Source organism: Esox lucius, chromosome 16 (genome assembly GCF_011004845.1).
Source record: "Esox lucius isolate fEsoLuc1 chromosome 16, fEsoLuc1.pri, whole genome shotgun sequence".
NCBI classification, from domain to species: domain Eukaryota; kingdom Metazoa; phylum Chordata; class Actinopteri; order Esociformes; family Esocidae; genus Esox; species Esox lucius.
In genome coordinates this window covers 13,966,903-14,027,850 of record NC_047584.1, presented here as the reverse complement: position 1 = coordinate 14,027,850, position 60,948 = coordinate 13,966,903, and the positions used below count along the sequence as shown (strand labels likewise).

Sequence of the window (60,948 nt, the reverse complement as noted above, 5' to 3'; positions counted from 1 at the left end):
TCTCGTTCAGTAAGGGAAGAAGAGGAGACAAGTCGTGTAATTGTTTAGAGGCAGCATTCTACACAGTGCCCCTTCAGCTACCTCAATGGGATGACTTGAAGTAGCATATAACCAAACCTGGCCAGCAGGTGGGAGATGCTCAGTTTTCTTTTCTAAGTCCTCTGTGTTATATACCCCACATCCCCTGAATAATTGAGTACATTCAATAATATTCTGTGAAGGATTTTTTAGTTGTTTATACAAAAAAAGCAATTTGACCTGGAATTCAAATATTCATTATGCCTATTTTCTCCTTAAAGCATGAATTATATGTGCAAACTCAGATCCAGAATGTATTCAGTGTTTAGCATGTTTTCCTGCAATCCTTTTCACAGCTGTGTGGGGTCCACATTCCTCGCACTAGCATGACTCTCAACACTTTAACATTTAACACCTGTTACAGAGACAATTGGTTTACAGTGTCGTATGTTAAATCATTATTGAAGGTTTTATTCTGCTGACATCATGATTGATGCTTGGCGGGTGTTTGACAAATAACTAGAATATTCTTATCCATGACCAAAATTATAAAAAGGCCCTCCTGCTCCTCTTGAATCCCCTTACAGTGCATATAGTTTATATAGTTCCCATTAGGCTGAGCAGCCAGAATCAGACCTCAGCTGTCTATGTTGTTGCAAGAAAAGGACTCATGTTTTGGCCAGTGACCAAAGTTACGTGCCTGATTCCAAGAGAGTTGTCTTTCAGGATGTTTCATGCATTCTGTTTAACTATAAGTAGCTACTTTTCATTTCCTTGGTGCTATTAAATATACACTGCTCAAAATTGTGATTTGTGAACAAATGTGATTTGTTCAGAACAAAATGATGTAACAACCGTCAATGGAAAACAAAATCACCAACAGATTAAAGGCTAGATTCAAACTCACCAAAATCTAAGTAAACTATTGAAATCACAGGCTGCTCCAACTTGTGTAAATTTCAACACGGCAACTCATAATGTGACTCGGTAGTGTGTACAGTTGTGGACAAATGTTTTGAGAATGAAAAATATTAATTTTCACAAAGTCTGCTGCCTCAGTTTTTATGATGGCAATTTGCATATACTCCAGAATGTTATGAAGACAGATCAGATGAATTGCAATTAATGAAATCCCTCTTTGCCATGAAAATGAACTTAATCCCCAAAAACCATTTCCACTGCATGTCAGCCCTGCCACCAAAGGACAAGCTGACATCATGTCAATGATTCTCTCGTTAACACAGGTGAGAGTGTTGACGAGGACAAAGCCTGAGATCCTTCTGTTGTGCTGATTGAGTTAGAATAACAGACTGGAAGCTTTAAAATGTGGGTTGTTCTCGTAATCATTGCTCTTCCTTCACATGCTTTGCACAAAAAGGGCTTCACAGGCAAGGATATTGCTGCTAGTAAGATTGCACCTAAATCAACCATTTATTGGATCATCAAGTACTTCAAAGAGAGAGGTTCAATAGCTGTGAAGAAGGCTTCAGGGCGCCCAAGAAAGTCCAGCAAGCGCCAGGACCGTCTCCTAAAGTAGATTCAGCTGCGGGATCGGGGCACCACCAGTGCAGAGCTTGCTCAGGAATGGCAGCAGGCAGGTGTGAGTGCATCTGCGCACACACAGTGAGGTGAAGACTTTTGGAGGAAGGCCTGGTGTCAACAAGGGCAGCAATGAAGTCACTTATCTCCAGGAAAACATTATGGACAGACTGATATTCTGCAAAAGGTACAGGGATTGGACAGCTGACGACTGGGGTAAAGTCATTTTCTCTGATTAATCCCCTTTCATTTACCTTCAGTCCTGTGTCATGCAAACAGTAAAGCATCCTGAGACTATTCATGTGTGGGGTTCCTTCTCAGCCAAGGGAGTGGGCTCATTCACAATTTTGCCTAAGAGCACAGCCATGAATAAAGAATGGTACCAACACATCTTCCGAGAGCAATTTCTCCCAACCATTCAAAAACTATTTGGTGATGAATAATGCCTTTTCCAGTATGATGGAGCACCTTTCCATAAGGCAAAAGTGAAAGGATAAGGAGAAAGCAAATGTCGGTGGCCACCACCTGCAAACCATTCCATTTTTGGGGGTTGTCTTGCTGTTGCTTCTCCGGTGAACGTGCTGTCACTTTCATTTGCACCTAAACAGACTGATTCACAATCACTTGTGCTTCCTAAAAGGACAGATTGAGATCCTTGATGTTGAATTGACCTGGTGTTATACAGTGATAATTACATGTTCCCCTAATTCTTTTGAGCAGTGTAGTTAAGACATTGTTAGTGTTTAGGATCATAGTAACTGTAGATAGGAGCAGCTGCTAAAATCAGATTTTAATGTAATGCACTTCCATAGGGAGTTTCCGGAACCATCTACTGTAGCATTTTCAGACACTCCTTGACGCTGGTGCGTGCTCTTACCTCTACAGTAGCTTTTAGTGGGATTTATCTCCTTTGGATGGACGTTTTCACATATTATTCTGTTGAAACATGAAATAACATTTTTGACATAAGGGATCGTTTTTGTTTAGATCTCTGGCAAAAACTCCTGATTAAATCCATTTTGATTTCATATTGTAAGTCCAACTTGAAATCAAAAGTCTTGAGAGCTATAGTACTGTAAATATCTCAGTGTAAGTGCCATTGCTATGCCATTCATTTCTGTTAAGATGTTTCTATTATACAGTTGTTAACATTGCAGATATTTGCCCTTATCTTTTACATCACTGGTAGAAAACTGTAAAATGGCAAAATAAAACATATTCTGCGTTTTTTAAAAGCATGACGTATGTCACAAAATGCAAATATTTCAAATTACAGAAAATGCATTATATTTTGTTTCTCCTAATTGTTTCTATCTGCTGTCAAGAGGGGAGGTAGCTGGAATTATTATTTTTTTGCCTCAAGGTAAGGGCCCCCATCTTATCTCACTTAAGAACATTCAAATACTAGATATTGCTCTGAGGAGACCAATCACAGAGTACATAAAGACTTATGGACGCATATACAGAGGCATATCCTGTAAATAAAGACTTCTGGTCGTAGTACATACTAAGACAGCTCCCCATTCCCCATCTGATTTCACTCTACAGGATGTGAAACAGCTAAAGAGATTCTCTGCAGCATAAGTTTGAACAATTGTCTGTACTAGAGTGAGCGTGCAAATCGAATAAGGAACAACATATTGTTCATTCAGGGCCAATTAGAGCCAATTGAGAGGCATGTCAATCAGCAGTCACTGGGGCATGACCCCTGGATACCGAACATGCATAAGGGGCTTGAAATGATCCCTCAGACACGCAAACAGATCCCAGACTCAACCCTTCCAGGCTGTTATCTGCTCTCTCTCTACTCGTGACGGTCACATAATCCCTTGTATGATGCCTCAGGAGCCCCCTGCCATGATGTCTGGCCTGGGTAGCCTGATTAGTAAAGCCCCTTGTTGAAGAGCCCTATCACACAAGCAATCGTATCCACCCTGGCTAGGTCACACAGACGCTACATGTTGTTGTTAGTGTTAGCCTGAGTTCAGTAGACATTGTGACTGTTCCCTGAACTTTGTTAAAAACGTTAAGGTAAAGCAATGAGTATGGTGCTCGTCTTTAGGGCTGGCAATCTATTTGATTTGATTACATGAAACCAGCTAGTTCTGTAATGTTTAATCTTGTCAGCGAATGTAAGGTGTTGATTCAGCCCATTGATACCATTACAGTATTGGAAAAATTTGCTGTTTGAAATTTGCTTGTACTGTACAGTATTTTACTGAGGCTATTTAGCCTGTTTGAATTAACATCCACTAACTTACTAAGTGTTCCATTAGACAGACAATAATGTCAAACCGTTATCTAAAGTATCTGGGAGCAATTAAGTTTCAAATAAAAATGACAACTAAATCCTTTTGCAGATTTCATAAGGCAATCAACATTACCTCAGATCAGGTTTGGAATTTCGTCATTTTAGGGGCAAGGCCATTTGGTCTTCGGTTTCACAAAAATGTTTAGGGCACAAAGGCCACATGCCAGTGCATCTTTCATTTGTGAATGACATTGATACAATAACTATCAATATAGGTGATGATAACGGACTTTCTCGTCAAGTGAAAAGACGAGAGAATATTGGAAACCCCTACAAAAGCATGCACAGATGCGTACTTCGAAAATCCACCAGAAACGGTCGCAATTTACAGTGTGGCTCAAAAGTTTGGGCACCCCAGGTAAAAATGTGTATTAATGTGCATAAAGAAGCCAAGAAAAGATGGAAAAATCTACAAAAGGCATCAAATGACAGATTAGACATTCTTATAATATGTAACAAAAAGTTAGATTTTATTTCCATCATTTACCCTTTCAAAATAACAGAAAACAAAAAAATGGCATCTGCAAAAGTTTGGGCACCCTGCAGAGTTAATACCTTGTACTGCCCCCTTTGGCAAGTATCACAGCTTGTAAATGCTTTTTGTAGCCAGCCAAGAGTCTTTCAATTCTTGTTTGAGGTATCTTTGCCCATTGTTCCTGATGACTGCCATTTCTTAATTACCATACGAACAGAGGATATTGGCATCTGAAAACGCTTTGCTATCTTCTTATAGCCTTCTCCTGCTTTGTGAGCGTCTACTATTTTCAGTTTTACAGTTTTATTTTTGGCTTACCATAATGTAGATACTGAAGTTAATAGCCAGCGAAATTTTTGCCGATCCGGAAAAAATCATAATGCATACTTTGCTTTGACTGTGAGGAAAATCGGGAAATGCAGGACCTATAGTTTGCAGGTTCGCTTCTCTAACCACTACGCTATTTAACAAGGGTCACTCAGTCACTCAGTAAGAGAAATTCGCTCTTCTTGGCCGGTTACGCTTACGCGGTCTGGCAAAAAGCTGCCTTATGACCAGAACTGGGCCCATGCAGCAAGTTTATTTCATTTTATACAAAATATATGAAGTATCAGTTACAAAAACTGCTGAAGGTTCATTTTGATTAACAGTGAGTGCCGTAAGAAATGTTTCCTCTGTCCTTTATATTAGATAAAGATAAGTTATTTATGAAAGAAGGGTAGGCAATGCCCAGTACTCTTTGTGAAAATGTAATTGCCCCCATAAATTAAATTACTAATTATGCCCCATATAGTAGCAATATCTGCAACCACACTGTAGTTATTGTTTAATGTCTCACTTTGGATACATTCTGTTCCACCCCTTGATGCTGAACTTCCTTACTTCAGTAACTGTTGCGGTTGGGATTAAATTAATCTCTACCTAAATAGAAAATAGTGTCCTTTTAATGTTTATGTTCCACCCAAGAATGCACTCTAACTCCAAGTACAAATATTTTGAATGAGGCTTTTATTCTATTAGAATAAAACAAATAAATGCATGAGCTGCTCTTCGAATGTTCTTCACTCTACAAAAATCATACAAGCAACTCAAATAGTCTATAAGACTTAAAGAAATGTACTGACAAGCATTACTTATTCTGTAATCAACACTGATTATGGGATTTTCCTGCATATAAACCTCAAAGGCGTCCGCCTTCCCAAAATCTCGGCATGGTAAAACATAATTTTGCACTTATACGCTAAATAGTTTACCAGCCACTTTTTTCATACTAGCAGTGTTACTAGAGGGTTGGGTTTCCCCATTAAAGGGCAATTTTAAATGGGCTTGGGCAGGTCGATTTACAGACAGGGTTGTCCAAGCATGTCAAAATATTTAAATAGATGTTAATAACGCCTAAACTACATCCGATCCGCATAACATTTGTTAAATGTTTCAGATTACCTCTAGTAGAATAGCAGATTATTTTCAATAGAGTTGGTGAGACAGACAAAGATGACTGGTGAAAAGGTGATTAGATTAGGGTATGTAGGCTTCTTGTCACCAAAAACATTTTATATGATATATACCAGTGGTTCCTAACCAGGGGTACTGGGACCCCTGGGGTTACTTGGCCTCTCCACAGGGGGTACTTGAAAACACTCATGACACCATAGGCTTACTAGTGAAATTAACATGAGGGGGTACTTCAGGGGTACTCCAAGCAGAGCAATATTTTGTCGGTGGTACAGTAACAGAAAAAGGTTGGGAGCCACAGTGTAAAAATATAAGTCACTAACAATATAAACAAATGAACGTGAAGACGCTGGATGAGCGCAAGCTGTATAGCCAAGTAGCCTACAGCTGACGGATCTCGAGAGAGAGAGGGAGATCAGGGATAGCTACCAATTACTGATAGTTGTCTGCTCGTGATTTTGGAAATGTCAAATAATCTGTTAGTCCACAAGTATGAGAGTGGCTCACAAAAGCTTACTTTTGTACAATGAAAAAGAGAACGACCACAAGAAATGAATACAATTTCTCAAGCAGCCTGCTAGTATTAGCAGCAGTAGTAGGAGTACGGGAGAGTGGGCCACAGACAGCTAACCACCCCACTTCGTGAGAACGATCAGGAGCAAGTTCCTAACAGCGAAACCACTGTCGGTGAAGACAGTTCTGCTACTGCAACAGTTAGTAATCATGGTGCCACCACCATGGCACAAGAGGACAATATCATCTGATGCTGCATGTTGGGGTCCGATCACTGATGAGTGGCGCTCACACTGGGTGAGCCAAGGCCTGAAGCACAGCTGCTATGTCGGTATAAAGATGGGCCATTTTCGGTTTCTGAAAGGGTATAGGCTACAAACGACAAATGACTTTGCCTCCAATAAAGCCAGGAGAAAGGCACTCTAACAACAGCACTGGTAAGGCCAGTAGCATCATCCATACTGATCTGGTTTTGGCATTAGCGCGCCAACTTGTAGTCAGGGGATCTTTCTCCAATATCATTCTATTTGGGTTTATTGTGGCATTACTAAGGCTGATTATCAATTTGGCTGCACAGAATTTCTGTGATGGTCTACCCACACTACGTCAATTTGTTATGTGACTGTGTGTTGGCAGGCTATGTATACATTATAGTGGCACATAGGAGGGTGTGTTGTTGTGTGTCTCATAGCAGTCTTCGGAAAGTCTGCAATTATTTCTGTCAGTAACGCACACTCATGCGTTACTATAGCGTGACCATTATGTTTGAATATCTACCTTGTGTCAATTGCGAGCCGACTTACCCAACTATAACCTAAATGTGTGCATGGTGTGATGAAACAAAATCCACATCTTTACTACAAGAAACCAAGTAATTGATATTTCACTGCTAAATAATCAATTTCATATAGTAAGCCATATTCATATAGTAGGCCTCCATATTCAACCTCTCCCTGTCTCTGTCTGCAGTCCCCTCCAGACCACCATTGTCCCTGTATCGAAGAAACCTTCCATCATCTGCCTGAATGACTACCGCTACGTAGCACTGACCTCCATCATCGTGAAGTGCTTCGAGCGGCTGGTCAGAACACACATCTGCTCCGCACTTCCTGACACCTTGGACCCCCTTTCAATTTGCATACCGTTCCAATAGATCTACGGATGATGCCATCGCCCTGACGACACACTGCCCTCTCCCACCAGGAAAAAGGCAACACATACGTGAGGATCCTGTTCATGGACTACAGCTCAGCATTCAACACTCGTGACCACTAAGCTTGTTCCTGGACTTCCTTACAGGCAGACCCCAGGGGATGAGAATGGGCAACCTCACTTCCTCTCGACTGACCCTGAGCACTGGAGCCCCCTAGGGCTGTGTACTCAGTCACTTCCTGTACTCCCTGATCACGCATGACTCTGTGGCCACATACAGCTCCACTTCAGCCAGACTCTGAAGTCTGGCTGAAGTGGAGAGACTCTCTGACTTGAAGTTTCTTGTGTGTTCATCAGAAGTTACCTCATTTGGTCCAGGAAAGCGTACTCGGCGGTGAAAACTGCAAAAAAACGATTATATTTCCTTAGGGGACAAAGTTTGGCATGTTTGTAAAAACTCTCATCCACTTCTACAGGTCCACCATTGAGAGCATCCTCTCAGGCTGCATCACTGCCTAGTTTGGCAGCTGCTCCACTGCGGACCACAAGTCCCTCCAGAGGGTGGTGAAGCCTGCGGAGCGCGTCCTCGGCTGCCATGTTCCCTCTGTGCAAGGCATCTACCATACACAATGCCTATGGAACACACAGAATATCATCAAAGACTACAGCCACCCAGCCTATGGTCTGTTCACACTGCTGCCATCTGGTAGACGCTACTGGAGCGTCGGGGAACGCACTTCCAGACACACAAACCGTTCTTTCCCTTAGGCCATAAGGCTCCTCAACCAGCAGCATTGTAATCTACAATAATACTGATCACACATGAACATTCCAGATGCTCTGATGTCTTTCCAGGTACATTCAATGTACATTAGAATATTATTTTGTATATGCCATTCATAGGCATATTACACTCATAGTGTATATATAATGTTCAATACTTTTACCTGTAATGTTCACTGTTCACATTCCCCATCCTACTCATTTTAAAGTTGCTGCTATTTTACATTGGTATGCAAATTATTTATATAAAAACATGAAAAACATTTTGAGTACCGTGACGTCGCCCGGTATGGCGCAGCCGGGGCCCCACCCTGGAGCCAGGCCCGGGGTTGGGGCTCGTATGCGAGCGCCTGGTGGCCGGGCCTTCCCCCATGGGGCCGGTGCGAAGAGGATCGGGCGGCAGTCGAAGGCAGGGGCCTAGACAACCCGATCTCTGGACACGGAAACTGGCTCTAGGGACGTGGAATGTCACCTCGCTGGCGGGGAAGGAGCCTGAGTTGGTGCGTGAGGTTGAGAGGTTCCGATTAGAGGTAATCGGGATCACCTCTACACACGGCTTGGGCTCTGGAACCACACTCCTTGAGAGAGGATGGACTCTTCACCACTCTGGAGTTGCCCATGGTGAGAGGCGGCGGGCTGGTGTGGGTTTGCTCATAGCTCCCCAGCTCTGCCGCCATGTGTTGGAGTTTACCCCGGTGAACGAGAGGGTCGTTTCCCTGCGCCTACGGGTCGGGGATAGGTCTCTCACTGTTGTTTGTGCCTACGGGCCGAACGGCAGTGCAGAGTACCCGACCTTCTTGGAGTCTCTGGGAGGGGTGCTGGAAAGTGCTCCGACTGGGGACTCTATTGTTCTACTGGGGGACTTCAACGCCCACGTGGGCAACGACAGTGACACCTGGAGGGGCGTGATTGGGAGGAACGGCCCCCCGGATCTGAACCCGAGTGGTGTTCAATTATTGGACTTCTGTGCTAGTCACAGTTTGTCCATAACGAACACCATGTTCAAGCATAAGGGTGTCCATCAGTGCACGTGGCACCAGGACACCCTAGGCCGCAGGTCGATGATCGACTTTGTTGTCGTCTCATCTGACCTGCGGCCGTATGTCTTGGACACTCGGGTGAAGAGAGGGGCGGAGCTGTCAACTGATCACCACCTGGTGGTGAGTTGGATCCGATGGCGGGGGAGGAAGCTGGACAGACTCGGCAGGCCCAAGCGTACTGTAAGGGTCTGCTGGGAACGTCTGGCCGAGTCTCCTGTCAGAGAGATCTTTAACTCCCACCTCCGGCAGAGTTTCGACTGGATCCCGAGGGAGGTTGGAGATATTGAGTCCGAGTGGACCATGTTCTCCACCGCCATTGTTGAAGCGGCCGCTCGGAGCTGTGGCCGTAAGGTCTCCGGTGCCTGTCGAGGCGGCAATCCCCGAACCCGGTGGTGGACACCGGAAGTAAGGGATGCCGTCAAGCTGAAGAAGGAGTCCTATCAGGCCTGGTTGGCTTGTGGGACTCCTGAGGCAGCTGACGGGTACCGACAGGCCAAGCGGGCTGCAGCCCGGGTGGTTGTGGAGGCAAAAACTCGGGCCTGGGAGGAGTTCGGTGAGGCCATGGAGAAGGACTATCGGCTGGCCTCGAAGAGATTCTGGCAAACCATCCGGCGCCTCAGGAGAGGGAAACAGTGCCCTACCAACGCTGTTTACAGTAGAGGTGGGCAGCTGTTGACCTCAACTGAGGATGTCGTCGGGCGGTGGAAGGAGTACTTTGAGGATCTCCTCAATCCCGCTGACACGTCTTCCATTGAGGAAGCAGAGGATGAGGGCTCAGAGGTGGACTCGTCCATCACCCGGGCTGAAGTCACAGAGGTGGTCAAGAAACTCCTCGGTGGCAAGGCACCGGGGGTGGATGAGATCCGCCCTGAGTACCTCAAGTCTCTGGATGTTGTGGGGCTGTCTTGGTTGACACGCCTGTGCAACATCGCGTGGCGGTCGGGGACAGTGCCTCTGGGATGGCAGACCGGGGTGGTGGTCCCTCTTTTTAAGAAGGGGGACCGGAGGGTGTGTTCCAACTATAGGGGGATCACACTTCTCAGCCTCCCCGGGAAAGTCTATGCCAGGGTTCTGGAGAGGAGAATACGGCCGATAGTAGAACCTCGGATTCAGGAGGAACAGTGTGGTTTTCGTCCGGGCCGTGGAACACTGGACCAGCTCTATACCCTCTACGGGGTGTTGGAGGGTTCATGGGAGTTTGCCCAACCAATCCACATGTGTTTTGTGGATTTGGAGAAAGCATTCGACTGTGTCCCTCGCGGCATCTTGTGGAGGGTGCTTGGGGAATATGGGGTCCTGGGTCCTTTGCTAAGGGCTGTCAGGTCCCTGTACAACCGAAGCAGGAGCTTGGTCCGCATTGCCGGCAGTATGTCAGACTTGTTCCCAGTGCATGTTGGACTCCGGCAGGGCTGCCCTTTGTCACCGGTTCTGTTCGTAATTTTTATGGACAGAATTTCTAGGCGCAGCCAGGGGCCGGAGGGTGTCAGGTTTGGGGACCACACAGTTTCGTCTCTGCTCTTTGCAGATGATGTTGTCGTGTTGGCCCCTTCTAACCAGGACCTTCAGCATGCACTGGGACGGTTTGCAGCCGAGTGTGAAGCGGTGGGGATGAAAATCAGTACCTCCAAATCCGAGGCCATGGTCCTCAGTCGGAAAAGGGTGGCTTGCCCACTTCAGGTTGGTGGAGAGTGCCTGCCTCAAGTGGAGGAGTTTAAGTATCTAGGGGTCTTGTTCACGAGTGAGGGAAGGATGGAACGGGAGATTGACAGACGGATCGGTGCAGCTTCTGCAGTAATGCGGTCGATGTATCGGTCTGTCGTGGTGAAGAAAGAGCTGAGCCGCAAGGCGAAGCTCTCGATTTACCAGTCAATCTACGTTCCTACTCTCACATATGGTCATGAGCTTTGGGTCATGACCGAAAGGACAAGATCCCGGATACAGGCGGCCGAAATGAGCTTTCTCCGCAGGGTGGCCGGGCGATCCCTTAGAGATAGGGTGAGAAGCTCGGTCACCCGGGAGGAGCTCAGAGTAGAGCCGCTGCTCCTCCACATCGAGAGGGGTCAGCTGAGGTGGCTTGGGCATCTTTTTCGGATGCCTCCGGAACGCCTTCCTGGGAAGGTGTTCCGGTCCCGTCCCACCGGGAAGAGACCCCGGGGAAGACCTAGGACACGCTGGAGGGACTATGTCTCCCGGCTGGCCTGGGAACGCCTCGGTGTCCCCCCGGAAGAACTAGAGGAAGTGTCTGGGGAGAGGGAAGTCTGGGCATCCCTGCTTAGACTGCTGCCCCCGCGACCCGGCCCCGGATAAGCGGAAGAAGATGGATGGATGGATGCTTTACATAGTTCTTAATTCTTACTACATAGATGTCGGGTGCCATGTTACAAGAACTTCATTGTGCAGGATGGGGTGGTTTTATTTGGTGGATTTGATAAATAAACATTTAACTTGAACTAGGCCAGCGAACGGCTAAATTCTTCTTTTCTGACGAAGAGATCTAGCCAGTATTTTCTCTACTATTGTGGGCTGGCTGTTGTAGCCGGTTTCAGGGTTGCTTACTCAGTTTCTGTTAAAGCAAGAAAACCAGCACTAGACTGTACGGAATTTATCGTTTTTATGGAAATCAGTCTGTAGACCAACATTACCGTTATGCTGCTTTTGGTCAGCTGTGTACAGGCTACAGGCAGCTGACATGGGTATGCGCGGCAGCAACAGTCAGCTGGAATAATGAGAACTAATAATAATGGTTGCTAGTAGCAGCTACCAACTTAACTCATGAGTGGCTATACAGGTGCATCTAAAAATATATATATATATTGTGGAAAGGTTAATTTTTTCCCCGTAATGCAAATCAAAAAGACACCTTAATATATTCTAGATGCATTACACATAAAATGAAACATTTCCAGCCTCTTTTTGTTTCTTGATGATTATGGTTTGCAGTCAAAATCACTGACTGAAAATGTCATACAGGACTTCAAGCAACTTTGGATAATGTGCCTCTCCACTCTTCCTCCAGACTCTGGGACCTTGATTTCCAAATGAAATGCAAAATGTACTTATCTGAAGAGAGGACTTTGGAACACTGAGCAACGGTCCCGTTCATTTTCTCCTTCGCCCAGGTAAAATGCTTCTGACTTTTTCCTCTGGTTCAGGAGTGGCTTGACACTAGAAATGTGACACTTGAAGCCCATTTCCTGGACATGTCTGTGTGTGGTGGCACTTGATGCACTGACTCCAGCCTCAATCCACTGCTTGTGAAGCTCCCCAAAGTTCTTGAATTAGCTTTGCCTGACAATCCTGCACCTTTTCCTGACACACTTTTCCCTTCCAGTCAACTTTCCATGAATATGCTTGGATACAGCACTCTGCCAACATGACCTTCTCTGGCTTACCCTCCTCGTGGACAATGGCGCTTTAATGCACAGGCTTAACTTAGCTGAAGCCCAGGAGCCCAGATAATCAAGGGGGCCTCTTATTGGCCAATAAATATATTTACATATAACATACCCTGTGTATTTTTGATTTGCTGGTTTATCACTTGACATGAATAATGCAAAGTTGCTGGTTCGGAATGGTTTGTATTTGTGAATCAAGGAGTTGATTCTGGACTGTCATGTTCACTTAGCAACCAAAATGTCAGAGCATGATGGGACATTTCTCAAAAAAGAAAGGCTCAAAAACAAAAAGAGGTCCGTGACCAGGAATTATTGAAAATAAAATCAAAAACTAACTGGGTTCTTGAAATCTGTGCCACCATCCTTACCAGAGAAACAGCATCGCCTTACTTGTCGCTAGCTAGCTCTAACATTTTTGGCTAGAATGGAGAGCAACTGTCATTCTTGAAGGAAACTACAGCCAGTCCTTCCAAACATGGACATATAGCTCTACGCATATATTTGACCATGCCTGTGACCAACGCAAGTGGTGAGCGCTCTTTTTCAACACTTGCGTTGGTGAAAAACAAACCTCAACCGAGTATGCAACAAGAGTGAGCCAGCTTACACTTATGTCAATTGAGAATGACATTCTTCGTGATTTGAATTTTAAGGACATAGTCAAGGACTTTTCGGCAAAGAATACTTCTTCTAAAAGTAAGACAAACGATTAATTATTGGTTTCCTGTATTTTGTTAATGTTGCAGTGTTTTAATTGTAAACCCCAGTGATCTTGTGATGTTGAGGTGCATAGTTTGTTTTAATATAAAATAATTGGCCTGATGGTTTTGCTTATATTTGGAGTATGGTAGGTTTTGTGCTATTTTTGCTGTGTAATGTGTCGCTGTTAATCGATGGAGGTGCTGAATCGCGGTGTTGTCTTTTACAAGTGTTTTCAGATAGACAATAGGGGTTTGTTTACGGGAATAATTCAGAAGTGTTATTTATGGTAACTTATATTCTAATGTTTTAGATAGCTAGCTTGCAACTGCTTACAGGTGTATCTAAAACAGGGTAATGTACTTCACTCTGTACAGTGTTTTTCCTGGCTCAGAATGGGCCTTTAGGGGGTGACTACGCACAACAGTAAGCATGATTGGTCTGTGTACAGTAAAGGCAGTGAGTTACCTTATGACAGAAATCTATGAATTTTCTTGTTATTTCTGAATAAATCTTGGAATGGGGGAGGGGAGTGAGTTTGAAGGACATGGGTGTGGGGTTGGGAGAGGCAGTCAGTTGCAGAGGTCACATCCTGCTTCAGGATGCTTAACAAGAACATCAGCATAGAAAGAAAAGGAGAATAAAAAAAGTTATATAAAAACATATAGACTTGATCATTTATGACACACCGAAACAAACATAGAATATAGCAGCCAGTCACCACCCAGATATCCCCAATTGGATTATTTAATATTATAGCATTGTGTCTGTTAAGCTGATGTGAACGTACCGATTGCAATGTGCACTGCTTCCGTGTCCATCCAGCTTTGACAACATTAGCGCCGTTGTCCGTCGTTATGGCCACGAGGTTCTCTTCCGTGAGTTCCCACGCAGAAAGCATCTCTCAGGACCTGTGCAGTCATCTCTGATGTGTGATCGACTGAAAAAAATGCCGTCTCAAGGCATCTGTTGCGCAGCTTCGATTAACCGTCAATGTAGGGCAAAGTAAGGCTCAAGTATGGGTCCATTGTCCTAGTTGACCAGAGATCGGATGTGGCTGCCAACTGAACAGACTTCAGCAGCTACATTTTTACGACATGTTTTGTTCATGTTGGGCAGCGCAGTTTAGGAAAAAAATGGTCTAGAGTTTGAACGAGGTGTTTAAAACCACTGCAGCTATGGGAGCCATGACCTTCGCGATGTAGTAACAAATGGAGTCATAATGCGTGCCATTTGGAAATGCTTGTGTTATTGACACTTGCTTTGTGGAAGCACATGTTGCTGGGCGCTTGTCAGTCGATCGTTTTTTGAGCCATGCACTGTTCATATTCGGTAACGTGATTGTGCTCCAAGGGTTGAAACAGATTGGTCGTATTACCTTTGGTCGCTGAAACAGTTTTTCTGCAGTGTTTACATTTGACCTCATTTTGTTAGGTGTCGTCTTAACTGAAGCCTAAACGTGTCCAAACAACCGACACTGTGTTTTTCTTTGGGACCAGTTGACTAGGCATTTGTGTTCTTCTCCACGTTGCTTCCATGCTGCTGACCGGACGGTGCGAAGTCACGTGACTGCACACGCGGTAGTATGTTTTTAAGGGGAGAGTATTAACAGGATTAAAAAACTGAAATAACTGACATGGGAAAATGACGTCGGTTAGAGGATCTCATTAGCCTTCGGTTTATGTTCTTGTTGAACAGTTGTTTGATAAATTGCTATTAAGCACATTCGGAGAGGATTTTTTTTTTTTCTATTCTTGGTTGTCTATTCTTGGTTATTTTCATTTGGCGCCCCCTAGGACCTCTTTTGGGGAGCGCCAGAAATTCCTCTTTTCAGGAAAAACCCTGCTTGTAATATAGTCAAAGCTTTTCCAATAACTTCATAGGTGCTCTCTACATTGCAGATAGTGGCTTCTTCTGTTAGGTTAATAGCTTGCTTAATTAGCCAGTCACAGCCTACTAGCTAACTCGTGCTGTATTTGACAGTTGCCATTCCCTTTTTTGTTAGTTTTTCCTTAACAAGGTCAAGACTCCCATGTTTGTATCAGCCGCTCCACGCTCCTCATCTCATGAACGTGTTAAAAGTGCTGGGAAATGCTTCTGTTTCTAGAGAATCTCGTTGGCCAATGATCCATAAAACGATCCCTATCCATAAAAAAAAAGTTATAAGAAAATCAATGAAACATACCTATAAGCAGTTCGTTTTCATATGGTTTGTGTCCATACTGGTTTTACAGTTTATAAAGCACTGCCTAAAACTTTGTTTACTCAAAAAAAAGACAAATCCTTAGAGTTGTAGGCCTTGTGGCCACACTGGATTTTGCCCCAAAACAATATAGCTTTTATATGACTGCCCTTGTGCAATTTTATAGGTGTTTAATCACACTGGAATTTAATAAGTTTAATCTTTCAGAACTGTGTACTATAGACTATCTTTTTGTGCAATTCCACTCAGAATCCAATATCTACCAAGACACATCACACCCATTTCCACTATAGAGATTTTGAATGAAGGCAAAACAATATCTGATGCAAGCAAGGAACAAACTTTATTATATAAAGCCATTTTTATATTGTCTTATCACAAAATGCACAGATACCAATCCTAGAAACTCCAAAGAGCATGCAAGAACAATAAATTGATGCACAGTGGCTAGGAAAAACTCCCAAGTAGGGTAAAAACCTTGGAAGAAACATAGAGAGGAACAAGACTCTGAGGGGCCAGTCCTCTTCTGGCTGTGCCGGATAACAATTTTTAAGAATAATCTAATGCAAATAGACAAAGTGATTTAATCTAAATTACATTAAAAAAAATGTACAAATATTTTGGTCTACACACATTATCATTTACGTTTCCAAATTGTAGAATAGGACTGCCAAAATGTCCCAGTTTCTTTTTTTTGGTCATGGTGCTCAAGTACACAAACACACACACACACACACACACACACACACACACACACAGGTAGAGGTGGATAGCCGCTACACCCCATTGTAAGCAGTCTTGCCCTGAACCCAGAAGTGGTATTCACAGGTGTAATACGGAAGACCCCGGTTGCCAAGGACACGGAAATCAGCATAAGAATACACTGCAGTGGGATTCTGACAGAAAGACGAGGCAGAGAGAGACAACAGGGTGAGAGGTCCATCATCAACCCAGGTTTCTACACACACAAAGCCCCAAAAGATGTCTCTGTCCCTACCTCTTCCCGACAGCTTTCACATGCACGTCTCCAGTGTGTCTTATAGGTTGTCAGCATTTGATTTAGTGTTCCGAGCAGTGTTCCTCTCTGACATTAGGCACGCCCTACAGAAAGAGAGAGAGACAGTTGAACAAAGACATTTGGTGCAGCACCTGAAAAATATAAAAATCGCTGTAAAACATTGCATTGTAAATTTCTGGGGTCAGAGAAACACGTGCCATATGAGCAAACAAATGAATGGACATACCTTTGTCAGTTTGTCCATGACTTCTTGGTATTTGTATGTCAGGTGTGGGTCTCGCTGCTCTGGGAGCAATAGGAAGCTGGTTAAGAATGGTGGTCACTGGTTGCTGCAGCTACACAACACTCAGAGAACACTTATAGTGGATTTAAAAAGTCTACACACCCATGTTAAAATGACAGGTTTTTGTGATGTAAAAGAATGAGACAAACATAAATCACGTCAGAACCTTTTCCACTTTTAATGTGACCTATAATGTGAACAATTCAATTGAAAAACAAACTGAAATCTTCAAGGGGGAAGAATTAAAAATAAAAACCTAACATTTACCTAGTTAAGTATAAGTATGCACACCCTCTTACAACTGGGGATGTGGCTGTGTTCAGAATTAACCAATCACATTCAAACTCATGTTAAATAGAAGTAATTACACACCTGCCATCATTTAAAGTGACTCTGATTAATCACAAATAAAGTTCAGCTGTTCTAGTAGGATTTTCCTGACATTTTCTGAGTTGCATCTCAGAGCAAAAGCCATGGTCTGCAGAGAGCTTCCAAAGCATCAGAGGGATCTCATTGTTGAAAGATATCAGTCATGAGAAGGGTACAAAAGAATTTCCAAGGCATTAGATATACCATGGAACACAGTGAAGACAGTCATCATCAAGTGGAGAAAATATGGCACAACAGAGACATTACCAAGAACTGGACATCCCTCCAAAATTGATGAAAAGACTAGATGAAAACTGGTCAGGGAGGCTTCCAAGAGGCCTACAGCAACAGTAAAGGAACTGAAGGAATTTCTGGCAAGTACTGGCTGTGTGCTACATGTGACAACAATCTCCCGTATTCTTCATATGAATGGGCTATGGGGTAGGGTGGCAAGACAGAAGCCTTTTATTACAAAGAAAAACATCCAAGCACGGCTGAAGTTTGCAAAAACAAACATCAAGTCCCCCAAAAGCATGTGTGAAAATGTGTTATGGTCTTATGATACAAAGGTTGAACGTTTTGGCCATAATTCCAAAAGGTATGTTTGGCGTAAAAACAACACTGCACATCACCCAAAGAACACCATACCCACAGTGAAGCATGGTGGTGGCAGAATCATGCTTAGGGGCTGTTTTTCTTCAGCTGGAACTGGGGCCTTAGTCAGGGTGGAGGGAATTATGAACAGTTCCAAATACCAGGCAATTTTGGCACAAATCCTTCAGGTGTCCGTTAGAAAGCTGAAGATGAAGAGGAAGTTCACCTTTCAGCATGACAATGACCCAAAGCACACATCCAAATCCACAAAAGCATGGCTTCACCAGAAGAATATTAACGTTTTGGAATGGCCCAGCCAGAGCCCAGACCTGAATCCAATTGAACATCTGTGGGGTGATCTGAAGAGGGCTGAGCACAGGAGATGTCCTCGCAATCTGACAAATTTGGAGCACTTTTGCAAAAAAGAGTGGGCAAATATTGCCACGTCAAGATGTGCTATGCTAATAGATTCCTACCCAAAAAGACAGTGCTGTAATAAAATCAAAAGGTGCTTCATCAAAGTATTAGTTTAAGGGTGTGCATACTTATGCAACCAGGTTATCAAAGATTTCAGTTTGTTTTTCAATTGAATTGTTCATGTTATAGGTCACACTAAAGTTGGAAAAATGTCTGACATGATTTCTATGTCTCATTCTTTTACATCACAAAAACCTGGCATTTTAACAGGGTTGTGTAGACTTTTTATATCTACTGTACATTAGCAGGAGTTAGCAGAAGGGAAGACACTTGAGCAGGACTCTTCATCTGAAGATTTGGTATAATACCCAACAGCAAGAAGCCTTTTACTTCTAGACATTACTGAAAGAGAAACAGAGGTGGATGGACTTCAAATGTCAGGCTGAACTAAACCGATTTTAGTTTGGGACCATATTACTCAGAGAACAAAATGTCACACTACGTCCAATTGGGTCTTTGCAGCAAATGTTATACATTTTCCCTTCCAATTCATTATCTGAACATATCTATTTGAGTTATTAGATTATGTGCTAAAGAAAACACAGTAGCAGAGTGGTCTTTTACTTACCCGGGGTCTGGAAGGTCAACTCGTACGTAAGTTGACCTTCCAGACCAGACCCAGTCTTAAAGTCGGTAGTGTAAAACGTTGCATTGTAGATTTCAAGGGTCAAAGACAACGCACATGAACGGCAAACTCTTGGGGCGCTGATGATACGTCCGTTTACCAGGCAGTGCTGGACAGCCTCTTAGGGAGGGAAACCAGGTTGTCAGACACATTTTTAAATAAGTGTTAGACACATAATTAGTTGGATGATGGAGACCCACCTGGCTGACAGTCCAGGCTGCATGTTATCTCAGGGGAACCCCAGGAAGAAGATGAACTGGTCTTGTGTATCAGTGCTGGTTACAACACTATACCATCTACATACACACGGACAGACTCACATGTTAACCCAGGGCACACACAGAACACTATTCTACGTACTCCATACAGACAGACGCGTGCCTGTTGCTGCAGCTACACAACACCCAGAGGACACATACATTAGCAGGAGTTAGCAGAAGGGAAGACACTTGAGCAGGACTCTTCATATGAAGATTTGGTATAATACCCAACAGCAAGAAGCCTTTTACCTATAGACATTACTGAAAGAGAAACAGAGGTGGATGGACTTCAAATGTCAGGCTGAACTAAACCGATTTTAGTTTGGGACCATATTACTCAGAGAACAAAATGTCACACTACGTCCAATTGGGTCTTTGCAGCAAATGTTATACATTTTCCCTTCCAATTCATTATCTGAAAATATCTAATTGAGTTATTAGATTATGTTCTAAAGAAAACACAGTATCAGAGTGGTCTTCTACTTACCAGGGTCTGGAAGGGCAACTCGTATGTAAGTTGACCTTCCAGACCAGACCCAGTCTTAAAGTAGGTAGTGTAGCAGCTGAACGTTCAGTTTGGTTATGAACCGCTCTGCTGAAAGCACTTTCTTTTACATTGTTGCGTCAATGCAACCACATTAACTGACTGGAGAACGACGCTTACGTCATAATCGGCTCATCCCTGCGCTTCAGGTGTAATAGATTCCATTGAGTGTGTGATTTCCTAATACGTTCATATGTAAATAACGTTTTTTCGTTTTTTCTCATATGTCGCTTGTATGTCTGTATTCGACACACGATGGCAATATAAACACGTACACTGCAATGAAATTAAGGGAGAAAAGTAAATAGAAAGGGGGAAGAAAATTTGAGAGTAGGCTAATAATAACGTCATTCGACATAGTCAGTACGTATATATTTATCTTACACGAAAAGATTTGGTTGGTACAAAGTTCTACTCCCCTGACGCTGGACAGCATACGAGACCGCTTTAGCAGGCATTCAAATACTAACCATTGCTCTTTCACCCACTATTTCTTCATTCCAATGAAGCATAAAAAAGCCTTAGAAATAATAATAACGTAAATTCCCGAGAAATATATTGAACACTTAAAAAAATAATCTAAGCTCTTCAAAATAACAAATTATCAAATAGTTAGGCTAGTGGCCCAACTAACGGAGGAGGGTATAACTGCAGACCTCAAGTCGGGGACATAACTTAATATGGGGGTTCCTTAATATTCAGTTAAGCCCATTCGGTTTCCATTGGTGTGGTGTTTTTGATTTAGTGCATTCGTTTATGAAGGAAGAATTACAAGGGAAATAACGAAGATTTCGGTAAGTGGGATACGTTATAACTAGCTAAAGATGCATGATGCACCTGTCACTATATGCAAGCAGGGAAGATCCATTTATTTTCTTTGCTTCATATTCACTATGTTGTCATTATTTAATCTATGCATTGGTGTAAAAAGAAGTAGAAGTATTTGGCAGTGTTCACCAGTTTTGGGAAGTTGCTGAGGATGAGCTAAATTACCTAAACAGAGTTCATAACTAACCAATTACCTGAATTGATAATTTACACTCTTCCTTTTTATTTTATTGATCACTGTTTGTTTTTTTAACTCCCTTTACCTGATTACTTAGATCTTAATTAGATAATTCCCTAAAGTGGTGAACACAGCTGAACCCAGTTGAGTACTTTTACTTTGTACTTTGTACACCTCTAGTTCTATGTGATTGTTGTGATCTTTCATTCCAGTTGCCAAGATGCGTTGTTGACCTGGGGGATGCTGTTGCCTAGGTAAATGCCACCACGGGCCTCTTCTGAGACCGGGTACAAGTCCTCACCCCTGAATGATGAGGAAATACAGGGTGCTTTGCAGATGCTCAGAGAGGCCTCAACTCTAGAGGAAGTACAAGAAGCTCTCTCCCCATTCATGTTTTTGTTTAATAATTTTGAAGACACTCAAATATTAATGGATGAAATAGACAAAAGAGGACTTAGTGAGATTCTCAAGAAACATTGGTGTAGCGGCACCATTTTGGGAAGGAGACAGGCAAAAACGGCAAAAATTCAAAAATAAAGCAAAGCATTTCCCAGCACTTTCAACAAGTTTATGAGATGAGAACCGTAGAACACCTGATCCAAATGAAAGACTTAATGATAAGTTGATTACGTCACTCAAGTGTTTAAGTGGTAAGGCAACATTTAAAACAGGTGTGTGAGTGCTAGGGCAAAAACAAAAACGTGCACCCCAGGATTGGGAAACACTCCCCTATAGCGTGACATCTATTTGACACATTTGCAGAGTTATTATTGATTTTATGTCGATTTTTATTGGTTTCATGAAATGTTCACAGTAAAAAATATCCAAGATGGCAGACATGATAGGTTCTTGATGTAGTTTTGTACATCCTGGGGAATGAGGCATGTACACAAAAAATCAGCATTGTATGTCAATTGGGGAGGAAATGGCATATTTGTGGGAAAGGTATGCCGATTGCCAGGTCAAGTCAGAGTTATTGTTTTTTTTAAGTACATTTTTATAGGTTTCATAAAATGTTCACTGTACAAAATATCCATGATGGCGGATTGGTTCTTGATGCAGTGCTACACCTCATAGGGAATTAGGCCTCTAGATAAAGAATCAGCATTCTAGGTCAATCAAGGTGGAAATTGTGTCATTGTGAAAATAATTAATTAAAGCGTGGCCTGTGGCGCCCCCTGTGGAGGAATTGGGTCCAGTGTCTGTGTGGTAGGTATAAATGGTCTATATTTTAGTTGTGCCATAATGTAATGCACTCATTAATGTTGTGGATGCATTTGTTTTACACTGGCCAGCCATTTTGTCCTCCATATTGTATTTTATTCATAGCTGTGAACTCTCTATAGGGAGACATGTATAAGACACATGGTTGCCGATTGCCAGGTCAATCAGAGTTATTGTTGATTTTATGTAGATTTCTATTGGTTTCATAAAATGTTGACAGTACAAAATATGCAAGATGGCAGACATGATAAGTCCTTGAGGCATATTTGTACCTCCTGGGGAATGAGGCATTCTATCAGCATTCTAGGTGAGTCGGGGTGGAAATGGCATAATTGTGGAAGATATGCATTATGGCATGGCCAATGGTGCCCCCTGTGGAGGAATCGGGTCGGGTGTCTGTGGATGATATACCTGATCTGTATTTTCATTGTGCCATAATGTAATGCACACATGAAGTGTATGTATCGATAGTTTTTACACTGGTCAGCCATTTTGTCCGCCATCTTGTAATGTATCTTATTCCTTACAACGCTATAGGAAGGCACATATGAGACACCTGTACACCAACAGTCAGGTGAATTAGATTACCGGTTGATTTTAAGGAAATTTTTATAGTGGTCATTAGAGTTAGCATAAAGGGCAAACTTTGTGAAGTCATAATTCAGTTGATTTTTGACAGCAAATTTTGACAGCAACTAGTTTCATTATCAGCCCTGTTCAGAAGTATGGCCTAGAGCAGACCTGGGCAAGATAAGGCCCCTGGGCCGGATGCGGCCCGTCGAGTCATTCTATCCGGCCTGCGATACATCCAAAACTAAAATAATACAAAATAAAAAATACCGGACGAGGTCCGCAGATTACGTTACTTTATTTACTGTTTGCATTTTTATTTATTTTCAAATTAAAGGTCCGGTGGCACTCTCAGTAATAAGTACAGCAGTATCATACTGTCTGTTCAAAATACCTTTAAGTTGAAACAAAGTATTTGCGTTGCTATGATACGTATGGGACCAGCACCACAATCCACGCGCGGAAGTTATCATTTGTACGCATTATACGCAACTGATGACTAGCGATCTCTGGAAATTAGCCTAAGAAAAGTTAATAACGAAAGCAGGGTATTAAAAAAACTATTGACAGGAAAATATTTATTTGCAGATGTCGCAGGTAAAAGCAACTTGCTTAATATGTAAAGCTAACGTCACAGTTTTTAAAGAGTACAATTTACAGAGGCACTTCCAGAGCAAGCATGCAAGGAAATACAAAAACGGTCACCCGATGCTACAATTCAAGAAGTCTAAGCGCAGATGCAGCCTCACTGATGAACATCTTGCAGCAGTACCGCACAGTGCTTCAACAGAAATGACTCCTGACTTCACCTCACTTATCAACGCCCATACGAGGCTCTCCTGTTCATATTGAGTGAGTAGCCCTAAAAGTTGATTTATTGGGTCTGGGCTGCTGGAATCGCTGTCGTTAAAAGCACGTAGTACAAAAAATATACTGTATGAAGTTAGCAATTATACCAACATTTGCTTTGAGTGAAAATCTTCAGAAGTGATTTCATAGACGTATGTCTGCCCTAATAACTATTATACCTATATAACTGTTATACACTATACCTTATGTAATGTAGCTTACTCTGTTGATTTAAAAGTTAAGTTTTAAGGCAAATGTGTTGCAACATTTCTGTTGAGTAATAACCCTAAAAAGGGATTTTTTAGGCCTTTGCCTGCCACAGTAACAGTTGCTAACAGAAAATAATAATAATTAAAAAAAAACATTGTTCAAGTAAATTAAGTTCAATCATGAAAACGGTGTTGAATGGAAAATAAATATACATAAATATATGCCTAGAGTCTGAAAATTAGCTGGCAAGTAATTCCGATTCAGGAGTATAAGTGTTGTAAATTCATTTATTAGCATTAGCTTTAGCTTGTGTTGAAAATGGTCAGATTTCTGTCAGCTGCCGTTTCACCGTCCTTTGAGATACTAGCAAAATCACATGGTGTTATGGGGGTGGTGTCAGAAGGCACAGTGAATATGAAGTGCATAGGTTATTGTTCCAATAAAGAATTGCACACATGCACATTGTGCATACATATATTGTACAGTAGTCAGTCATTTTGTCCACCAGTTATCTCTTATTCCTGAAAAGATTTAAGGAAGATATGTATAAGACACCTGTATGCAAAAGGACAAATCAATTTGATTTATGGTTAATGAGAAGATGACTTTCCATTGCACAGAAAAATCCATCATGGTGGACTTCATGGGTTCTTGAGCCTTTTTTGTTCATCATGAGAAATGAGGCAGGTACAAAAACAATCAGCACTCTAGGACAAACGGGGTGGAAATGGCATTATTTTGAGGTTAGCTAATTTAATTGTGTACTGTAGCGCCCCTGGTGGAGGAAACGGGGTGGGGGTCTGTATGGTTGTTATACGTGGACTATTTTAACACTATGCAAGTTTATAGCATTTTTTACCATTGACTTTTTGAACTATTAAGCATTTTAGGCGTCAAAAATAATTATAATAATACTAACAATAACAATAGGGTTTCTCCTACCGGAGAACCCCTAATAAATTGTAATGTAATTCAACAAAATAGTAAGGTGATCAATGATTGGGGACGGTGGCCGATAATAGGGGGTCGTATGTTCTTTGCGATAACACTGACCAACTACTGAAAATATAAATTTCCCATTAATGACATGCTAGCTAACATTTGTATGTCACTAATAATCACCAGGAACACGGTTGCAAAACTGCATGTTTCACTGATTCAAGTTTGTTTGGGTTTGAAGTTCGTATTGCAATGTATTCTGTTCAGAGGAAGGGAGTTGTTAAATGTTTTTTTTAAATTATGATACATTTTTTAATGACTAAATCTGTTTGAAATGATTGAGAGAAATCTTGCTGAGAAACAGAATAGACTGTATGTAGATGTTCATTTACTGTAAACTATAGTTAACAAAAGTGATTTTTGCCTACATAGTACAGCCGTATGTTTTGGATGGATGAAGACCGAGTGGATTATAATTTCTGTATTTAGATAGAATTTAAGTCATATTCGATCAATGTCTAACACAAACTATGAGACAGGTATACTTTTGGCCAACCAAAAATAACATTATTTTGATTGATTTTACACCCAATGTTACTTTAAAAATACATGATGAAAATATATTTTGGGGAGTAAGCCCAGACCCCCCAAAATGAGGGTTAGGCCCCCATCCATGATTTTCTAGTGACGTCCCCGATCTGACGTGTGTATATTAATATACAGCTCCGAAAGAAATGAGCTGTTTTCTTTCCTTTTCAAAATTGTTGAAAAGTAACGTTTTGGGTGAGGAACAGAAGCGTTCAATTTGAAGTGGTCTCTTAATTTTAACCCAGACTACACACCACCTTAGCCAGCTGGACAAGAGGACTGCTGCTCATTGACTACAGCTCAGTTTTTAACAGCATTGTGCCCTCCAAGGAACAAAACTCCATGATGTGCATCAGGGGCCTGGACGTCATGACGGGGTGCCCCCAGGTGGTAAGGGTGCCGATGAAGAGGACTTGACATGGTCAACTACCACTAGAAAATCAGACTGTTGTAACGGTCTACCCACACTGTACTGTCTTACACATTAGACTTTTTTGCATTTACAACTGTCATTTAGCGGACCCCTATTCAGGGTGACATAGTGGGGCAATTGGGGTTAACTGTCTGGGCTAACTGCCTTTGTCAAGGGCCAAATATTTCACCATGTCAGGTCGGGTAGTCAAACTAGCAAACTTTCATTTACTGGTCCAATAGTTTAAGGACTAGGTCATCTTCGGCTCCACTATATGCTGTATAGTCGTGTTGCTAACGTCGTTGTCCTCAATAGACAATCACCAAAGCAACATCACAGTGAGTGCAAGCATTTCAGTTCTATTGCTGTTCACCCATCATGACACCCCATTATCCCATATCTCTCTATCAGAACACTATCAGTTAAATGTAATATGTAGATTATGTAATCAACAATGCCCTTCATCCTGAATGCACAGACACCGTGAGGATTATTGGATTTATTGCATTTCAATACATGTACATGTGAAACCCTCAAGAACACCTCAGAAAGAGTAAAGCCCCACACTTCATGTTTCTAAACCCAGTGCATTGATTAGTCACAATTATAATACACAAGGATTTTAACTAGATCTCAAGACCTGTGAAGTGGACAATTCCCCCTTCTGAACACAAAAATTAAATAAGCACGCATGAGGTTCACAGTGAAATCAGAAAATAAAACCATTATCTTCTAATAAAAATGCGACACCCCAAATCAAGGGTGGAATGAAGTTCCACTCCTTCAACCATCCACATGAAGCTTTATTTAAGCAGCTCTTAGTCTCAAATCATATCATCTTTGCAAGAGAGACCCTATTAAAATCAGACCTTCCACCACAACACACGAAATGAAAATAACTGTCTCAGACAGAGATGCTAAAAAAATATACTTGTAAAACCGCCATGAACTGTGGGAATGTCCCCATATCAGAGTACAGTTTTTTTAGGCGGTTCTGTACAAATGTGAACTACACAAAAATAGCTTCCTGACACTGTAGTTTAGGTCTGTGTAAAGAGACATGACATGTTTTGATAGCAGCCATATGCCTGACACCCCACATGCTTCAGGTTTAGTTCCCTTGCAGCTTTGTCATAATAAGGCTATGGGGAGGTGCGTTGGTCAAAACGGTCCCCACAAAAACGTGCGTTCCCCACAAGTTGTGCCGGATGACTTTGCAGCACCCCAGGTCCTCGATGCTGAAGCCCAAATTACAGTATCTCTCGTCTGTCTCGAACAGCGTGTTGTTGGTGTATGACCCAAAAAACTGAAAGTCAAATGTGAGGACATATTTTAGGGTTAGTGTCTGTTAGTGCTTTTACTGCTTGTTGTTTGAGAGATTTTTGTTTAACGCAATTTTTTGTTTCTTGCTAAATATTATTTGACGCCATCTGTAGCATAGTACTAATCGTTGAGCAGCCATGAGTCACAACTTACCGCCAGGCCGGAGGATGGGTCAATGAAGTCAGCCCAGAAGCCTTCTGTCCTCAGGGCATAGCAGATCTCCTTGGCACCAGCAATAAACTGCAAGGCAAAGAGAATGATGCAAGACCACTTCTGATTTGGATAGTTTGTATCTTATGCACCATCAGTAACATTTTAAGTAGCTACACTGAACAAAATTATAAATTCAAAACACTTTTGTTTTTGCCCCCATTTATCATGAGCTGAACTCAAAGATCTAAGACTCTCTACATACACAAAATGCCTATTTCAAATATTATTCACATATCTGTCAATCTGTGTTAGTGAGCACTTCTCCTTTGCCGAGATAATCCATCCACCTCACAGGTGTGGCATATTGATGGGAAAAATAAAGCAACCTTATTTTCTGGATAAAAACTAAAAAAATTTAATCATGATTAAAAAGTCATGTTTACTCTTATATTTCCATGTAGGCCAGGGTTTCCCAAAGCTGTTCTCGTGCTCCCTGGACAATTTCAGTTGACTAGAATCAGATGTCAGTTTATGTTTAAATCTAAAACGTGAAACATCTGGGAGGTCAGAGGAGATGTTTGGGAAACCCTCATGTCCTAGGTATTCTTGCTTTGATCTCTTTTCCCATTATGTTATTCATCGGTAGGCTGTTCTTGCGGTTGGTTTATGTAAGAGAAGTTGTGCTTGTTTGATTGGACGTTATTGTCCAGTCTGACTTAAATGCATTACTCATTGCACACATGTAGTAGCTGTAATAATTGTATATTTAGTTAGAGAGGAGTACAGGAAAAATTAGAAAATTGAAACTAGGGACGATTAGGTGGCCATGATGACATAAAGGCTATGTTGCTAAGACAACAGGGATGTCTAAAATTCCTGCCAAAAGAAGCACTGCCATATACTAGAAAATCCTAACTCCATACTGCATAAGGCAGCAGAAGTGTCTGTGGCATCTTCAAGGGTACGCCTGATCATCTACTATGGGTACAACTGCCCACAGTATTGTGACAGAAACTCACCTTGTCTAGCATCAATTCTCTCTCTTTGTCCACCTCCTCACACCATGTCGTCATGTCGTTCTGTGTCTTCTGGGTCACCGTGACAACAGTCATGTCGTTGTTAGGGGCCTCCGGAAACATTGACTCGAAATCTGTGAACACACAGGGAAAACATGGTCGAAACTCATGAGGAAAACATTGCGCTCATTCAGGCTTCTACATTCTTTTAGGGTTTGAGCCCCCCCTACTGAACACTTGGAATTTCTCAAACATCCCAGTTTTTCTCACTTTTGCTTGTCCATTCATTCCCTGTTAACATTTATCATATACAAATTAACTAGAGACAGTATATCAGCAAATTCAAAATAAAACAGAAAATCTAGATGTGCATTCTACAGACAGTACAACTGCTCAAATAGACTCTCACTAATATGTGTTGTATATTATTGAAAAGAAAAGAACAAATATGGGAGATAAACTAGAACAAAAATGTACCATGATCTTTTTCATTGTCATGGGTACAAATGACATATTTGCCATTTGTAACAAAATGCATACTTGGTTTAAAAAGAAATTATACTAATAAGAGCTGGCATTCAGTATTCATAATGTTTAATCTGTAGGTGCTGCAATGCAAACATTAGTTTAAGTTTTATGCATGATGTTAGACCATTTTCTTCAGATCTAGTACTATGTTGAGTTTAATAAACATTTTCTTACAATTCTTGGTAAATACTAAAACATTTTAATGATGAATATTAGAAATGATCACTTGCATCGTCAGAGTGATTTCCCAAAATTTGCACTACATAATCCTCTACCGGCTGATCATTCTTTGAGTACATTGTATATACAATGTACTCAAAGAATACTGTAGAATAAATAGGCGCTAGTCAAAGAAAATCATAAGGCACAGGTTATAGAGCATATTTAAATTTTTCTATTAATCTGACTGCTGTTTTGAGAAACACTTAAACAAAAAATGTAATACTAAATAAGTGCAACTCCTACACAGTAAAAAGGTATTCAGAATAAAGCTGATGGAAACCAGTGTGGCGCGCAAGTGCAACTCCTACACAGTAAAAAGGTATTCAGAATAAAGCTGATGGAAACCAGTGTGGCGCGCATACAATCAAATTCTGATCAAAACTGCAATACTGACATGTGCAATATCCAGATTTCCAGGTGCTGCAACACTCTACATGCACAGTGGGGACTGATTCACTCACATGGTATGCACATGCTGAACAATCTCAAGCGTCCCCGCCTAGAGAGCATGGTTTAAGATGCTGTGACTGTGCCAAGAAAAAAGGTTTGAAAAAAGAGTCGAAAAAAATTTATATATTTTAAGGTTACACTATATTTGGCTTGCCAAGATTACCATCTGTAAATGCTATACATATATTCATACTGTCAATAAACTGTCCATAAACCTGCTACATTAAACTTCTTAAAGGGTTAAGAATTGGATGAGTTTAAGCTTAAGATTCATGTTAGTGTATTTCATTTCAATGTTATTGATATTGTCTGTGAGGCGTACCGAATGACTATCCAAATAAAATGTTACCAAATTAATTATTATGCGACAGACCTTTGATCCAGTAGAACAACCAAGCTTACGTAAGTTTGACTGTCAGCTTCAAGGTCGTGCAGGCAAACATATTTTCTAATTTCCTATGAGATCATACGGGACAAACTATTTCTGTGGGAATGAGAGTGGCTATGTCCACCTGGGGCCTGAATTAGGAGATCAATATTTAATTTCCAACACTATGCAAAAGTTGATAAATGCATTTAATAATTGGACAAAACTCCAAGGTTTTTGACACAGGCTTCAACTTGCAATTGTTGTTAAATGTTTTAAATCGTTTATGAAGCCATCCTGCAGAAACTTCCCAAATATCTTATCTCCAAAATTATATTGAGAAACAGCTCTTAGCAAACACTGAATAGTTTTCGAGGTACCCCAGGTCAAGTCTAAGATAGGTACAACATCCTTCTCCTTCTGTGCCCCTAAAACTTGGAATGATCTACAGGATGACCTTATGTTGAAGGATACTGTGTCCATAGCACGTTTTAAAAAGTGTCTGACTGAAAATTTTACAGTGAATCTTCCTTGCTGTTTTTAATTGTTTTATATTCGTTTTTTGTTGTTGTAATACAGGGCACCACTGTAAATGAGACCTCGGTCTCAGCTAGTTTTCCCTGTATGAACAAAGAAAAGAAATGCAATATAAAACCCCAGCTCTCCCTTTCTAGCACACTTGGGCTGGTAGGTCATCAATCAGCTTACAAAAGCTGTCAAACAATATTTAGAGGATTTTAAAAGTTCAAAAATCTAATTAGATTCCCTAAATTCATCTCTTTATTTGACACTAGAGATTCTTGCCAAATTAAAATGGTATATTTTCTTACTTAGACCATTTTTTTTTTAACATTAAAATACAGCACCTGAAGATATAATATTATGAAGTATCAAAGGATGTCTTAGTAAGGCCGAAATGTCATGCATATTCCAATATGGATACAAATATTTTATCTGTCAAATATATTTCAACCTTTCCTCCACAGGAACCTGCCACGGGTTGAACATAAAAGCTTCTTGGTGCTTTTATGTTCTGCTTTCTTAAATTATGTACCTTTCTTCAGAAGCTCAGGGCAGGACTGTATGGCACACTCCACACTGGAGTTATCAAAGTACTGTTCTGCTCTGTTGACATTTTGTTCTGGGGGAGAGGCCTCTTTCCCCTAAGACAAAAAATGAGGAAACATTGCCAAAAACATCCCAGAAAATGTGCAAACTGTGAATAATTATTCCAAAATAATTCCACAGGCCAAAAACCGAGTTTTAACCCAAATGCTAATTTAAATAAAGTCACTGCAAAGATCACCAAAACCTAAATCCAAACACACCAGAAGAAACCAAACAGAACAACACTTACTTGGAACTCTCCAACAAATTGGGCCAGGATGAACTCATGCCTCTCGCTGCTGGAAGGGGCAGACAGGATGTCAGGCACCATTCGGTGGACCGAGCCTTTCATTCTCTGTTCGACCGTCCCCTCTAGGTGGCAATCAAAGCCACAGGTACCTGGCAGCTGAAAGCGCTGGTCCTGAGGCCCAAACGGGCCCATGCTCTCATCTGGCCACACGGTCCTGGGTCCTGGTGTAATGAAATCACAGTTAGACAGAATACGTCACAAAACACTGGGAACTTCTTTCTTTAATAAGTCAATCCAATGATTGAGCTGATTCACTTTCCTTTTAATGATAAGACAGTTGTGTTCACCCAAGGCTAGTACTGTAACATCATGGTGATTAGAGGTTTGAGCGTACCAAGGTCAGGGGGTGTGATGGCTATGCGAGACTCATCAGAGCCAGAAGATCCAGCATTAGAGAATGTTCTCCGGTTGGATCCAACGATCCGGCGGACCAGTACATGAAGCCCAGGCAGGTACGTCACCAGCCTGGCTCTGTTACAGAGCACCTGGGGAACAGGGAACAAACATAAGCGTGAGGACAGACAGGCGGTGGCTTCAGGAAATAAGTATGTGTGGGATTTGTTTACGATATTACAAGAATGCCTTTGTAAAAATGACTTACACTGGCCATCCTGTTGGGCCTCTTCTTTCTGTTATCCACCTGAAACACTGCAAACAACGGAACGTTTCATCAGAGTTTCTATGGTACTAATTTAGTGGTGTATTGAATTTGGTAAAATTTTAGGTGTATTCTTTCACAGAAAAAAAACTATGAAACGGGACTGCAGAATGTAAGATAAATAAGTTGATAAAACCTTGTTAGGTTGGCTTTTGTTGCAGAAATCTTTTGCAACTAAAACGTTTTGCCTGTATTCAAAATTACACTTCTATGCAACAGAGACAGAATTCTGTGATTTTAGGGGCACGGCCATCAGACATGGCACTAAATCCAGTCCAGCAACATAGACATAGTCACATTGCTACAGAAACTAACAAACACTAATGTAATATATATATATTTTTAAAGCAATTACTGTAGAAAAGTCATTTAATAAAGCTGTGTTTGTGTGCCAGTGTGTGTGTGTCCTTAAATAAACCATTTGGTCCACCACCAACGGTTGCTTGTTTATCAATAACTAAAATCTATTTTTTTTTTATCAGCCAAAGTATGATCCCCAAACAAACCATATAACACAAGTATGCTGTATAAGGTTTTATTAAAATAAAACATGTACATTGTTACTAGTAAGAATTAATTTGGCATATTGCTCAATTGAGACATAGACCGACAGCAGAGACGGTTAATCTCTGGCTAAATACAGCTTGCAACATAAACTCAAACTAACTTTGAAAAATTTACCAGCACAATTTGCCTTCAGTGCACATTTACAATTGCCATTTGTACATTTTCTTTCATTGCACATCCATACATCCCATATACTTAATACATGTTCTGCCCTCTACTATTTGCACTTCTGGTTATGCTAACTGCATTTCGTTTACTGTACTTGTACTGTTCAATGACAAAATTTAATCTAATCTAACACCTGTTCTAAACCCTGTTTGCGATTGATATACATCTAAAATCACTGATCAGTAGATTCTAAATGCTAGAAAACAAATAGTTGATGCACTCCAGGCTAAAACGTTCAGAGGTTAAATAGATGTACTAAATGGCTGAAAGTCAGAGATCATGTGACAATAACAGTCGGGAATATTTTGTACAGTACTTCCCTTGGTCGCTAATTTGTGCTAAATGAAGTAACGACAAAATCATTCGAGAGCTGCTACAAACAGTTGTACATTACCAACCTAGCTAACGCTGCTACATAAACTAGCATAGCAAGCTAATATTGAGAGCTAGCTTGGTTAGCCGATTCATCTTCGTTTATAAGCTCTGATAACTGTAAAATATATTTACCTTAAATATATACTTTGAAGAATATCTCCTTCTTGCGAGCATTAATCAAGTACGACAAGAAGCTAGATAGTTATTATCAATGTTTATAATTGACCTAGCTATCTGCTTCACCTTTCGATTTGCACATGCTCTGTTACGTTGGGTTATTGACTGAGGGACAAAAAGTGCTTGACGTAACGCGGTGGCAAATCAGAAAGAATATCAACATGCAGAATCATGTTTGCCCACTAGATGACGGTATACCCCTATCCATTAGTGCTTCACAATTAATGCCAGTCGCAAATCTAAAGGTGGTGTCAAGGACTCACGTGACAGGATTGGAACCAAAGTATTTTCAGTATTTCCTGTGGGACACTAATATGTGCTTAAACCAAAGAGAGTAAGGGGGTTCTTTTATCTGGTTCGGATACCCACTTTAGGTGTGCTTACCAGTGAGTTATATAAATGACATTTGTTTTGGAATTGTGCAGGCCATCAACTCAAAGGCACTCCTTCAATATAGCTTTTCACTTTTAAGTAGTTGTAGTAATGACAGTTTTAGCTACCTGAGACATGTACCATGACAGATTCCAAGAAAATGAAGGATTAAGAATCTGTTTCACCACTCACAGTGTCTTGTGAAACCCTGGTATGGTCAGCCAAGTCTTCTTTGAATTTTTTCTCCAGAATTCTTGTAATGTTGCACCTCTGGGTTGTCAGCAACAATGGAAAAGTCTAGGCGTTGACCAGCCTTCTCCCATGAAGAACAATGGCACTGTCCTGTCGATGTTAAGAGTGAGTAGGTGGACTAACAAAGAGCACTAGAGGATGCCAGTAATGAGAGCCTGCATCATAGACACAAATCCGTTCTCTGTCACTTGGTAGGAGCAGCTTGTCAGGTACGATGCAATCCAAGAATACACAGAGCCTAAGATGTCATGCTTTGAGCGGGTGGGGGGGGGGGAGCAGACAGAGGATGAGAACAGAGAAAAGTCAGTTGGCTTGGGCTGTGTAAAGGGCACCTGTGACAGAGACGAGAGCACCCAGTTAAGTGACCCGTCATTCTGTTCCAATTTACAATTTCCAAAAAAAAGTAGCTTTTTTGAATGGGACTAGAACCTTTAGTTATATTGTATTACAACCCTATTTCCAAAAAAGTTGGGACAATGTGTAAAATGCTAATAAAAACAAGGCAATGATGTGTAAATCATTTAATCCCTGTATTTCATTGAAAATGGTACAAAGACAAAATATAAAGCGTTGAAACTGTGAAATGTTATTGTTTTTGGAAAAATACATGCCCATTTTTAATTTTATACCAGCAATATGTTTCAAAAAATATGGGACAGGGGCATGTTTACTACTGTGTTGCATCACCTCTTTTAACATTACTCTGTAAGCATTTGGGAGACAATTGTTGTAGTTTTGAATGTGGAATGTTTTCCCATTCATGTTTGATATAGGATTTCAGCTGCTCAATAGTTCAGGGTTTTGTTTGTTGTATTTTTCATTTCATAATGCACCAAATGTTTTCAATGGATGACAGGTCGGGACTGCAGGCAGGCCAGTTTAGCACCCAGTCTCTTTTACTATGGAGCCATTCTGTTGTAATACGTTGTAATGCTCTTTTTATACCTAATCATGTTACTTACTTGTTGCCAGTTAACCTAATTAGTTGTGAGATGTTCCACCAGGTTTATTTTAGCATTACACAACCTTTCCTGTCTTTTGTTGCCCCTGTCCCAGCATTTTCTAAACTTGTTGCTGGCATCAAATTCAAAGTGGGCCTATATTTTTCAAGGAACAATAACATTTATCAGTTTCAACATGTGATATGTTGTCTTTGTACTACTTTCTATTGAATATAGGGTTTGAATGATATCTAGATCATTGCATTCTGTTTTTCTTTACGTTTTACACAGCGTCCCAAATTTTTTGGAAACAGGGTTGTACATACATCTTGTCTAAAGAAAGGGCAGATACTACATATATTAATATTTTTATTAACATTCTAGTTTAGCCTGGACGACTCAGCAGTTTGATCTGAAAGCAGTATGGTTTCCAATAGTTACAGTAAATAAGAATTAAACCATTTGTCTTTGGCCTGTAACAGAGATCACAAGCTTGATTTTGAAATAAACAGAAACAAAACTGCTTCGTGATGCCACTCTGACATTTAACCCCGCTATATTCTATAAAACACACCCAACCATACCATGAAATGAACTTGCATTCAGCTGCTGGGGTGTGTGGCGTTAATTGAAAGGCTGTTCTCCTTTTGTGTCAGAGGTCACTGTGCTATCAAGTAATGGTCATTATCAGGGTAGAGAGGCCCCACTGAGAAAAAAGGGAAAGAAAAAGAAAGAGGGACAGAGGGGGAGATAGACTGAGAGAGAGACAGGCAGAGAGTAGGGTCTTCACTCAACGTCACACTCCTTCGTCCTCTCGCCTCGCCGTATAAGGGAGTGGGGAGCCTCTTGCTTTCTCACCCAATGGATTTTGAGAGGGACATGTCCAAAGAGGGTGCACAGAGTTTGAAATTGAGAAATGGCCATAAAAGAAAGTGCCTGCTAACCAGCATGTTACTGACCTGCCCCGATTAACCCCCTGACCTTGACGTTAGGCCTCCTCCACAACAGGGGGCGTTGTCATTAAAGCCTGGCATCGTGCTGGGGGTCAGTGCTCTCTCATCGCAGTGTCCCTCTAAACATTAACCTGACAGGGTGTCACTCTGAAGAGCGTCATTCTTCAGTGTGGACTAGACAACCTCTGTTAGACAGGGCCTGTCCTGCCCACCACTTGACCAGCGGTCCATGGAATTAATCTAATTTCATTAGTCTGCACAAAGTCTGCAGCAACTAGCTGTGACAGAAAATGGACTGTCATCTGTAGCTTCAGTCAATATACAATTTGGCAGAAGCATAAATGCAATGTAGTTCCCTTACGGGCTTCAACAGCCATCCATCCATCCATCCAAGTGTACACTACTAACCATACAATCACAAAAAACAACAAAAAGGCTACTGGTTTTATGACGTCTTGCTAATTTATTGATTTATCTAGCCTGCTCCAGACAAGCTACCAACACAAAACCAACTTTCACATTTTCCGGATTGCCAACATAGATTGCTTATCGAGAAGAACGTTTGTAGCATTCGCGGTTTGTCTAGGCAATCAGAAAATGCAGTACAACATTGGCTTTAATGAGGACCACAAGCAAACACTCGTTGCTGATCTAGACTTACTGTATTTCCACTTAAACTGTTTAGGCTAAAAACTTGAAACCAACACTGAGCTTTTCAGAATGATGAAGATAATTTTTTAAAAGAACTGTTCAATAGTATGTTTACATATTGAAACATTTACATTTGCATAAATGAACATGGGATTGTATAAAAATCCAGGAATACGATGGTTGTTATTCTAGAGCTGCATTATTTCTCCTGTATCCATTCACCCCGGCACCTGAACAGTTTTCAGTGAGATGTTGGACACTATGTATTTGTTTTATTATAAGCATTTGACATTTGCAAAAACCATGGATTTAAGAGATTTACAATGGGTCCATTGGTTGCTATTCCCAATAGCCCTGCTCCTTGGTAAAATAAGTTACAAAACCACATATTAAATGGTTAGGCTATAGGTTTACCCAACAAGGTGCAGAGCCTGCAAGATACTTCATCGATTGATGCATCCACGACCCACTGGGTCCCAGGTTTAAATCAAGCATTTTATCTGTGGTGATGTCCACTGAGCTCAAAAACCTAAAACATTAAAAAACAAGTTTGCAAGCATATTTCACTAGTTATAAACCTTCCTTCCTAGTTATTCGTAATCCAGTATCAGTAATGTGATATTTATCTTTTATTGAGATGGATTGTGCCATATAGCAGCCCCAGACCCTAGAGTGCAAATTTAACATTTCCCACCAGAATGTAATTGAATACCCTGTCAGAATAGAATGCAGCATACAATGGAAATATGTGAGGGCTTTACAGTGTTCTTAAATGTCTTGGGAAAGACCAGGTGTGGAAACTCTAAAGCGGCCTAGAGCCATTACTGACACAGGAAGCTGGCTGTTTGTGTGTAATATAACCTGTTCCCTGCGTGGCTTTGGGTTATATTTAGATTTGACTAATTCAGTCCACTGCTCTCTGGCCCTGCTCCACCTGTTGAGTGACTTCATAAGGGTCTGAAGCTTGAAAGAGATGACATCATTCACCCCCCCATTCACTCGTAATGCTAACATGGTAACAAGAATGCGCTGAGACATTTTGGTCACATTAATTAACAGATTTTGTGGGAAACAATATATCCTTTTGTTCAGCCTAAAATAGTGTGTAAATATAGTGCATGTTGTGAACATATGAAATGTGGGCTCAATTGATGTTGTTTTTGTTCTAGGCTATGTAAGCCCAATATAATTTATCAGCTAACAACAGGCAACCTGGAATTGAAATGCGGGGAGAGTGGGTGATGAGAATGCATTGCTTCTCTCTATTCGCACAATGGTATTTAACTGAGTGGCAGTTCTTCTGATTTTGATGGTGTTCACATTGCTGTGGCTGAGAAAATTGAGATTTCTGTGCATATGCCTAAGTATGTAGCTGCTGACAGTGCTCTGTGCTCTGCTGTAGTTCATTCCTACATACAAACTTCATGTTGTACACAAATGCAATTTTCTACAGCATCGTGGTGTATGAAAAACAGATTAGCTGTTGCACTACATGCCTCTGTAGATTGCATTGTTAAGCATAAGTGGAATTTCATTATCTTTTTTTCAGTAACGTTCTTATTAAGCTTGAAGTATTTTCATTGTTCACAGATCTTCCACACATTATCTACATGTTCAGACATAAGTGTCAGTATTGCAAATGTACACACAACAAAATCCGAACCATGTTGATTGGATAAGTACTGTACATTTATACATAGTCAGAATTGTACTTAGTGTAATGGTGCTCCTAAAGATGGACAACATATAGGGACAGATTTTGACAGACTAACTGTGTAGACTTTTTATATTCACTGTATATATACATATATATGAAGATGCAGGGAGATAATCAGAATTAAGTTAACAGTACAAAGTGGGGAGAATAGTCTCATTATGCTCTGTGGGACAGATGGCTGGTTCCTGTGGGCTACAGTACGGCAAATGAAATGGTTCAGATGGCAGGATTTTTTGGCCATGATTGGCCTCTACTGCTGACCTGCCTTCCGGAGGATCGTTTGTGTAACAGTGGGTGACCAGGGCCGCACATCCCCTAGAGGGCCTCGATTGAGGGCAGATGGTAGCCAATGAACCACACTGTGCAATGTGTTCCAGTAGCACTCTGCAGCAGGGAAATGCAGGTGGGTCAGTTAGTGGTAAATTAGCGGTCAGTTGGTCAGAAAGCATAGGAAGTTTGTTTGAAAGCGTAGAAGTGATGTTATTATGTTGGTGCCGTGACCTGGACCGCTTAGTTTGGCTCTCCCCAGCAGTTGGGGTTGGTGCAGAGAAGAGGGATTCCAAAGGAGGGTGAGTATGACCGGTGTGAAATGGCTACCCAGTTAGCGGTTGACGCTGATAGCATTTCAATAAGGCTATTGTGGGGCAATGGTAACAATGCTTGAAGATTTCTGCGATGTTCTTCTTTCTTTAATTCTTTCATTGTGTGAAATTATATTCCCTAGGAATTTATATTCATTCAGCACAGCTAACATCTGAGCCTTAATCTCAAGTATGAGAGGTGTGGCTGCTTTTGTTTGTGTTAAGTTCCAGGTTATTTTGAATGAACCAGGCCACCTTCCAGTTGACCTGTCCAACGGTACATGGATTGAGCATTGTCAGTGATGAGAGCGACCCCAGTGGTTTCATCTGCAAATTTCAGTAGTTTGACATAGTTGGTAGAGCCATTGGTGAAGTCTTGTGGATGGTCACCAAAATGTTGGTTGATTGCTGAACACTTCAGTTATTTCTAAACATTTAAACACCATGACTGGAGGGAGAGGCAGTCAATGAATACAACAAAGAGAGGCTGTTTTTAAGGTATGCTGAGTAAGAAAAAAACTCTGCGTTGTTAACATTTATTTACCTTTTTATAAGCCATAAAAGGCACTTTTCCACTTGCGTTGCACCAAGTGCTGGAGCTTTATATGAGTAGCAAAGTGTCTCATTAGACTTGCCATGTTAATAATAATTGTGTGCGGTTTCTAATATTAAGTAATATTTCAGTTTCTAGTCATCTGGATAACAACATACATTTGTGCAAGGGACACTTCTGTCCTGAAAATACCAAAGGGGTCATAATTCATACAGCTTCAATACAACTTTATATTTGTAAAGACTACATTTTAGGACAGTCTTATGTATGTAAAAAAAAGAATATCAGTAAGAAAGTGTCAAAAATAGGTAACACACTTTCTGTTGATTCTTATTAGTTTGTTCATTATCAACAGGTTACTGTGGGAAGGTCAAAGTATATTGATGGGTTGATGGACCTGCAAAGCTCGCCTGTCTATCAGTTACATCGCCAAAGACCAGTGGGTGATTACAGCCATTTATATAGGTGCAAACATTTTGTTGATATTTTAGCAGGGGACTGGATGAATGTTTCAAAGAAGTGACTGGGACTTACCACATACCACAACGAATGTGTCGTTATAATATGTGCTTGTTTGTGTACAAAGGAACATTTCATTTGGTTCCAGTAGAAAGCCCTTTTCAGTTTCATTGTGTTTGGAGCTATTATCAACATTTCTTTTTTATGTTTGAAATAGCAGGTTATGCACTTTTGCTTTTGAATTTGTCACACAGTTTTGACTTATTTCTGACCCCTGTATAAAATATGCAATTAGGCTAAAGATGCTTGTAACACATGTATGCAATACTTAAGAAGGCATTGTAAAGGCATTATTTATAGTTGAAGAAGTAAATTACTTTACCTGTGCTCATCTAATGACTACCTAGCTAGGCTAGCATAAATTACAAGTAAGCTACAGTATGTTTATACTGTCTTTCCTTGTTTTTACTACAGATAATTCAAAAAACAGCATTTATTTTTTCAATGCACTGTTTAATAATGTACCTGGTTATATATGCATTTGGACAAGGGATGGTGCCCTTATTGATTATGTTCCTGCGTATAAATATTTGGACGTATTTTCACATATATATTGAACATGCTGAAGAGTTAAAAAATGAAAAGTTAAAGTGGGTTTCTGGTTGTGTTTGTGGTTATGTAACAGAAAACAGAAGTTAGAAAGTTAAATGAACTTTTCCTCCAGTGATGGTTATGGAGACACCTATACAATACATGCTCTCCACTGCCGCTTTATTGAGACCTTTAGATGCAGTCTTTCATAATGCTTTACGTTTATTACCAATGACAGGTTTAGTACTCATCATTGTATACTAAATCATAAAGAAGGCTGGCTGTGTTCTGAGTGTCGTTCAGCATTATGTTCTGCTCTTTATGTCTACAAACCTGTCTTGCAAAAACATCTGCCATATTCACTATTCACTACTTGTGAGTAAAATAAACAATCACAGTCATTTATTCACATAATGTTAAGTATGCTACTGTTCAAAAGTTTGGGGTCACTTAGAAATGTCCTTGTTTTGGAAAGAAAAGCACATTTTCTGTCCATTAAAATAACATAAAATTGATCAGAAATCCAGTTGTAGACATTTTTTATGTTGTAGCTGGAAACAGCAGATTTTTTATGGAATTTTCACAGAGGATATTTTGGCAGAACAAGGAATCATTTCATTTGACATTGGACAGTCCTGACAGCAAATTCTGTGGTATGACCCACAGAAGCATTCGATTATGTTTTAAATGTTCCAACACATTACATTTTTAGCCAGTTGATCAGTTTTTCTTTAAAGTGAGTAGGCACTCCCTGTGACATTTAACACTTTGGATCACACAGATGAAGAAGGCAGTCAGAGGCGGCTGTTAAAGCTCAAGAGAGAGACATCTCAGCACATTTTACACATTGATGGATGGAGGAGCATAACCGGTGCGGCTGCTATAATGTATTTTTTAGGGCTTCAACAGAGTAGAGCCTGTTAAGTGAAAAAAGAGATTCCAAAAAGCTGTGATCCTTTTGATGTCTTTAAAGACTGTCTGTTTGCCCTATTTTACAATATACCCCCTGGCTGACAACATGCAGGCCCTGTTTTCTTAAAAATGACAGATATATTTACACAGTTTTGAAAATAATGTGGGTAGTGAGACATTTTAATTGCAGGAGTTATGGTTGGATGCCCAGTCGCTATGCATCTATAGAGATAACAAAAATGGTAAAATGCATTTCTAGTTCTAACAAAAACATCCAGGAATTGCATTTACTGTAGTTCCATGCTGTGGGCAGAAGCTGTTTTACAGTCTGAGTGATGTGTTATCCAAGCTCTCACTCAACCGCTCTCTTTAGCCCCATACCTGTTGTAATAGTTTTGATTGGCTCATTTGAGGTCCTTTAGGCATGACTTGGAAATTACTGATCTGGCCTGTCGCTGGGGCATGAAATCTCCACAGGGATGTACAAATGACAGAGGAACATGTCCTCCATTATGCTGTATACTGTAGCAGTGTGACATTCATGGACATCAATTTTTTCAGACTACACACATGGTTAAAACGTATTGACATTAAACAAATGATAATAAAAAACACGTGAACAGATTTTCAAGACCTACATCCTAAAGTGGTGTTATCAAAATCAAATAAATGGATAGATGGAATGTGTAGCAGCTAATCTGGAATGAGTTTGCTCTTCCATCCAACCAATAGGAGGGGAATAAATAGGGGAATGATTGTGGACTAGAGAAATTGGTGGGATGAGCATTCGCCCAGTCAAATGGACATTACTGAAGTGCCTTCTTCCCCTCAGGAGGCTGAAAAATGGCACCATTTAGAGCATCTTGACGGGCTGCATCGCCACTTGGTATGGCTTCTGCTCCACCCACGTCTGCACGGCGCTTCAGAGGGTGGTGATAATGGCGGAGTCCAGGTCTGGGGCCAAACTCCCTGCCACCCAGGACATTCTAAACCAGGTGTTGTTGGAGGAAGGCAATTACAATAGCAAATGATCGCCCTCATGTCCTCTCTTTTGTACTGACTTCATACACATGCACAAGATTCTACCCACATGCTTCTACAAACTTACACTCCAACACACACAGGCATGCCACATAAAACGTACACGTGCATATTGAGGCTGCACAAAAACCCACGTGCACACACAAATACACGCACGCGAGCACACATACATGTCAAAAACGCAGCTATTGCTGTTTATGAATTGATACGCACGTGAACATGAACTTAAATTACTTCATACCCCCCACATTAACTCTGTACTGCACTTTTTTTTAATAATACATTTCTTGTTATTGATATTCTGTTTTATTTGAATTTTCCACCCTGCATCTTTTTGAAAGGACTGTAAGTAAGCATTTTTACTGTTCCTGCACATCAAATACAATTTGACTTGATTTGTAAAAGCCATGGGCAATTAAACAGATAACACAGTAAAACTGTCCATGGCTGATAGGATCACAGCATTACCACACATCAATCAGCTAAGACCCTAAAACCCAAAATAATAGCTCTATTTTCAGGGATGTGTCTGGAGATTATGTTGGATTTAACTGAATCAATAGTCTGTGCCTGGGCTTAATTCCAGATTTGATGGGCCCTGGATTAGATTTAATGGATGACCTCCAATTACTGGTAAAAGTAATTAAGAGGAAGAAATCCTGATAAAGGACGGACAGAGAGTACACTTTAACAGAACACTCCATACACCCCCAACCACACCACAAGTTTGCCATTGTTGCAAGCTAATGCTGTCAATTTGTATGATTTCTCTTGTCTTCCTTCTAGCTCTGACTGCTGAGAGCTACTTCACTGAGTAGGGTGTGACAACAAAACTCATTATGCTAAGATTTCTTTTTTATAAAAATAGTACAAGCAAAAGATTTTGGGGAGTAGCGGAATACAAGTAAACATTAACTGTAATCCGTTATTTTACCAACAAAAATATTGTATTCGGATAACAGAAAAAATGTATGATTACTGAAAAAGAATAGGTGCGTGAAATAATTATGGCATTTTGTAAAATTACAGACTTCTACCTGCTTTGTAAGTGGGAAAACCTGCAAAATCGGCAGTGTATCAAATACTTGTTCTCCCCACTTTATACAATAAGTATACAATAATCAATTTACAGTAACATTTAATAATATTATCAGAGCTGATTAAAAAGTATTACAATGTTTTCTATGTGTCTATTTATACTGGGGCAAGTTGTCACATGTGAAAACTTGCCCCAAGGTCATTCAATCAATCAATCAAATTTATATATAAAGCCCTTTTTACAACAGCAGTTGTCACAAAGTGCTTTACAGAGATACCCGGCCTTAAACCCCAAGGAGCAAACAACAGTTGTGTTGAATTTCAGTGGCTAGGAAAAACTCCCTAAGAAGGCCGAATTTTAGGAAGAAACCTAGAGAGGACCCAGGCTCAGAGGGGTGACCAGTCCTCTTCTGGCTGTGGCGGGTGAGATATTAAGAGTCCAATTGGAATAATTAATAAATTTCTCTGGGCTAAATCCAGAGGCTATTTATTTTTAGACTAGGTCAGAAGTATGACCAGGTGGACAAGGACAGGGACAGCAACAGGCCCCCCAAACCTGGTAATCCGCAGGTGTGGACTAGGACCTCATCTCCTCCTAAAATTTAAAACTGGAGAAAACTGAGAAAAGTTAGAAATGCATTCCTCATATCCCCCAGCACAATAATATAGCAGCGTAACACCTTGCAACTGAGATAGGGGGGTCCGGCGACACTGTGGCCCTACCCGGCGACGAGAGCCTACCTGGCAAGACAGCAAGGGTGGACAGTATCAAGCCTACTGGTCACCTTCACGCCCCCAGGCCAGGCTACACCTAATTATAAACCGTGCTGTAGAGATTCGTTTTTAGTAGACACTTGAATGTTTTCACATTTCTAACCTTAATTGGCAGATCATTCCACAGTAGTGGAGCTCTATGAGAAAAGGCCCTGCCGCCAGCTGTTTGTTTAGAAATTCTAGGTACAATTAAAAGGCCTGCATCTTGCGATCATAGGTTACGTGTAGGTATGTATGGCTGGCTCATTTCAGCGAGGTAAGTAGGGGCAAGTCCATATATTGATTTATAGGTTAAGAGTAAAACCTTAAAATCAGCCCTAACCCTAACAGGCAGCCAGTGTAAGGACGCTAGGACAGGATTAATGTGTTCAAATGTTTTTGTTCTAGTTAGGATTCTAGCAGCTGTGTGCAGCACTAATTGAAGTGTATTTATTAATTTGTCTGGATAACCAGAGAGAAGAAAATTGCAGGAATCTAGTCTAGAAGTAACGAAAGCATGGATACATTTTTCTGCATCAGTTTTTGATAGAAAGTTTCTAATTTTTGCAATGTTTCGAAGATGAAAATAAGCAACTCAAGACATATTTTATATGTTCTTCAAAGGAGAGGTCAGGGTCAAGGGTAACACCAAGGTTTTTTACAGTTTTGTGGGATACGACCATGCAGCCGTCGAGGGTCACAGTGAGATCTGCTAACAACGCTATTTGTTTCTTGGGTCCTAAAATGAGCATTTCTGTTTTCCTTGAGTTTAAGAGCAAGAAATTCTCTGTCATCCACTTCCTAATATCTGAAACGCATTCTTCCAAAGTAGCTAATTTAGGGGCTTCTCCATGCTTCATTGAAATATATAACTGTGTGTCATCAGCGTAACAGTGAAAGTTTACATTGTGATTTCGGATTACATCGCCCAGAAGGAGCATATATAGTGAGAACAATAATGGGCCCAGAACCGAGCCTTGAGGAACACCAAAGCATACCTTTGACTTGTCAGAGGATATGCCATCCACACTAACAAACTGATATCTTTCAGATAAATAAGATTTAAACCAGGCTAGAACATGTCCACGTAGCCCAAAATGGGTTTCCAGTCTCTCTAAGAGAAGGGAGTGATCAATAGTGTCAAAAGCAGCACTAAGGTCATTGAGACAACTTGCCCCAAACTGACATGTGTGTTAATGTTGGCTAAATCTAAAATTTTGCTCCACATGGGACTGCAGATAAAGTATCAAAACATGTGTTATTGTCTCCTCTACTCACTGCAAAATTATAATTTTCTACATTCATACCTAACAAGGTGTTCTTGCATAAAATGTAAAATGGCAAAATTTTACTTTTGAAGGGGGAAAATAAGAAACTTGTGCTCACCTCAGAATAGAGTGACCTTGATCACTTGTGAACAGGAAGTTGACCATAGAACTTGTAGTCACACAAAGTAACTATTTGATTTTTGAGAGAGCACCTTTAGTGTTAAAGGTATGAGCAGGGTGATATCTTACCCATTTAACAAATTACCCCGCTCTCCCCTATATAAATAAAACAATGCAACCATTATTTTGGTTTGCTTATAAAAAACATGAACACTTTTTTAGTTGAATTGATTCATATGCATTTAATGGTTAGAATTGCAATTTGAAACAGCATTTTCTAAGTTATCCCCATACGGTGAAGTCCTTAGTTTCCACAGACCTTCAATTTCAGGCCAGAAGGTATAGGCAGCCTGCACTTCTTCATCTGGCCTGTAGAGGGTACTCATAACATGTGCAGAACACCCACAGGTGACAAGTGGAACACCCGGCATACCAAGAACGATTCCCATTCCTGTTACAGGTACTGTATGTCCAGTGACTAGAACATTACAGAACTTGTATAATGAAGCAGTTTTTTCTCCCAATCATGTTCCTAAATTATCTAAGCTTGACCACAGCATAACACTTTTCCCATCAACTGGTAGCTGTTCCTTAGAGATATCAAATAATAATTTGGCTATAAGAACAAGAATTTCCCTGTTGGCAGTTTTTTATTGTATTATTGAAATATGTTCTCTGGATTCAGTAGGATCAATCATCTACTGTGAAAACAAAATAATTCAGATCAAACAGAAAAAAGAGAAATATTTCTCTGAAGTAATTGGTGTAACAGGCTTGATAGTGTTTTCCTAAAGGCGATAATGTAGATGTTTGAAGGAACATTCAATACCTAGATATTTGCTCTGGATGCACACTACAGTAGAATGGCTTGATAACTGGAAAATACATTTAACAATCTAGAGGGGAGCCAAAATGATCCTATATGATTTTTTTCCTGATTCCTTTCTCAATGTTACTCAACTGTCGGTTTGAAGAAGATCTCTGTCAATAATAGATTACAAGACGACCGTTTGCCTTTAAAGATAGCAGTTTCTGTGTTCTCAGAACTTCAAAGCTGGATGGTAGTGTTGCTCTTAAAGAAGTCTTGGTTATTAGAAACATCATAAAATTGTGCTAAATAGACTATGAACTCTCAAAAAGATCTGTGTAACCTGTGGCTTTGTCATTCCTGATCAAACCTACAATCCTGTTTCCAAAAAAGTTGGGACGCTGTGTAAAATGCAAATACAGAAAGAATGCAAATAATTTATCTCTATATTTAATTGAAAATAGTACAAAGATGACATATCAAATGTTGAGAAAATGTATTGTTTTTGGAAATATACATTTAGAATTTGATGCCAGCAACCCATTTCAAAAAAGTTAGGATGTTTTTTGAAACGTTTTGTTGGCATCAAATCCAAAATGGTCATGCATTTTTCCAAAAACAATAAATTCTCTCAGTTTCAAATGCTGATATTCTGTCTTTGTACAATTTTTTATTAAATATAGGGATAAATGATTTGCACATCATTGCATTCTGTTTTCATTTGCATTTTATGTAGCGTCACAACTTATTTGGAAACAAAGTTGTATAAACAGGATGTTTGACGTACGTGTTCCAAATAAGTTTGTTCTGGCGGGTCTCCAGAGTCCATAGCCTATGCTAGTGAGTTTTCAAATGAACAATGTTTTATGTCCATTTCTCTGTCTCCATATTCCTGTCTAGTGTCCACATCTCCTCTAGGCTCTCTGTGTCCAGCTTCGTCCTTCTGCTGTCCACCCTCCATATGCAGTCCTTAGGCTGTGCAGACCTCTAGGCTCTTTCTAAAGTATCTCTGGAACCATCTGGTACCCTGCCTCCCCCTCTCTCTATAGTACCCTCAGTTGGGGACCATGCCAATTCCTTCTTTGGTTGGCGTCCAGTGTCTGGCGGATCTCTTCTGCTTTTCATGGAAGAGGTTACCAGTGCCAATACATTTTATCATTGTCCATCTTCATAATAGTGTTGGCACAACTGACCTATAGAGTTGGCATTAATAAAGTCTGGAGGCAGGTTATGTAGATCCATATCCACAACCATCCAAACCCCACAGAGGTCTTTGGCGTATCTTTCTTTCTCTCTCCTTCTCAGTGCACAGCAGGGATGCCTGTGGCTTAGTTTGACCTACACCACTGAGGGAGGGCACGTATTCCCTACCCCACCACACAAAGGCACCTTCTGAAGGACCCGATCCCTATGCCTTCATTTTTGGGACATTCATTGTCGGTAGTCTTGCTGGCTAACACTGAAAATTATGCTTTCTTTTCTATCTTCAATATATTTATTTGGTACAGAAACCCAACGTTTATCCCTATGGTGACAACTATGTAGCCTCTCCACAAGCCCCAAAAATGCAGGATAACTGGGTATAGGCTAACTAAAGCAGACTATTTACCATCCTACTGACTGTGTGCTGCCATCATTACAGAAACCTGAGGTCAGCAGAGACTTACAGTCTAATTACAATCCCCTCCTTAAATAAGCAAGATGTGACGTTCTCCATAAACAGAGGTTGAATGTGATTCAGTGGTGGAGCATCTGGTTGTGTTTTTAGTGTAGACATGTTTACTCCATTCTGTACCCACATCTTCGACAGTGGAGACCACTGAACGGTGTTAGAGACACCAAACACACAGATAATCAGTCCACCACAGCCCTTAAACAATGACATCAGTCACATATGGCCAGCACTGTATGGGACTAGTATTGACATTTAGTTAGATAAAATAGGATTGGCAAATAGATGTTACAGTATGTGAATAAAACACACACACAGTACATTATTACAGGCATTAGCTTTTTCTTTAGTACAGTTTCTATGTAATTAAAATAGCAGCTTATTAGTAATTTAGCAGATGCTCCTTTCCAGAACAACCTATAGTAGTGAGAGCATTGACTTACATTCTTAATTTCACACTGGTCCCCCATGGGAATTGAACCCACATCAAGTGGCCATGCTCTATGAACTGAGACACACAACACACACTTTCTGTTGTAAGGCCGTGGCCACAGGCCTTCTAATGCAGCATGTTCTGTAGGTAGTGTACCTTTTGACCCATAAAAGCTCTAATATCCACTTAAAGCTTGATGTGCCTGGAAGAACACTGAAGCGTGCCCAGAGGCTCTGAATTCCATTACTAAGACCCTGTTCATCAAGACAATCAATGGCCGCCATACTGAAGGTCAATGGTCTCCACAACAAGAGCAAGGGACAGAGGGCATGCAGGGACAGAGACAAGAGCATGCTAACTGGCTGTTGGGAACAAAGACTCTGGCAATTGTAATACCCTGAGGACAAGTGTTCATTTCGCAGCACTTCAACATGTTTTTGGCCAGCCACCTTGTGATGTATGGTACAGTAGGAGTTAGCTTGGGGTTGAAGATGCTCTCCAGAGCGTAGTATTAGACTACTCTATGATGCCAACAAGTCCATTTCAAGCAGGGACTGTCATAATAGATTACACTCAAGCAGTCAGTCAGGTTAACATTTTGCACCTCAATGAAAATCCAACTTCCAGGAAAAAAAAGGGGGAAAACCCTGAGCTGTTTTGAGAATCTTTTTCCAGCCTCTGGCAAAGGGAGATGTTTTTGTGACCTTTTAACCTGGGATCTCTTAATCCTTCCTTTGAATGACCTTTATTATCATGTCACCTCATCGTAGTCCCTTGTTTGTTCTTCCTGAGGTAAATATTGCATTGTACTGTGTAGTTCCAGGCCATGCTACAAACCAACCTTTCCTACAATGAAGGAAGAGAGGATTGGGGTGGGTTCATTGATCCTTTGGCATTTGCTGTCTTTTTCTGGATTTTTCATGTTCCTGCACTTGACATTTGCAGGAATTTGTCCTGAAATGGATTAAAGAGTATGACTAAAATGTGTTTTTGGAAGATAGGAGGGAGGTACCATTAAATTAACTTCCATGCCAGCAGGCTTTCAACATGGCATGGCTTCTTATTCAGTCAAGTATGAATTCATTAGAATTGCAACATGGATGAAATATAAGAGGATTTCATAACTCCACATTTAGTTTTAAATAAGAAAAATGATGGGCAGTTACTATAAGTCAGTCTGTCTAAACAGTCACATATACTTGGACCTTATCTGGAAACTGAACATACACAGTAAAATTGTTGCAATATTATTACAAATAACGACCATGTCAGTGTTTTTGTTTTGCCTAATACACAGGGCCGGATGATGGCCGTCAGGATTCTGGGGAACCGATCTCCAACGGGAAACGTTTCCTGCAATCCTACACATTCCGCTTTGATATGCTATTTCAGGGCCCAGCCAGGGGTGAGGAGCTCTGTGACACGTTCACTAATCCAGCCATACTAATACTGTTCCAGTATATTGAGTCTGAAGAAAAAAGGCTTGAACCTATTCTTGGACTTACTATTGAAATATTTTTAATAAAGTGTTTAAAAAGATCAAACAAATCAACAGGCTGAAGAGGCTGACAAGCCCAACAGATTTGCAAACCCAGTGTTCCTCTCGTTAAAATAAACCCATCATTGCTTCCCGATGCCGGGGACACGAAATGCTGAGGACAACACTAACTGACCACCAGCCTGCCCTGAAATAGAACTGCAAACACAGACCGCAGCATTATATTTGGAATAGAACAGAAATGTCATATCTAGTAAAGCCAGTGCCATAAGGTTTGACTTGAACTCACTCCTAATGAAACACATTGTGCCCCTGAAATCCCATTAAGGAGTGGTTCATAAAGCACTACTCTATTTTTACTCCACGCCTTTTCATGGGTTTCCGGCGGCAAACCCGGCCCGGGTATCCTCAAATGCATTGGAGTGAGAGACACAGCGCTGGCTATGGAGAATGATCACTCTGCTCAATGTTATGTTGAAGCTCCGCTATCAGGCTGAGTGCTTCCAAACACAGAATTCTGAGGCTGGCTGTGTGATGGTCATCCTGCAACTCTCTGTTCCTTCCTAAGATTCCTAAGTCACTCGGGCTTCTGCAGCAGGTGGATGATCTTTCTCATCATTGCAGGCTAATCCAGCTGAGTGTTGCTATGGAAACTTTGCTTAAATAAATGTATGCTTTCTGGCTTCCTGCTACACACAGAGGAACTGTTAGATCACAGCGGAATGAAAGAGTTGAGGAGGTCCAGGGTAGGGAGGACATCCCTTTTTGAGAGTGATGACGGATGGTCTCACTGCACCTATGAGCTGGGTAATGAGAGGAAGTAATGAAGCTCCACATCCTCATTTCCTTCCTTTATTTGGTCCTCATGACCTCACCGGATCCTGGGCAGATCCTGGGCAAATCAGCAACTCCAGAAAGAGGTAATCACTTCTTCCTCCTTTCTATTTTAAACTATTACTTGATTTTCATTTTTAGGATTATAGTATAAAGCTAATATTTTTAGTTGTATTGCCACCGACAATGCTTGCGTCTTGATTGTCCTTTTCTGTGTCATTTATTTATTTGGGTCACTAGACTGCATTGGTGATATAGCTTATACAAACCATAGCTCCGATTTTGAAGACAATGCTTTGATCATTAGCTGATTGCATGCAGAATCAGAATCCCCTTAATTACGTCAAAATGGTGGGAGCTCAATGACAAAGTCTGTGCTAAAGTGAGTTATATCAATATTTAGTTCTCCCAGGTTCTTGAATTCTACTTTTCTGATTACTTCAAGATGATTTTAATAACCTTCCATTGAGGCTTAGACCGAGACCACAATTTTGGTTTTGAAAGAGGAAATATATATTTGGAATTGTGCATTGTGTTAATGAGGTCTGTATATCAAACCCACATATCATGCCAGAAAAGTAAGAGAGGAGGAGAGCTGCTGTTCACCTATTGTTCTCAGGTGTTTATGGAAATCGGAAGCCAACAAAGCCCATATCATCTTTCTCATTGACTGTGAATGTTGGTAATGGAAGCCTTTTCTCTGAGCCACTAGAAAAACATAATTCTCTGAAATCTTTCAAACCTAATGTACTGTACATACATCTGGTGCTTGGATAGTGTACTGATTCCCAGAACAATACCAAGAGCTTTGAAGTTAGTTTGCTTCAAGGTTTCCTTTTTTTCGACAGCCAGTTCAGGTGCCTGAACACAAGTCTTTTTCACTCACTGAACCGGTTATTCTGATGACCCACTGGGTTGGATTTATCTCCTTTTTAAGCCTCGAAGTCCAGGGTTTAGTGAGTTGCCTCCCCCACACAAATAAAGAAATGGAAAGTTAGCTTCAGAAAAGCATATCATTATTGTTTTTGAGTCTGTTTAATGGGGTTGATAACACCACCGTTTTCACACTGATTCTGTTCCTTCATCTCCAGATAAAACAGCTGTTGTAGGGGGAATGGACTCACATGGATTAAACTCATAGCTACATCTCTGAATGGTGTGGGCTGTGAAAGTGTATAGACTCATTTGATTTCCAAAGATCTCGTCACTAGGTTTTATGTTTATTTATTTAAAGTGGAATGTAATAAAAAAAAAAAAGTTTGCTTTATTAAACTGATGATCAGATAAACAGTTTATAAAGGCATTTTTTACAGTTACAGGGTTGTCATAATTGTGGAATGATCAGTGGAGGCAAATGTTTTATGTACAGTACCTGCTAACACTACACCCCTAGATAACATTCTCCACACTTTTTCATTATTGTGAAATTTTGTATTTAAATCCTAATAATAAAATATAAACTGTGATAAAATATAAGTCTCCACCCTGCTTGTAAAAGCAACCTACATTAGCTAATAAATGAACATCATCTCTTGTTTTCTTCTCATATAACACATATAAACACTTCATTATGTCCTAATGAAATGGTCTTGTGTGAATTGGTTTGTGGTCTTCAGAAGAGTAAAACAAAAACGTGAATCGATAAAACATTGTTTGTTCGGTTGTAAGACCTGCAAGCTGTATGCATGTACATTCACAAACACACACACATACATGCACACCAGCACGTATGAGGACACGCAAGCGCGCACATTTAAAAGTCCAACAGGCGCAAGATCAAGCAGTGAGCTGATTGCTTGTACGTTGGCAGATGCAGAGAACAAAACTTCAAGAGCCATCCAAGATGTATAATTAGATCCATACCCTGGGGTTGGTCCTCGACAGCACCACAGTGTTATTCCCAGGCTTGTCTCTAAACAACACTGTAGCAATATGTGTCTGGGTCTGAGTGGGCTAAATGTGCCACAGTCACAAAAAGCCCAAGAACATCTATTATAGAAGTGTATCAGATTATAGTAGGTACAGCATTTTCAGTGATCGTGTGGTATTGTCTGAATACACATACTTGTGTCCTAAATAGAGGATCATTGGAGTATAGGATTTTTATTTTTGTATTTCTGAAAATCAGATATGATTAAAATTTCATGTGGTATACTTTTACAAGCTTTACGTGCATTCAGGCTCAACTGGTAAACCCATAACAAAGTCTCACTGCTTGAGGTTGTAGACAATCCCTTCCAGTTCATACGCGAAGAATTAGAGAGCTGTGATCGTTTTGGAAAAATGATTGTGAATGATCATTCAACTCTGAATTAGCCAGAAACACATGCATCATCCTAGAGCTCCGTCTTCTCTGATATGAAAATGACAAACAACTATATTTTCATTCTTACCTCGTTTTGTTTCCCAGTTCCTGGTTGTTTTGAACGCACCATAAAAAATAAGATTTTTGGCTATAGCATACTGCTCAGTAAAATATTATGCAGTATGATCAAACAAAGTACACAGTTTAGATAACTAACAGGGAAGCCAGATTTGAGACATGACAGGCAACTCGTTTGTGAGGTTTCAGTCATCCCAGTGGGTCAGATGTTAGTTTGTGTGACTTCACCCCATGTCACTCAACACAACTTGATACACTCCTGTGTCGCTTTGACATTTCCACTATCAAGCCCCTCCTAGGAAACCTCCATGTCACCACAGACTACAAGGGTGTAGAGCCTTCAAATCTACACGATGTGACAAGAGCTACAGCAGAGAGAATCACCCAGGGAGGAATGCCCACTAAGTGAGAGAAAATTTGTCTGGAAAACAACTTTTTGGTCAATGGCTCACATTGACAATAGGCTACTTGACATTTCTGGGTCTCTGCTGTAGAGTTTAACTGGCAGTCATTATTCACAACCTTGGGAAAACTGTCCTTTTAACAAACAATTATAAAATGAAAGCCCATAACTAGAAACCTTCCTACTGACTCAGTAGTTAATATTGTGTCGGTACATGGAAATGTTAGTCCTTTAGTTTATATTAGTCTCCGGAAGGATGTTGGTTGAACATGCATGGAGGAGGCGAGACAAACAGAAGTAGGTACTGGCTTGATTGCCTGCACGCTGACCACTGTATGACAACATATAGCTATGACAATGGCATTTTCCTTTTCGTAAACATTTGAAATTGTATTCAGCCTGTTTAATGAGTCTGACCCTTTCCTGGGGTTATACAGGGGTTCCTGGGGTCATACAGACAGGCTGTAAAGACTGGTGCTGCATCACGCATGAGACCCTGTCAGACCAGCAGAACTGTCTGTATGTGTCATAAGGCAAAACAAACAAACATTTGGAATCCCTCATTTGAGAATCTTGGCCTTTTTTTCTCATTGCATTGAGCTGTTTCTGCATAAGAAAATCATTTTCAATATACAGTGGGGAAATCAAGGATTTGATACACTGTCAATTTTGCAGGATTTCCGGCTCTCACAGACCTGTTAGTTTTTCTTTAAGTAGCCCTCCTGTTCTTCACTCATTACCTGTATTAACTGCACCTGTTTGAAGGGATAAAATTGTAGACCTGCACAAGGCTGGGATGGGCTACAGGACAATAGGCAAGCAGCTTGGTGAGAAGGGAACAACTGTTGGCGCAATTATTAGAAAATGGAAGAAGTTCAAGATGACGGTCAATCTCCCTCGGTCTGGGGCTCCATGCAAGATCTCACCTTGTGGGGCATCAATGATCATGAGGAAGGTGAGGGATCAGCCCAGAACTACACGGCAGGACCTGGTCAATGACCTGAAGAGAGCTGGGACCACAGTCTCATTAGTAACACACTATGCCGTCATGGATTAAAATCTTGCAGCGCACGCAAGATCCCCCTGTTCAAGCCAACACATGTCCAGGCCCATCTGAAGTTGGCCAATGACCATCTGGATGATCCAGAGGAGAAATGGGAGAAGGTCATGTGGTCTGAAGAGACAAAAATAGAGCTTTTTGGTCTAAATTCCACTTGCCCTGTTTGAGCAAGAAGAAGGAAGAGTACAACCCCAAGAACACCATCCCAACCATGAAGCATGGAGGTGGAAACATCATTCTTTGGGGATGCTTTTCTGCAAAGGGGACAGGATGACTGCACCGTATTGAGAGGAGGATGGATGGGGCCATGTATCGTGAGATCTTGGCCAACAACCTCCTTCCCTCAGCAAGAGCATTGAAGATGGGTCGTGGCTGGGTCTTCCAGCATGACAACGACCCAAAACACACAGCCAGGGCAACTAAGGAGTGGCTCCATAAGAAGCATCTCAAGGTCCTGGAGTGGCGTAGTCAGTCTCCAGACCTGAACCCAATAGAAAATCTTTGGAGGGAGCTGAAAGTCCATATTGACCAGCGACAGCCCCGAAACCTGAAGGATCCGGAGAAGGTCAATATGGAGGAGTGGGCCAAAATCCCCACTGCAGTGTGTGCAAACCTGGTCAAGAATAGGCACGTGCAGAGGGGGGGGGGGAGCGGTGGGTGCTTGAGCACCTGCCCCTTTGCCCCTTGGTGCCCAAAGTGCCCTTTTGTCAAGGCAAAAAAAATAATTAAAGGCCCTTTTGTGAAGGCCTGCCCAAATCTAACTACGGGTGGGAAGGGCTACGGGTGGGAAGGGTTCTCTGTAAATTTGAATGGGAATGTCATTTTAGATTTCTGTTTGGACCAATGATGTCATTTTCTGTCAAACAGGCTTGGAGGGTTCTTTGTAGCACCACTCCATTTTGCAGAGTTTGGTGTGACCAATAATCTTGGAATATACTGTATTATGTCTAGTTAATCTGTGGGGGCAGAGATGTTGATTGGTTCAAAATAGACTATTTTCAAGTGATAACCAAATCCCACATAAAATATTTGTTTCCAGTAACAGGTAGCGATGACACGCTATTGGGATGGTGGTAGCTGCTGTAGCCAACATGCTAGCTATGTTCTTACTATATGACTGAAATTATGTACATTTTTTTGGAAGGGAATATTTATGCATAATGAATGGGATTTTGTCAAATGGAGATGTGGGAAGTCTGGATAGTTTTCTTTGTTTTTACAAGATTATTTCTGTTGTTATACAAAGATTAGCAGAGGGATTAGCAAAGGTATCACAACATTACCAAAAAGTTTCTGCTTCTCCACTTGCGCACACATAAGGTCTACTGGTCCCCTAAAGCTGGAATCCTATGTTTATAGATTCATGTTTGGACTTTGGATTTCAAATGTCATTACCAATCAGAACTAAACATTAAACAAAGCAAACGTGAACTGAAAAAAATGTATAACCTTAAAACATGTTTAAAACTATAATTTTGATACAGTTGTGCACAAACATTTGCATACCCTTGGATAATTGATAATATACTGTATATTGTAGGAGTGAAAAAACCCCAGCCCATGTGGAGTGGTTTACCTGTTGCAACCACCAGGGTGATTGTATTAGCATAGCTACAGCACACAAATGTAGCTTTTTTACAGGCAACGGCTTAACTACCTCATGAAAAACACAAAGTGTCTTGATTAACCTCCTAAATTTTTGGGAATTCGCTAAGATTCATTTTTCCCCAAATAGTGGCAGTCAGCCAAACCCTAAATCACAACTTTTATGCTTTTTCTTTGTTCTATCATCAACAATGGGGGATGACTTTAGGTCTCTACCCGCACTTCAGTTAGTTTCAAAATCATACATTTCGACATAAAAGCTAATGAGAGGAAAATATTTTAAATGTTTGTTTATGGACCTCAGACTATCCTATCAATTTAGCTGACATCCTTTGTTAACTGAAGATTTTGATATAGTGTCCAACCCATCTAATATTTTTGCAGTTTGTAAAAAATTGCTTATCATTATCTATACAACAACTGGAAATTAAGAAACTCTTAAGAATGGCAATCCAGACAGAAAACAGATGTATGACGTCACTAAAATCAAAGTACAATAAGTAATCCAAAGGAAACTCAATGTAGGCCTTAAACACTGTTACATCAATACCCTGTTTGTTCATTAGTCAATTTACCAGTTTAGAAATCAAACTCCATTAACGAGTATCAGGCATTGGTTTTAAAACAAGTATTATCCCAGTTATCATTGGTAAATACAAATAAGTGAAACTATATTATTTAACCAAACTCAATTCAGCATAGGTCATAAAAAATAGGTCATTTAATTTTGTGGGCAATAAAATTGCTTTGGCTGTTTAACCCTCTTCATAGGCTATGACTATTTTGGATTCAAATGCAGTCCTCATTGAACACTTAACTTTAGACTATCACCAAGTGGATTCTTCATTCTACCAGTTATACAATATATAAGGAGAAAGAAAACAATACTTTAACCTTTTGTAAGACAACCATGAGACCTCCCCCGGGTAGGGCCACAGTGTCACCGGACCCCCCCCCCCCGTCTCAGTTCCAAGGTGTTATGCTGCTATATTATTATGCTGGGGGATGTGAGGGATGTACTACTAACTTTTCTCAGTTTCCTCCAGTTTTAAATTTTAGAAGGAGATGAGGTCCTGGTCCACACCTGCGGATTACCTGGTTTGGGGGGCCCGTTGCTGTCCCTGTCCTTGTCCACCTGGTCATACTTCTGACCTAGTCTAAATTCAAATAGACTCTGGAATTAGCCCAGAGAAATGTATTTATTATTCCAATTGGACTCTTAATATCTCACCCGGCACAGCCAGAAGAGGACTGGTCACCCCTCGGAGCCTGGGTCCTCTCTAGGTTTCTTCCTAAAATTCGACCTTAGGGAGTTTTTCCTAGCCACTGAAATTCAACACTACTGTTGTTTGCTCCTTGGGGTTTAAGGCCGGGTGTCTCTGTAAAGCACTTTGTGACAACTGCTGTTGTAAAAAGGGCTTTATAAATAAATGTGATTGATTGATTGACTATTTTACCAGATTAGAAAATCATTGTACCAAATTCTAATTCATCACTAGGTTTCAGACTTACCCACTAGTGCTAGCAAACAGCTCAGCACAACAGTCATGTACCACGTGGTGGGCCTTGGTTAAGGCATACCTACATTGTCGTGAGACCCCCCTTGAGGCCTTACGGTTTTAAACATTATCATCAACGCAATAAATACGTTTGACTCAAAATTACATAAGTACACATGACAAAGCACAACAAAACAGGTTATTTATTGATTACCCATTAAAACATGTTCAAGCATGACAGAACAAAACAGGCTATTTCGAATGCCCATTAAAATATGCTATATAAAATAAAGGTGCTTCTCAAACTACATGTAATATTTAATTAAATAAGCTTGGCTGTTACCAAGGAAGGTGATCAGGTTCCAGCTTCATCTAATGGTTAGGTACGATACATTTTAGGAAATAAACATTTAAGAACTCTGAATCAATGATTATGAAAGCTCACGTCAGTTCCTAGTATCGTCCATGATTCCAGGATCCCATAAGAGAGAATCCATCTTGAGACTACTGTCGGTCAGCCAGGTGGTCAAACAGAATGAATCTTCGTCCATTATGATTGTCTCCTTTCCCAACTTTCGTCTGTTGTCCTTTCTCGGCCCTCTGAACTTTCCTTTGTCTTCTCTCTTCATATGTACCACCAAGCGTGCCGCACAAGCCCTGAAAAGTGAAGCCAAAACGTCTCGATCGCCCCCTGGTGAGTGGTCCCAGTATAGGTCATAAACCCCGCCCTTCCCATGTTATTCAATGGGACGCGAGACCAACTAAACAATTAAATTACCCTTCAAATATATTTTTTCCGAAGCTGGTTTCTGTCATTTACTGTAGTTTGTATCACGCTAATGTAAATTCAAGAGTTTGTTTTTAAAATAAGTTTGTTTTTAGTTAGTTATTTAATGCTCTAAAAACGGTGGTGTGACGTCGTGATTCACAGCTGTGATTGACAGCTATCTGAGCCGAGGAGCCACTGAATCTTCGGAGGACTGAGGAGATTGGAACTTTACATTTAATCTCTAAATTTCTATAATTTCACACGGACATAATGGGTTGTTCTGCAGTACATTGTGCTAACCGATCTGGCATTTCCAATCGATCTTTGAATTTTTTTCGGTAAGTTAAATTTATAAGCTATTTAATTAGTAAATACATGTAATGGGCTAGCTAACGTTAGCTAAAAGACAACAAGCCTCGTTAATAGCCATGTTAATAGCTAGCAGGTGATCGTTAGCTAGAAGTTACCAATTATTTTTGTATTAGGCCTATTCTAAATTAAGGTTAAACATGATGTAAGTTAGGCTATAACATATCGTCTAGGTTTAACAAGCAAAGGTTGTACTGTACTTGGACTTGCGATTGATTACGGTATGCGCATTCTGCGAGGGAGAGTGAGGGCGGGGCACAGGGGTGGGGCCGTTGATTTCGCGGCTTTAGGGCTTTACTTCCTTCTTGCTACTGCGCATAACTACTGCGCAGAACTGGTCCCAAGATCGCTATCTGCGCAGACGCAAGTCCAAGATGTCAGCGTCGTATCAGGACACTGGTGGCTTCATTTTTCACCAATGGAAAAGAGCGAAAGGGCGTCGTCCATTATATATACAGTCTATGTGTACCACACTCTCCATCTGTCCGTATACAACTTTCTCGGAATCCATCTTGTTTAGCTGGAAAACGTTATTTTTCTTTCTGTCCATTTCGAGTCCAGGCATCGTTGTTAATGATCCTTTTCGTTCTTGATGGTATCCTATTCGCGCCTTGCTTTTTAAACACGAACGCATCATGCGCGTCAGAGGCTGCACGCCTCTTGTTGTATTTGTACAACTGGACGGCATTATATTTTTTCTTGTACAAGTTACTGTATAATTGCCTAAAAATACAATATCACACACTAATCCTCAAAATGAAAATGCAGTGTCATCATACTATGGCGACATGAAATACAGTTCAGCACTGAAACACACCGGTCAACGCCCCAACAAATTGAGACGGACTGTCCGCACCCGCAGACAGATTCCACGCAATAAAAATCACGGCCTAGTCGGGTCCTCATAGGGCTTATTTGACAAACTAACGCTTTTTGCAATTTTGACAGTTCGTTCTATGGCGTAGTTTAACGACTCACTGTTCAGTTGTTTTCAGCAACCAGTAACCGGGAAAAACTATTTCTTCCTTGCGATTGCAAATCGATCCCCTAAGCTCTCCAACCGAAGTTCGCGGCAGCATCATTTTAGAAATCGACCGTTTCGTATAGTGGTTGGATTATAATAATGATCGAATACCCATTTGTCAAGGGAGAGAGAAATTATATTATTCATTGCAGCGTTAGAAAGTCTTGTTCATGAGGTTACGGACCTGGTCTTCCTTACACAACCTCAATCTCATCTCAGTCAATCTCTTCTCACTGTAATGTTGCTTATAAGCTGATATATACATTGAAGGGTGTGTCTATCTAGCAAAGATCAGGTTTCCAAGACAGTAACCCCCATGTAAATGGCCATTGTAAACATTCCTTTGGTCATTAGAGCACAACCTACAAAGAGATAATCTAAACAGAAAGGTTTCTGTTGTTCTCATTATCTAGACACTTGCACTTCCAATGTTACGTACATTCATATTGTAATTGTCAATGCTCAGATTCTACAAGTGTGTGGACAGGTGTCTTTTATACAGGTAACGAGTTCAAACAGGTGCAGTTAATACAGATAATGAGTGGAGAACAGGAGGGCTTCTTAAAGAAAAACTCTCTGTGAGAGCCGGAATTCTTACTGGTTGGTAGGTGATTAAATACTTATGTCATGCAATAAAATGCAAATACATTATTTATAAATCATACAATGTGATTTTCTGGGATTTTTGTTTTTAAAACCTGCAAGATCAGCAGTGTATCAAATACTTGTTCTCACCACTGTAGCTAGCTAATGACAACATACAGGTATGTTTGATGACATGTTGATGACCTATATGGACTAATCAGTCACCGTCATTAATATGAATGTGAAAAAATAGCAATTTACGATGAAGTCCACAATTTCTGGCCACTAAAAATGGTGCAGTCGAACAAAAAAGGGTCTCTGATAATTGTGTCACATATCATCAGAACTATTTGCTGGAATTTCATGGCAAACTAAGTTATGATAGTGATTCTACTTATAGATTATGCAAATACAAACCACATATTACACATCCAGACTAAAATGTTAATCGAAAAAGTACTAGACTGCATTTTAAGATCACTAGTTATTTATTAAAGAGCTAGTTTGTCCAAAAATCATATATCAGTAACTGTCCCCTTACTCCCAGTTGGTCCTTCAGGCACATTTAAAGCAGTCCAGTATTCAGCTCTGTCTCAGTCAGTAATTAGCGTTATTAGCATTGTACATATTCATGAATGGAGTAGAGTAGCTGCTCCTTTGCGTCGAAAGGAGCCAGTTGAGGTGGTTCGGGCATCTGGTAAGGATGCCCCCAGGACATCCAGCTGGGAGGAGACCTCGGGGTAGGCCCAGGACTAGGTGGAGAGATTATATTTCGACACTGGCCTGGGAACGTCTCGGGATCCCCCAGTCAGAGCTGGGGGATCAACCACAT

At 40.7% G+C, this 60,948-nt stretch overlaps 1 protein-coding gene and 1 long non-coding RNA gene across 2 annotated transcripts; both read right to left on the bottom strand.

Moving 5' to 3' along the window:
• Nucleotides 1–15,988: 15,988 nt before the first annotated feature.
• Nucleotides 15,989–16,968, bottom strand: LOC109616732. The gene is made up of 3 exons (XR_002197969.3): nucleotides 16,828–16,968; nucleotides 16,581–16,684; nucleotides 15,989–16,479 (listed from the first exon to the last, which is right to left on the bottom strand). It is a non-coding gene; the product is annotated as an uncharacterized LOC109616732 (long non-coding RNA).
• A 9,067-nt stretch (nucleotides 16,969–26,035) lies between these two features.
• On the bottom strand, nucleotides 26,036–33,093 carry mmadhcb (metabolism of cobalamin associated Db). The gene is made up of 8 exons (XM_010879934.5): nucleotides 32,928–33,093; nucleotides 31,629–31,675; nucleotides 31,362–31,512; nucleotides 30,968–31,188; nucleotides 30,665–30,773; nucleotides 28,047–28,177; nucleotides 27,028–27,114; nucleotides 26,036–26,857 (listed from the first exon to the last, which is right to left on the bottom strand). Exons 2-8 carry the CDS (start codon nucleotides 31,635–31,637, stop codon nucleotides 26,663–26,665), a joined length of 903 nt encoding a protein of 300 aa, XP_010878236.2. The 5' UTR covers nucleotides 31,638–31,675; nucleotides 32,928–33,093; the 3' UTR covers nucleotides 26,036–26,662.
• Between the last annotated feature and the right edge of the window lie 27,855 nt (nucleotides 33,094–60,948).

Bases quoted from the DNA above. Each gene is read 5' to 3' on its own strand.
- mmadhcb (XM_010879934.5), bottom strand. The intron at 31,189-31,361 runs GTACGCTCAAAC...TCATTACACCAG, and splicing joins CATCACACCCCCTGACCTTG to GACCCAGGACCGTGTGGCCA. The intron at 30,774-30,967 runs GTAAGTGTTGTT...TTTTTGTCTTAG, and splicing joins AATTTGTTGGAGAGTTCCAA to GGGAAAGAGGCCTCTCCCCC.